This window comes from Pinus tabuliformis, chromosome Q, assembly GCF_031772625.1.
Source record: "Pinus tabuliformis cultivar Carrire ecotype Pingquan chromosome Q, CPIR1, whole genome shotgun sequence".
NCBI classification, from domain to species: Eukaryota; Viridiplantae; Streptophyta; class Pinopsida; order Pinales; family Pinaceae; genus Pinus; species Pinus tabuliformis.
This window is the reverse complement of record NC_142296.1, coordinates 917,624,920-917,697,008: the sequence shown is the minus strand read 5'-3', so window position 1 is coordinate 917,697,008 and position 72,089 is coordinate 917,624,920.

The window sequence follows — 72,089 nt, the reverse complement described above, 5'->3', positions numbered from 1 at the left end:
GAAGGTCATATAAATTCCCGGGCAGAAATGGTTTATGCATAGTTCTATATGAATACTTTGGGTAAAGCAGGGGTAACCTTGCGTCATTTCGTATCAGAGCAGAACAAAGAAATTATGTGTGAAAGTTTCTTTGGAAGAATTTAGAACAGTAATATTTGGAAAGATGTGTATGCAGGAAAGGGAGATGAGATTCTAATCTAACAGTTAAGTGATAAGAGTAAAGCTGGGAGATTGGTAAGAGGAATACTAATCTTGATATTTCTGCAGTTTGATAGAATGTTCAGATTTTGAGAAAGAAGAGCAAGTGATTTATGGCCAATGAATCTATATAATTGGAATTGTGAAATGTTTGAAATTGAAATTGGAGAATAACAATTAAGTTCTTAGAGGCAGGTGAGTAAGAATTAAGAAGAGATTGCATAAACATAAAAAATCCAAAGCGATGTTTTGAAGAATGGAAATTCATTTGAATCTGAAGAGTGGATGGAGACTGCTTGTGAAATCATGCAGGTATTGTTTTATTTAACTCTGATTTGAGTTTTGTTGGATAAAGAAATAGATTGAAGATTGATAGTTGCAGCTAATGAAGTATCTCAACAAAAGAAGATCAAGCCTTAAGAAGCAGTAATGAAGGAAACTGTTAAGGATTTCTGAGTGGGAAAAAAACTCAGCAAAGGAGAAATTGTTGCCGATAGTTAAGCTTTGCCAAGATAAAGCCGGAAGATTGGAAGAAAGAATTAGATTCTAAATTTGATTGACAGTGGCTGAATATTGAGAATTTGTGCATTGGAAGCATGAAGATCTACTGAAACAGATTTGTAGAAATGGTGAGATCCTGAAGGTAGGTGAAGGTATGCAAATTTGTCTAATGATTAGCAGATATTGAATGAATGATATTTAGAGTAGGATTATAGTAGTTAAACTGTAAGAAGGACTTTGTAAGCTCTTGAAGTAACAGAGTTTGAAGATACAACTGAAGGCTAGTGGAAAGGACAGTCCATTCAAAAGTGCAGGTGAATGGGAGGACAAGATCAGACAAAGATCTTAAAGGTGAGGTGATATGTTCTTATTTTAATTTGAATTGAAGATTGGAGAGTTGTGGTCTTTATATTGATGCACAGGTAGCAACAGAGGAAGGTGAGAAGATTGCAGCAACCTAGAGCGAGGAGTGCTCAATTGGTTCCAAAGGAAAGAACCAGAGAAATGCCAATAGACTGAGCTCAGAGGAGAGAAGCTTAGTGAGGCATATGTAGTAAGAAGGAGACTTGTTACTGTAGGGGTATTGTTGCAGCTCACAAAGGTAATTCCACAGAGGATGTGGTAGAATTGCTAAGAGATAAAGGAAGCTGGTAAGAGTTTCTAAGTGAAAGCAGAAATGTGGCAGAACCTTGAGGAATTCCAACAGAGATTGGATAAAGAGGATAGTTGTGTTCTTGGAAAGTACAGATGAGTTGAAGCCTAGAAGGAGCAAAGAGAATTTCTCAAAGGAGGTTCCAGAGATAGAGAACCAATTGCTTGCCAAAATACCAAGTACAGAGGAGAGCTTGGTGAGGTAAGTGGCAACAGGGCAGACTTGCTGTTGTGGAGGCTTTAGTGCAGCTCATAGTGAGTGAGTGAGGAACTCATAGAGATGGAGAGGATGATGACTAGTGACAGTCATAATAGAGGTTCTGAAAGAAACCACAGCCAAGGACAGAAGAAAAGAGATGCCAAGGCAAATGGCATACAAAGACAATTAAGTAATGACGAATATGAGAGGGAGAAGGCTGAGATAGCAGTTCAACTTGAAGCATTAATGGAAATGTTGCAGAGAAATGAGATGGACCAGAAATATGGTTATGTCATGAGAAAGAAAATGAAGTGGCAGAGGCTACAAGAGAAAAGGAATCAACAGGTGAATATGTAGTTAATAAAGGAGCTAAGGGAAATTGAACAGATTATAGATGTCAAATTGAAGACAAAGAAGCTCAAAAGAGTTGAGCTACAACAAAAGGGAGATGTTGAAGAATTTGTTGAAGTTTCGATATGTGAACCAGAATGTGGACCATTACTTTTTGAAAGTGATGAAGAGACAGAGGAGTTGAATCATATGAATGATTCAAAGCAACCAGAAGACTTGATGACTGAAGCATCAAATGAGACCGAAAGGTCTTGTATTTTTAAAATTAATGATTTGTGTATGATTGCAGGTTTGGAAGAAGATAGGCAGTCTTTTAAAGCTGTCAAAAACATGAAAGAATACCTTCTAGAAGATGAAATTTTTGAAGCAGAATATGACAAGGAGACTGGAAAAGAATCAGTTCGCTACAATGGACAAGTGCTGAAAGACATCATTGAAATAGATGATGAGAAGGAGAGACTAGCTGACAGTCTCAAGAGTTCTTTGAGTTTGAATCAGCATACTGATATGATGACATAAGAAGAGAGATCAGAGCAACATACTGAAGTGTTGCCAAAGGAAGAAGAGGTACAGAAGTCTTATATTTTTGATTATGATGATTGTCTTATAATTGAAGGTTTTGTTGCAGAAACTGGAACATATTTGGCACAGGAGGACAACCAAATGAAAGAAGAAGAGGAAGAACATCTACTGAAGGATGTTAAGAAAGATTTAGCGGAGGAAGAAGGACCATGTGATGATGGGTCAATCACAAATGAAGAAATAGGAGATTGTGTAAAATTTCCAAAGTTCAATCCAAGTAAAATCATTGAGTTAATAGGGAATTAGAATTTTAAAGAAGGAAGTGAGAAGAGCAGAGGATAAATGTTCAGGATAAATTGCTGAAGAAGGATGACAAAAAAGCTGTCATAAATAATAGTCAAGAAGAAGTTGGTAGGTGCAGAAAACAGAAGCAGGAAATTGTTTTAGAAGCCAATATAGCAATAGCAGAAAAGGTACAAAATATCAGTAAAGAAGAGGGTAAGGATGAAAAGGAGGCGATCAAGATAAGTGAAGAACAAGAAAAAAGGAGAGTTCATCAATCAAGAGATGAAAACAGTCAGCAAACTGAGGATATACTGGACAGAGAAATTGAACTGATAAGAAGGTTAATGATGAAAGTGTCTCAGAAGAAGACAACAACAAGAAAAGAGAGGAGTAACAACAAGAGGAAGACAACAGTAGACTATGAAAGCAGGGCAAGTGGAGCATTGCAGCATAAGGTATGGAGACCTGGAGAACAACAACAGACAACAACAACAATAGAACAATGGACAAGCAAAGACAGATTACAAAATAAAGTCTAGGATCCAGGAGGAAACAATTATCCAGACTTATGACCAAGAGGTCATAAATTTTCTTTCTTGGGGAGTCTGATGCAGGAGCATTCAACTCAACATCATTATTGTATTCTAGTAGACATAGGGGGTCTTGTGTTTCAAGGAAGTTGGTTTCCTAAGTATTGAATTAATGTAATTATTTAATGTTTTGAGTGATTTTAATGAGAATAGGAGTTAATTGAATATTGTGAGGCATAATTGTAAATGTTCTCGAATGTAGGAGAACATGAGAGATTTAGGATAGTTGAGTGATGAGAGGATTGAGAATTGATTGTAAATCTTAGATTAGGAATTAGTTCATGATTTTGTGGATTTGAGAGAATCCTTAGGGATGAGAAAGAGGTTTTAGGATTTTGTTGAGAAGCTTATGGATGTAAACCAAGAATTTGTTTTAGAATCCCTTTTGTATAAATGTAAGCCTAAAAGGCATGATCAGAGGTTAGAGAGGTTAGATAGAGAGAGAGAGTTAGATATTTAGTTTTGTTGGTAAGCCTACGGGCAGATAATGAACAAAGGCCATTAAATTAGAAGATCAGGCCAAAGAGAGACAGAGAGTCTCATCATGTAATTGTTTGTTAAGATATATATATATGCACAGAGATTCAATTCCAAGTTGTATAAGTGTGTCGTTGAGTATCGAATGGTGAATAATTAGTGAATTAACATATCATGTGTAACAGAGAGTTGCAGGCGGAGTTCAACGATTACATAGAGAGGACCATGACGAGGAGGATCATAATGAATTGTTGAATTCATTTGAAAGATTAAGGCCAACGCTTTGGAGGAAGTGTGCAGTGAAAGAGCCAAGGGATCAGAACCTTGAAGAAAACCCAAAACCCAGAAACGCTGAAGAAATAGCATAAAAACATAAGTAAATAGAGTAGCGGAGGATTAAAGTGTCAATGCATAGCAACCTTTAGATCTTATAGATCAACGGCTAGGATTAAGTCGCAAGAGTGGAAAAATCAAGATCGCATTGCAATCTTTCAAAGGGAGGAAGCGATTACGACATGCGATGCATAGCCGGACCAGAAATCTTATCGAATGTGACCTAGAACCCATCGGGTTTGAAATACACATCAGATCAGAGTTTTAAAGTGATAGAGTCAAGTGCAAGGATGGTGTGATAGCCAATAGCTGATAACGATAAGCGCTGATCGGAGATCGGGCAGATCGGCGATCGGAGGTCGGGCGTTTCAGAGATCGGAGATCGAAGGAGGAGTAGCGCAGCGGAAAAGCTTTGGGGTCGATAGACCCAACGATATATATGAATGCGAGTATATAGTTTTTGAGATCTGATTATGTGTTTCAGAGCATAATTTCAATATATTACCTTTGTATTTCGTGAAAGTGTTGTGCCGAGTCTTTTAATGCAAAAGTAGTGTTAAACGATTCCGATAGTCACATATTGGAGTCGAGGGGTGATAAAAGCATATATGTGGTATGACCTTGGTAACTACGATGAGCGATTGCGATAAAGGCAAATCTTGGGAACTGTGCAAAGGTTGAGGAAAGGTGGAAAAGGTATGCTACGCATGTTTATTAGTGTATTTCTATTATAAAGCATTATAATAGAAATAAGGGTGCGATAAGAAGTTTTTAGGAGCTAATCATATATAACTAATGTTAAAGAGTGGGAAGTGATATGTGTGCGGCCATAGGATTTACAAAGGTTTATGAGGATGTATTAAAGCACTGATAGAAAGGATTGAAAGGGTTTAGACTTTGGGTTAGTCTATTAATATGTTTCCGCATGAGTTCTAATTAAGGGGCCTTAACCATTGTTCATTTATAATGAATATTTGACTGGAAGGTCATATAAATTCCTGGGCAGAAATGGTTTATGCATAGGTCTATATGCATACTGTGGGTAAAGCAGGGGTAACCCTGCATCATTTGGTATCAGAGCAGAACAAAGAAATTATGTGTGAAAGTTTCTTTGGAAGAATTTAGAACATAAATATTTGGAAAGATGTGTATGCAGGCAAGGGATATCAGATTATAATATGACGGTTAAGCGACCAGAGTAAAGCTGGGAGATTGGTAAGAGGAATGCTAATCTTGATATTTTTGCATCTTGATAGAATGTTTAGATTTTGAGAAAGAAGAGCAAGTGATTTATGGCCAATGAATATGTATAATTGGAATTGTGAAACGTTTGAAATTGAAATTGGAGAAGAACATTGAAGTTCTTAGAGGCAGGTGAGTAAGAATTAAGAAGAGACTGCAGAAACATAAAGAATCCAAAGCGATGTTTTGAAGAATGGAGATTCATTCGAATCTGAAGAGTGGATGGAGACTGCTTGTGAAATCATGCAGGTATTGTTTTATTTAACTCTGATTTGAGTTTTGCTGGATAAAGAAATAGATTGAAGATTGATAGTTGCAGCTAATGAAGTATCTTAGCAAAAGAAGATCAAGCCTTAAGAAGCAGTAATGAAGGAAACTGTTAAGGATTTCTGAGTGGGAAAAAAACTCAGCAAAGGAGAAATTGTTGCCGATAGTTAAGCTTTGCCAAGATAAAGCTGGAAGATTGGAAGAAAGAATCAGATTCTAAATCTGATTGACAGTGGCTGAATATTGAGAATTTGTGCATTGGAAGCATGAAGATCTGCTGAAATAGATTTGCAGAAATGGTGAGATCCTGAAGGTAGGTGAAGGTATGCAAATTTGTCTAATGATTAGCAGATATTGAATGAATGATATTTAGAGCAGGATTACAGTAGTTAAACTGTAAGAAGGACTTTGTAAGCTCTTGAAGTAACAGAGTTTGAAGATACAATTGAAGGCTAGTGGAAAGGACAGTTCATTCAAAAAGTGCAGGTGAATGGGAAGACAAGATTAGACAAAAAATTTAAAGGTGAGGTGATATGTTCTTATTTTAATTTGAATTGAAGATTGGATAGTTGTGGTCTTTATATTGATGTACAGGTGGCAATAAAGGAAGGTGAGAAGATTGCAGCAACCTAGAGCAAGGAGTGCTCAATTGGTTCCAAAGGAAAGAACCAGAGAAATGTCAACAAACTGAGCTCAGAGGAGAGAAGCTTAGTGAGGAATATGTAGCAAGAAGGAGACTTGTTACTGCAGGGGTATTGTTGCAGCTCACAAAGGTAATTCCATAGAGGATGTGGTAGAATTGCTAAGAGATAAAGGAAGCTGGTAAGAGTTTCTAAGTGAAAGCAGAAATGTGGCAGAACCTTGAGGGATTCCAACAGAGATTGGATAAAGAGTACAATTGTGTTCTTGGAAGGTACAGATGAGTTGAAGCTTATAAGGAGCAAAGATAATTTCTCAAAGGAGGTTCCAGAGATAGAGAACCAATTGCTTGCCAAAAGACCAAGTATAGGGCAGACTTGCTGTTGTAGAGGCTTTGGTGCAGCTCATAGTGAGTGAGTGAGGAACTCATAGAGGTGGAGAGGATGATGACTAGTGACAGTCATAATAGAGGTTTTGAAAGAAACCACAGCCAAAGACAGAAGAAAAGAGATGCCAAGGCAAATGGCATATAGATACAGTTAAGTAAAGAAGACTATGAGAGGGAGAAGGTTGAGATAGCAGTTCAGCTTGAAATATTAATGGAAATGTTGCAGAGAAATGAGATGGACCGAAAATATGGTTATGTCATGAGAAAGAAAATGAAGTGGCAGAGGCTACAAGAGAAAAGGAATTAGCATGTGAATATGTAGTTAATAAAGGAGTTAAGGGAACTTGAACAGATGATAGATGTAAAATTGAAGACAAAGAAGCTCGAAAGAGTTGAGCTACAACAAAAGGGAGATGTTGAAGTTTCGATATGTGAACCAGAACGTGGACCATTACTTTTTGAAAGTGATGAAGAGACAGAGGAGTTGAATCATATGAATGATTCAAAGCAGCCAAAAGAATTGATGACTTAAGCATCAAATGAGACCAAAAGGTCTTGTATTTTTAAAATTAATGATTTGTGTATGATTGCAAGTTTGGAAGAAGATAAGCAGTCTTTTAAAGCTGTCAAAAACATGAAAGAATACCTTCCAGAAGATGAAAGTTTTGAAGCAGAATATGACAAGGAGACTGGAAAAGAATCAGTTCGCTACAGTGGACAAGTGTTGAAAGACATCATTGAAACAAATGATGAGAAGGAGAGACTAGCTGACAGTCTCAAGAGTTCTTTGAGTTTGAATCAGCATACTGATATGCTGACAGAAGAAGAGAGATCAGAGCAACATACTGAAGTGTTGCCAAAGGAAGAAGAGGTACAGAAGCCTTATATTTTTGATTATGATGATTGTCTTATAATTGAAGGTTTTGTTGCAGAAACTGGAACATATTTGGCACAGGAGGACAACCAAATGAAAGAAGAAGAGGAAGAACATCTACTGAAGGATGTTAAGAAAGATTTAGCAAAGGAAGAAGGACCATGTGATGATGGGTCAATCACAAATGAAGAAATAGGAGATTGTGTAAAATTTCCAAAGTTCACTCCAAGTAAAATCATTGAGTTATATAGAGAATTAGACTTTCAAAGAAGGAAGTTAGAAGAGCAGAGGATAAATGTTCAGGATAAATTGCTGAAGAAGGATGACAAAGAAGTTTTCATAAATAATAATCAAGAAGAAGTTGACAGGTGCAAAAAACAGAAGCAGGAAATTGTTCTAGAAGCCAATATAGCAGCAGTAGAAAACATGCAAAATAATAGTAAATAAGAGGGTAAGGATGAAAAGGAGGTGATCATGATAAGTGAAGAATAAGAAAAAAGGAGAGTTCATCAATCAAGAGATGAAAACAGTCAGCAAGTTTAGGATATACTGGACAGAGAAATTGAACTGATAAGAAGGTTAATGATGAAAGTCTCTCAGAAGAAGACAACAACAAGAGGAAGACAACAGCAGACTATGAAAGCAGGGCAAGTGGAGCATTGCAGCATAAGGTATGGAGACCTGGAGAACAGCAGCAGACAACAACAACAATAGAACAATGGACAAGCAAAGACATATTACAAAATAAAGTCTGGGATCCAGGAGGAAACAATTATCTAGACTTATGACCAGGAGGTCATAAATTTTCTTTCTTGGGGAGTCTGATGCAGGAGCATTCAACTCAACATCATTATTGTATTCTAGTAGACATAGGGGGTCTTGTGTTTCAAGGAAGTTGGTTTCCTAAGTATTGAATTAATGTAATTATTTAATGTTTTGAGTGATTTTAATGAGAATAGGAATTAATTGAATATTGTGAGGAATAATTGTAAATGTTCTCGAATGTAGGAGAACATGAGAGATTTATGATAGTTGAGTGATGAGAGGATTGAGAATTGATTGTAAATCTTAGATTAGGAATTAGTTCATGATTTTGTGGATTTGAGAGAATCCTTAGGGATGAGAAAGAGATTTTAGGATTTTGTTGAGAAGCTTATGGATCTAAACCAGGAATTGGTTTTAGAATCCCTTTTGTATAAATGTAAGCCTAAAAGGCATGATCAGAGGTTAGAGAGGTTAGACAAAGAGAGAGAGTTAGATATTTAGTTTTGTTGGTAAGCCTACAGGCAGATAATGAACAGAGGCCACTAAATTAGAAGATCAGGCCGAAGAGAGACAGAGAGTCTTATCATGTAATTGTTTGTCAAGATATATATATACACAGAGATTCAATTCCAAGTTGTATAAGTGTGTCGTTGAGTATCGAATGGTGAATGATTAGTGAATTAGCATATCCTGTGTAACAGAGAGTTGCAGGTGGAGTTCGACGATTACACAGAGAGGAACATGACGAGGAGGATCATAATGGATTGTTGAATCCATTTGAAAGATTAAGGCCAACGCTCAGGAGGAAGTGCGTAGTGAAAGAGCCAAGGGATCAGAACCTTGAAGAAAACCCAAAACCCAGAAACGCTGAAGAAATAGCGTAAAAACATAAGTAAACAAAGTAGCGGAGGAGTAAAGTGTCAATGCACAACAACCGTTAGATCTTATAGATCAACGGCCAGGATTAAGTCGCAAGAGTGGAAAAATCGGGATCGCATTGCAATCTTTCAAAGGGAGGAAGCGATTGCGACATGCGATGCATAGCCAGACCAGAAATCTTATCGAATGTGACCTAGAACCCATCCGTTCTGAAATACATATCGGATCAGAGTTTTAAAGTGGAAGAGTCAAGTGCAATGACGATGCGATAGCCAATAGCCGATAGCGATAAGCGCTGATCGGAGATCGAGCAGATCGGCAATCGGAGGTCAGGTGTTTTGGAGATCGGAGATCAGAGGAGGAGTAGCGCAGCGGAAAAGCTTTGGATTCGACGGACCCAACAATATATATGAATGCGGGTATATAGTTTTTGAGATCTGCTTATGTGTTTCAGAGCGGAATTTCAATGTATTTCCTTTGTATTCCGTGAAAGTGTTGTGCCGAGTCTTTTAATGCAAAAGTGGTGTTAAACGATTCCGATAGTCACATATCAGAGTCGGAGGGGTGATAAAAGCATATATGTGGTATGACCATGGTAGCTGCAATGAGCGATTGCGATAAAGGAAAATCTTGGGAACCGTGCAAAGGCCAAGGAAAGGCGGAAAAGGTATGCTACGTATGTTTATTAGTGTATTTCTATTATAAAGCATTATAAAAGAAATAAGGCGCGATAAGAAGGTTTTAGGAGTTAATCATATATAACTAATGTTAAAGAGTGGGAAGTGATATATGTGTGGCCATAGGATTTACAAAGGTTTATGAGGATGTATTAAAGCACCGATAGAAAGGATTGAAAGGGTTTAGACTTTGGGTTAGTCTTTTAATATGTTTCTGCATGAATTCTAATTAAGGGGCCTTAACCATTATTCATTTATAATGAATATTTGATCGGAAGTTCATATAAATTCCTAGGCAGAAATGGTTTATGCATAGGTCTATATGCATACTGTGAGTAAAGTAGGGGTAACCCTGCGTCATTTGGTATTAGAGCAGAACAAAGAAATTATGTGTGAAAGTTTCTTTGGAAGAATTTAGAACAGAAATGTTTGGAAAGATGTGTATGCAGGCAAGGGAGATCAGATTCTAATTTGACAGTTAAGCGACCAAAGTAAAGCTGGGAGATTGGTAAGAGGAATACTAATCTTGATATTTCTGCATTTTGATAGAATGTTCAGATTTTGAGAAAGAAGAGCAAGTGATTTATGGCCAATGAATCTGTATAATTGGAATTGTGAAATGTTTGAAATTGAAATTGGAGAAGAACAGTTAATTTCTTAGAGGCAGGTGAGTAAGGATTGAGAAGAGACTGCAGAAACATAAAGAATACAAAGCGATGTTTTGAAGAATGGAGATTCATTCGAATCTGAAGAGTGGATGGAGATTGCTTGTGAAATCATGCAGGTATTGTTTTATTTTACTTTGATTTGAGTTTTGCTGGATAAAGAAATAGATTGAAGATTGATAGTTGCAGCTAATGAAGTATCTCAACAAAAGAAGATCAAGCCTTAAGAAGCAGTAATGAAGGAAACTGTTAAGGATTTCTGAGTGGGAAAAAAACTCAACAAAGGAGAATATGTTGCCGATAGTTAAGCTTTGCCAAGATAAATCTGGAAGATTGGAAGAAAGAATCAGATTCTAAATTTGATTGACAGTGGCTGAATATTAAGAATTTGTGCATTGGAAGCATGAAGATCTGCTGAAACAGATTTGCAGAAATGGTGAGATCCTAAAGGTAGGTGAAGGTATGCAAATTTGTCTAATGATTAGCATATATTGAATGAATGATATTTAGAGCAGGATTACAGTATTTAAACTGTAAGAAGGACTTTGTAAGCTCTTGAAGTAACAGAGTTTGAAGATACAGCTGAAGGCTAGTGGAAAGGACAGTCCATTCAAAAGTGCAGGTGAATGGGAGGACAAGATCAGACATAGATCTTAAAGGTGAGGTGATATGTTCTTATTTTAATTTGAGTTGAAGATTTGAGAGTTGTGTTCTTTATATTGATGCACAGGTAGCAATAGAGGAAGGTGAGAAGATTGCAGCAACCTAGAGCGAGGAGTGCTCAATTGGTTCCAAAGGAAAGAACCAGAGAAATGCCAACAGACTGAGCTCAGAGGAGAGAAGCTTAGTGAGGCATATGTAGCAAGAAGGAGACTTGTTACTGTAGGGGTATTGTTGTAGCTCACAAAGGTAATTATACAGAGGATGTGGTAGAATTGCTAAGAGATAAAGGAAGCTAGTAAGAGTTTCTAAGTGAAAGCAGAAATGTGGCAGAACCTTGAGGAATTCCAACAGAGATTGGATAAAGAGGACAGTTGTGTTCTTGGAAAGTACAAATGAGTTGAAGCCTAGAAGGAGCAAAGAGAATTGCTCAAAGGAGGTTCCAGAGATAGAGAACCAATTGCTTGCCAAAAGACCAAGTACAAAGGAGAGCTTGGTGAGGTAAGTGGCAGCAAGGCAGACTTGTTGTTGTAGAGGCTTTAGTGTAGCTCATAGTGAGTGAGTGAGGAACTCATAGAGATGGAGAGGATGATGACTAGTGACAGTCATAACAGAGGTTCTGAAAGAAACCATAGCCAAGGACAGAAGAAAAGAGATGCCAAGGCAAATGGCATACAGAGACAATTAAGTAAAGAAGAATATGAGAGGGAGAAGGCTGAGATAGCAGTTCAGCTTGAAGTATTAATGGAAATGTTGCAGAGAAATGAGATGGACCAGAAATATGGTTATGTCATGAGAAAGAAAATGAAGTGGCAGAGGCTACAAGAGAAAAGGAATCAACAGGTGAATATGTAGTTAATAAAGGAGCTAAGGGAACTTGAACAAATGATAGATGTCAAATTGAAGACAGAGAAGCTCGAAAGAGTTGAGGTATAGCAAAAGGGAGATGTTGAAGTTTCGATATGTGAACCATAACGTGGACCATTACAATGGTACATTATTTGAACAATTTTAGGCATTATATCACTGGTTATCCAACTTCTTTCACACTTATCATGAAACCATTAAGTATTTAATGAATAAAACTGATGTCAATGCTAGGATAATTAAATGGTTGTTATTATTTCAACATTTTAATTTGACGATTATTGATAAATTAGGGAAAGAGAATGTGGTTGCAGATTTCTTGTCAAGACCAACCCTGCCTACAGGATAGGAATAAATGGTGGCTGATCAACTTCCAAATGGACATGTTTTTTCCATCTTTATTCTTTCTCCTTGGTTTGTTGATATAGCCAACTACTTGGTTGCTAGGAGGTTCCCTCCTAATCTATCCTCAAAGGAGAAGAGAAAGATTGTCAGGAAAAGTGCCCCATTCACTTGGATTAGGGGAAATATTTTTAGATTGGGACCATATTAGGTCTTGAGGAGATGTGTGAGGGAATAGGAGGTCTTTGACATCCTCTCAGTATTCCATGACGGAACTTGTGGGTGCCACTTTTCTGCTAGCCTTCAAAGTTCTACAATCAGGTTATTATTGGCCCACTTTACATCAGGATGCAAGAAGGTACACCGCCATGTGTGATCAGTGCCAAAGGATGGGTAAACTCACACCCAAGGATGAAATGCCCTTACAACCTCAAGTGACTTTAGATACATTTGAGAAGTGGGGCATGGATTTCATTGGACCTATTGATCCCCCATCAAGACAAAATAGACATAACATTGTGTGAAATGATTACTTGACTGAATTGGCTGAAACAAAGGCAGTATAGGAAACGACTGAGCAAAAGGTGGCTGAATTTTCGAGGGAGAACATCTTCTACATGTTTTGTTTTCCAAGGGATTTATTCACTAATCAAGGAGCACAATTTACATCAAATCTGATTGAATATCTCATGAAGTAGAACCAAATCAAGCACAGGACATCCAATGCCTATCACCCTCAAGAAAATGGGAAGGTGGAAGTCACAAATAGAGCACTGGAGAAAATTATTAACAAGGTTATTAGAAGCAACAGAAAGGATTGGGAAGACAGACTTTTGGAAGCCACTTGGGCCTACAACACCACTAGATTGACCCCATTTGGACTAGTCTATGGGAAGAAGGCCCTGCTGTCTATTGAATTTGAATATAACACCTTAAGGATGGAAACCCAGTTAGACTTGGATCTCACTATAGCACACCATGAGAGACTGCCCCAACTCAATGGTCTAGATGAATTTAGGTTGCAAGCTCTCCTACACACTGAGGTAATCCAGCTACAAAGGAAGATTTGACATGATAAACACATCAAAGAGAGGAATTTTCAGGAAGGAGATTGGGCCCTACTGTATGATTCCAAGTTCAAGTATTTCAAGGGAAATATAATGACAAGATGGATGGGTCCCTATCTAGTAGAGAAGTGTCACGAGAATGGGTTTGTCCAGATCAAAACAATTGATGAGGAAGGGATCCCCTTACTTGTCAATGGTTATAGGTTAAATTTGATACAATACCTCTGTCAAAGGAAGAATTTTTCAGTTCAATCAATAAAGAATTGAATGTGATTGGGAGGTTCACAACCCTCAGTCCAAAAAAACTTCTAAAAAAAAATAAAAATAAGAGGGTCTAGATGAAAACCTCCATGAGGCTTCTGAGGCCAACTCCAGGGTTGAAAACCTCTCTAAGGCAGCCCAGGAGAAAAAAAGAAGAAGAAAAAAACAAAAAGAAAATAAAATATAAAAATATCCCCAGGTAAAAACCTCCTCTGAGGCACCTAGGGCAGGCATGCAAGTTGAAAAAATCTGCAGAGGAAGCCTGCATGTCTAAAAAAAAAGGAGGAAGAGAAAAGAAAAACATAAGGAAGGAGTTCTTACACTACTTATGCTAACATCTCTCTTTTGTAGGACTCTAGACAGTCAACAAAACCATGACTATAGGATAGATTCTACAAGTGAATTCATCCATTTTTCCCACCCATTTTATTTTCACCCCCTTCAATAATCTCCCTACTTCTCTTCATCATCCAACCAACAATAGAACTAAATTTTTCCTCCTCACTGTAATGCTACAGGAACAACCTGTAATAGTACAGGAGGAGCCTGTAATTCTATAAGAGAAGCTTGGAATGCTACAAAAGGAAGATTTGATTGGAGAAAGAGGCCAAGAGGTAATGTCTTCTTCAGGAATTGTTGAGAGAGGTCCACCAACATCAATTTCATCACCCATCCACTCCATCTAGCCAAAATTCAGTTTCAACTTCCACTCTTCCATGCATATAAAAAACACAGAAAAGCCTTGCTTTCATTTTTCCATCACCTGCACTGCTTCTTCATGATGCTAATCCCGTCTTCATGTGTTTTCTGACTTGCCCTCAAATTCCACATGCAATATAGTGTTGAAAATGGCAACAAGAAATGCTAAAAATAGAAGTGCTAAAAATAGCACTGCTATAAATAGCAGTTTGAGTACCAGTGCTGGATTGGGCAACAAGGAATGAAAAATGGAAGTGCTAAAAATAGCATTCTATTTTTAGCAGTTCAGTATGGATTCCTATTTTAGTCAGTCCCTGGACTAGAAATAGGAAGTAAAATTCGAATTTGAACTTAACAACTGTTTGAAAATAAATTAATTAATTCTCCATGAGTTAATTAGTTGTGAAAAATCAAACATGAAGTCTATGTGAGGACATGCAACAGTTTCTCTATTAATTGAGGAATTTATCCATCAGTTAAAGAGATAAGGATGAGTTCTATATTGAGTAGTAATTAGCTAGCTCAGTTAATTGAGTCAAGTCTAGTTAGATTGATTTAAACAATTTGTTTAAATTAAGTAAGTTTAGTTAGTTAATGCATGCATGCATATAACTGCTGCACCTCAGATAACTGAAGATTCTCTCATGAATAACAAATGCATGTCAGTTCATACAGAGACCTAGTTGAGATCAAAGAAGGGACAATGTACTATCAGTTGGATGAAATTTTTCCTATAAAGGAAGCTCATCCATGGATGAGAATTTATCTCCTTCAGGATTGCGTAGTTGGATCAGAGGTTAGTGAGTGTGTGAAGAGGCCAATTCACATAAGTGGCTGCACTGGACCCCAATCAAAATTGCGCAAAGAAATAGGATGTTTGGAGGGCAGACTAGAGGTTAGATAGAGGCCTTTGACTATCTATGAGCAGAAGAGGTATTGCAGAGAGAGTAGGATAGCTTTTGAGCTGATTCTTTTTGTAATACTGGTTAGATTTCCACTTGTATGATAATATAGAGATGGGGTTTTAGGATGGTGCTTTCCCCTGGATATTTCTTGTTAAAATTGGCAACTGGGGCCAAACTCCATGAGGATCACCTTATTAATGGCTGATAATATTTTATCTAGATTCCTCTCGTCGAGAGGTGTAGGATTGATCTAAAGATCATCCGATTCCGATAAGTATTTATGGAGATCTGAATTTATTTTGATTATGGACAAATTGTCAAAGACGACCAGTAACTTATGTAGGCTCAGAAGCCCAACAGACACATCTATTCATTATCAACATTTACATATAAATACAAGATGTCTCCTCCTCATTTGGACACACACTTCTCATCCATCTCTCTCTCTCTTCTGCCCAGAAAAGAGTCTCTCTCTCTCTCTCTCCTGTGCAGATAGGTCTCTCTCTCACACGTGGGAAGGAAGGACGCAGTTTTCTAAGGGTTTACAAACTACAGATTGGAACTTTGACCAGCGTTGATCAACATTCTCTCTCTCTTGACTGCGCAATAGGTGAAGCTGACTCTCCTTAGAAATCAGCAATTTTTGGCACAGGAATCGAGGTGATCTGACCTCCGGTTTGGAAGATATTCACTGCCCTAGTTTAGCGCTGATGCTGATAATGCTGATGCCGCTGATGCCGATGATGCTGATGTCGCTGATGCTGATAATGCTGATGCCGCTGATGCTGATGCCGATGATGTTGATGCTACTGATGCCGATGATGCTGATGCTGCTGATGTTGATGCCACTGATGCCGATGATACTGATGTCGCTAATGCCAATGATGCTGATGCTGATGCCACTGATCTAGGGTTTGTTGCTGCTGATATAAATCAGATTTTTGTACTATTTCTCTCTGTTGAATTATTGAAGATAAAAGAAGATTTGATCAAAGGGTTTCCCCACATTGGGGTTTGTCCCTGGCTAGCCACCACATCTTGTGTCTCTTGTCTTGGCTTGTTTTCTGTTGATTGTTTAATGTTCTGTCTGCACTTTAATTATGTACATGTGATTGCTAATCTGTGGATAATAATAAGAAAGATAAGTAAATTGCTCTAAGCATAGAACATACCATAATTTAACATGGAATCGGAGCTAAGGTGAAGACAAAGCCCAATCAAGAGCAAGAGCAATCACTAAAGAGAAGGTTGGAAAGGCTATCTAAAAAGAACTATGGGGTCCTCAACACTCTTCCCCGCCGAAGACAAGCTCCGTGAGAAGTCTGACTATCACGGATGGAAGATGTCTCTCAATCTAACTTTAGAAGATCAGGGAGTGTTGGACCATGTGAGAGGCAATATTGTTGAGCCTCCATCAAATGCATCCGCTGCTGCCAAGAACAAATGGAAATCCGGAGAAGTCAAAGCAAAGAAGATCATCTGGGACTCTATCGACAAGCGCTTGGTGGCCTATGTTTCTGAGCTGAACACCTCCAAGGAAATCTACGATAGAATGGCGAGTTTATTTAAAGTTAATGATGCAAATCAAGTTTTGTTTCTTAGAAATAAGATGAAGGAAATTAAGAAGGGCAAAGATGAGAGTATGCAAGCATATTTCTTAAGGATCACCGATATCAAGAATGATCTCCTATCTATTGGGGAAATAATTCCTGATAGGGAAATGGCACTCACAACTCTTGGAGGATTACCATGTGAATGGTATGTGTTCAGGACTACTCTTCTCAACAATAACAAAATTCCTGGATTCGAGGAATTAATGGCAAGATGCATTCAAGAAGAAACAAGGATGGAAGGGAGTGCCCTGATAGAAGGGACTCACACCAGGACGATGATCAAAATCCCTCTCATGGAAATCAAAGGAATGGTAGGTCTAATAGCAAAGGCAAGAGAAGTGTCGGAAATCAAAGAAGAGGACAACTATTCAAAAGTGCAAGAAATTCTAGGTATGAATCTAACACCGTTAACAATAAGCAAGATGAATATTATCTACCAGTTGCTCTATCTACCTCTGCTCCTCCGGACTCGCTAGGAAATTGGCTTATTGATAGTGGTGCGTTAAGGCACTTCACTGGTTACAAAGAAGTTCTCCATAATCTGATAGAGAAAGAAACCATCCTGGAAATTGTCCTTGGAGATAATATGAAATATCCTGTGAAAGGTGTAGGTAATGTCTCTCTTAATTGAATCAAGGTAATACAATCCACCTACAGGATGTATTATATGTACCTGATCTCAAAAAGAACCTGGTGTCCATTTTGGCAATGGAAGACAAAGGCTACAAGGTGGCTTTCAGCAATGGCAAGAGGCTGGCATTAAGAGGGAGACTACTACACCATATACTCCTGAGCAGAATGGTGTGGCAGAAAGGAAGAACCGTATGATTGTGGAAGTTGTCTGTGCCATGCTTCATGATCAAAGACTTCTGAAGTTTCTATGGGCCGAAGCTGCAAAACACCACCATATATGTACAAAACCGATGCCCTCATCAAGCATTGGGTTCCAAAACTCCTGAAGAAATGTTCACTGGTAAGAAACCTGATGTCTCTCATTTTAGAATTTTTGGAAGCCCTGTATATTTTCATGTGTCGAAAGAGAAAAGGAATAAATTGGGTGCATCTGGAAAGAAAGGAATCTTCGTGGGTTATAGTGAAAATACTAAGGGATATAGAATCTATGTATCTGGTCAAAGGGAAGTCATGATTAGTCATGATGTCACCTTTGACGAAGATATGGCCCTTAGCAAGGTGGACAATCTTCCTACTTTAAGGAGCTCTCAAGAAGCTGACACCAGGGAACCGAAAGAAAAAGAAGATGAGACAATGCCCGATGTGGAAGAACCCATGGATCCTATTGATCCTCCTCCGCCTGAGCCTTCCTCTTCTAGGAAGAGGCCTTCATGGCTTAAGGGGACACTTGATGATGCTGAAGGACACACCGCACCCAGTGGAACCTTCCGTGAAAGTAAGAAGCCGAACAGGTATCAGGGATACCTGACTATCATGAGCACGATCATCCAAAATGAGCCTTCATCATTCATAGATGCCATCAAGCATCAAGTATGGAAGGATGCTATGACTGAAGAATATGAGTCTATTATGAAGAACGATGTCTGGGACGTGGTCCCCAGACCCTAGGGCAAGACAATTGTCACTTCTAAATGGCTTTACAAGATAAAGCATGCAGCTGATGGAAGTACGGAAAAGTATAAGGCTCGTTTTGTCGCTCGAGGCTTCTCCCAGAAGGAAGGTATAGACTATGACGAGATATTTGCACCTATTGCCCGATATACCACTATCCACTCAATCATAGCCCTTGCTGCTTCGCAAGGATGGAACCTACATCAGATGGATGTCAAGACTGAATTCTTACATGGTTCGATCAAAGAGGAGGTCTATGTGGAGAAACCCAAAGGATTTGAGATTTATGATCGAAAATCTCATGTGTGCAGGTTGAAGAAAGCCCTCTATGGGCTAAAGCAAGCACCCCGAGCATGGTATGAGAGGATCGATAACTACTTGATGAAGCTAGGATTCACTAGGAGTGAAGCCGATCCTAACCTTTACTTTAAGGTTGAAGATGACAGACCTCTCATACTGGTGCTGTATGTTGACGACCTCTTTCTAATAGGTGCAGACCCTCTCATTCACAAATGTAAGAGGGAGTTGGCTTCTGAATTCGAGATGAAAGATCTAGGACTCATGCACTATTTCCTAGGACTCGAAGTCTGGCAGAAACCAGGGGAGATTTTCCTATCTCAAGGAAAGTATGTGGTGAAGATACTGGAAAGATTTGGCATGGTGGACTGCAAGCCCGTAACTACCTCGATGGAGCTTAACTTTAAGAAGTTAAGCGGTAGTGCTGCCGGACCCGTTTTACGAAATGCTACCGAGTATCGACAACTCGTCGGAGCATTGATGTTCTTGATGAACTCCTGTCCTCAACATATGGTTGAACCTCACCACATACATTGGATTGGTGCCAAGAATCTATTGAGATATCTTCGTGGCACAATTACTTATGGGTTAAGATACACTGCCAGAATACTGATGCTGATTGGGTAGGTTGTGTGGTGGACCATAAGAGCACTTCCGGATGCTGTTACTCCTTGGGTTCTGCTTCGATATCCTGGATGAGCTAGAAGCAGAAGTCGGTGGCTTTGAGCACTGCCGAGGCAGAATATATTGCTGCTAGCATGGCCTCTTGTGAGATAGTCTGGTTGCGAAAGCTATTCAGTGAGCTGTTTGGATTTACATTGGATACCACTATGATCCTGTGTGACAACCAGAGTGGGATCCATTTATCAGAAAATACGGTATTTCATGATCGCTCCAAGCATATCGATATCAGGTACCACTATATTCGAGATATGGTGCAGCGAGGAGCAATAAGGCTCCAACATATCGGTACAGATGAACAGGCCACCGACATTCTTACAAAGCCCCTAGGAAAGGTCAAATTTCTAACTTTCCGAGAATGACTTGGTTTTGTTTAGAGACCCTCTGATTAGGGTCATGTATGATGTACTGAGCTTTGGGAGCTCCAGGGGGGCACGGGGTGTTCTTGGAGTGACATATGACCATAGGGTGACTCACCATCCCCTGTTGGTGCACTTTGTACAGGGTAAAAGGTTCAACCTTCTCCTGTGACACCCTGTGGTGACTATGGAACATGATGATTAGTTCTCCTGTGGGCTATGATGATTTTTTCTCCATGGCGACTATGGAACAGGATGATTTGTTCTCCTGTGGGCCTGGATGATGTGTTCTCCATGGCAATTGTGGAACAGGATGATTCATTCTATTATAGGCCAAGATGATTAGTTCTTCGTGGCATCCACTGGACAGGATGATTCGCTCTCCTGTGGATAGGATGATTCGCTCTCCTTTGGACATGATGATTAGTTCTCATGTCGAGGCATCCTACCCATGTAGTTTGGGACTCATGGGAAGCACCTCTCATCTGATCAATGAGCAGGGAAATGAGGATAGGGACCATAGTAGTACCGATGGACGCATCGTTGTATCTACTGTACTCCCTATGCTAGGATGACCTTCATTGATCTAGGATCAATGATACTAGTCTGGGACCAGTGAGAGTGGTACCCACTATGACACTGACTTCAGGTCAGTAGAGGACTGGTCTAGGACTAGTGGTACACACTTTGAGACTGACTTCGGGTCAGTGGAGGATGGTATGATACATCCTCGATAATTTCTTCTTCTTCTTCTTCATAGTTCGAGCAGAGCAGAGCAGAACATAGCAAGGCAGAGCAAAGCATAGCAAGGCAGAGCAGAGCATAGAAAGGTAGAGCAAAGTAGAGTAGATCAGGGGTCAAGCTGTTTAGGGCAATGCATTTGGTGGATGAATAGTAGCAACGGTCAGACGAATTGCAGATGGAGTTCTCCCTAGTTGAGAGGGAGTGTTAAAATTGGCAACTAGGGCAAAAATCCATGAGGATCACCTTATTCATGGCTGATAATATTTTATCTAGATTCCTCTTGTTGAGAGGTGTAGGATTGATCTAAAGATCATTCGATTCTAATAAGTATTTATGGAGATATGAATTTATTTTGATTATGGACAAATTGTCAAAGTTGGCCAGAAACTTATGTAGGCTCAGAAGCCCAACATACACATCTATTCATCATCAACATTTGCATATAAATACAGGATGTCTCCTCCTCATTTGGACACACCCTTCTCATCCATCTCTCTCTCTCTTCTGCGCAGAAAAGAGTCTCTCTTTCTCTCTTGCACATATAGGTCTCTCTCTCACATGTGGGAAGGAAGGATGCAATTTTCTAAGGGTTTACAAGATGCAGATTGGAACTTTGACCAGCGTTGACCAACATTCTCTCTCTCTTGACTGCACAGTAGGTGAAGCTGACTCTCCTTATAAATCCGCAATTTTTGGCACAGGAATCGAGGTGATCTGACCTCCGGTTTGGAAGATATTGACTGCCCTAGTTTAGGGCTAATGCCGCTGACGCCGATAATGCTGATGCTGCTGATGCCGATGATGCTGATGCCGATAATGCTGATGCCGCTGATGCCGATGATGTTGATGCCGCTGATGCCGATGATGCTGATGTCGATGATGTTAATGCCGATGATGCTGATGTCACTGATGCCGATGATGCTAATGTCGATGATGCTAATGCCGATGATACTGATGCCGCTGATGCCAATGATGCTGATGGCGTTGATGCTGATGCCGCTGATCTAGGGTTTTCTGCTGCTGATATAAATAATATTTTTGTACTATTTCTCTTCGTTGAATTATTGAAGATAAAAGAATATTTGATCAAAGGGTTTCCCCACATTGGGGTTTGTCCCTGGCTAGCCGCCACATCTTGTGTCTCTTGTCTTGGCTTGTTTTTTGTTGATCGTTTAATGTTCTATCTACACTTTACTTACGTACATGTGATTGCTAATCTGTGGATAATAATAAGAAAGATAAGTAAACTGCTCTAAGCATAGAACATACCATAATTTAACATTTCTTCTGTGTTATGTGTGATTGATTCCTTCTTATCAATTATATGTGTTCAATTAAGCTTCCGCTAAATTGGTTGTAGAAGTAGATCAAGTATTTTGCTTTAGTATATTGCATTATCAGGTGATCTACAGGTGGAATTTCTACATGGTATTGGAGCACAGGTGATCAAGGAAGAACAATATACAAGAAGGAAGAAGTTGAAGTTTGTGATTCCTGAATATAGAAATCGAGTTCTTATCACATCTCTATTTCACCTATGGCATTCAATGGTTTGAGACTCGAATATGCCCTTGATGGCAGTTTGAATTATATAGCCTGGAAGGATCGCATGGAAGCAGTACTAGAGGATAACGGTCTAAAGGACTTCATTGATCAAGAAGTCCCCAAGCCGACTGGTGCTACTGAATTGGCTGAATGGAAGAAATGTGTGGCTAGAGCAAGGAGAATCCTTCTAGAGGGAGTTCGAGATCACATAGTCTCGAGTCTCCATGGGAAGGAGACACCATTTTCAATGTGGAAAAAATTGAAAGATCTATATCAGAATAGCAGTGATCAGAGGAAGTTGGCACTGAAAGACAAGCTTTGAAAGATCAAGTGTGAAAAGGGTGACATGATCTCTACGTATCTGAACAAGCTCACCACATGTAGGGATGAAATTGGAAGTGTAGGGATCACGACAGCTGATGATGACATGGTGAGTCTTGCACTCCTCAGTCTTCCTAAGAGCTGGCATAGCTACCAGGACTCAGTTAATGGAAGAGAGAAACTGCCAAATTGGGAAAGACTTTGGTCGGATCTGATGTAGGAGGAGATAAGAAGAAGCACCAGAGATGGTTCTTCATCCATGGAGGATGAGGAAAACTGTGCCTTAGCAAGTAAGGCGAAGAAGGGGAAGGAGAAGGATTCTCTTTCCAATTCGAGTTCTTCCCATGGTGGGAAGAAGTTTGACAAATCAAAAGTGCGATGCTTTCATTGTCATGAGGTGGGCCATTTTGCTACAAATTGTCCACTGAGGAAATCCAAGAAGGGATCCGGGGAAGGATCTGAAGGTGAAGCTTTGGCCTCATAGTTTGAGTTGGATTTCACACTGTTCGCATGCATGGTTTCATCCATGGTGGGAAGTGGTTGGTTTCTTGACAGTGGAGCTTCTTTCCACATGACCGACGACAATAGTTTGTTTAGTACTTTGGAGGAGAAAGATCTCCAGATACTCATAGCAATGGGTAATGATGAAAAGTATAGTATCTCAGGTGTAGGCACGATTATTTTTCAGAGGGAGCATGGAGCTCAAATTACCTTGACCGATGTCAAGTATGTACCAGGACTGAAGAGAAACTTGGTGTCGATCGCAATGCTGGAAGACAGAGGCTATGATGTAGTCTTCAATAAGCGAAAGGTTTTCCTTAGACACATCATCACTAGACAGGTGAAGCAGATTGGTTCATGGGTCAAGAACTTGTATGCTCTTGAGGTTCAAGGTGCATGTAAAGCCTTGAGTAGCAAGGCAACTGATGGAGACTTGGTGGTTGAGAGGGAGAGTACATTACCTCTCAACATGCAGCGCCAGAAGAAGTTTCAGACAATTGTGGAGGAGCCATGATTGGTATAACAACTTCAGGAGGTTGTGGAGTAGCCACAACAAGGGAAGCTGAGAGGAGATCGAGTAGAGACATATACTCATGTAGAGACCTCCAGTAGGGGGAAACTTCGAGCCAGGTGGGCAGAGGGATCACATGCAGCCATACCTCCAGGTAGGAGGTGGGGTGATGTGGAGTGATCGTCACACGGAGGCTGATATGGGGGCGGGATCCTTGAGGTACCCAACCTCTTTGATTCGACTTTGCTACAGGAGACCCGATGAGGAGTAGCAGGACTGATTGATATGGTAGAGACAGATGCAGATGGAGCGACAGATAGAGCTACAGTGCAGGAGTCCCAGGACTGTGTAGAGCTAACAGGCTGCAAAAATGCGAGAGGCACAGGAGTGTTGCACCAATTCAGGATGGCACAGAGAGGTGTGCAATGGTATGAGATGCATGGAGTGTTGCAGCAACTCAAAGGTTAGAGAGGGAGCACTTGTCAGCAACAAGTAGAGCTTCAGCATCAGAGTATGTTTCTAGCCCAACAGAGAGGTCAATTGGGATTTTTTTTGTTCCGAGAGTTGTTAGAGCAACCACACTTGGTAGGAGTGTTGCATGTATAACATTCCAAAGGTACAGGATCAGGTTTGAGTTGAAGCCTTTCTTGTTGAGAAGGAGTGTTGAAAATGGCAACAAGAAATGCTAAAAATAGAAGTGCTAAAAATAGCACTGCTATAAATAGTAGTTTTAGTACCAGTGCTGGATTGGGCAACAGGGAATGAAAAATGGAAGTGCTAAAAATAGCATTCTATTTTTAGCAGTTCAGTATGGATTCCTATTTTAGTCAGTCCCTGGACTAGAAATAGGAAGTAAAATTCGAAATTGAACTTAACAACTATTTAAAAATAAATAAATTAATTCTCCATGAGTTAATTAGTTGTGAAAAATCAAACATGAAGTCTATGTGAGGACATGCAACAGTTTCTCTATTAATTGAGGAATTTATCCATCAGTTAAAGAGATAAAGATGAATTCTATATTGAGTAGTAATTAGTTGGCTCAGTTAACTGAGTCAAGTCCAGTTAGATTGATTTAAACAGTTTGTTTAAATTAAGTAAGTTCAGTTAGTTAATGCATGCTTGCATATAACTGCTGCACTTCAGATAACTCAAGATTCTCTCATGAATAACTCATGCATGTCAGTTCAGACGGAGACCCAGTTGAGATCAAAGAAGGGACAGTGTACTATCAGTTGGATGAAATTTTTCCTATAAAGGAAGTGTTGGATAGGTAAATCCCCTCTGCGTACAGAGGCGATCCCACTAGCCTAGAATAGAACTAGCCACAATCGATTCACGCTGCTACGCAAGTTCCTAGATGTACACTAAAAGTGAATTAAGAAGACCAACCTGGAATCCAACGCTATAGTCGAAGCAGAGTTGGTATTCCCGCTCCCTCGCTCCAGCAAATCACAATCCTTGCGATCCTTGCAAACGGACACCTGCACATGCAAAGGAAGAAATAGATACAAGCATAAAATCCACCAAGGCACAACTATATTTCAGTCAGAAAGGAAATAAATCAAACATCATTATAATAGACAATGAGATTGGAACCATAACAGCAGTCGTTCATTAATAAATAATAGACGGGAAAAGATACAACCAAGGTTCTGACGTTGAACCTCTCCTCTGGCTGGGCAAGCAGCTATGTGTGTCTTGCAGTATACCTCCTCTCCGGCAACACAACCCCTCTATGCTTCACTATCACTCACGACAAGCATAACCACAACTAGCATTACTCAAAAACTAGCTTGTCTAATGCATGAGGACAGACATTTATAGATGGAGAAGGGAGGAAGATTCAATGAACCAAGACACCCATTGTGGATTGGCATTATCTCTGAAAGGATAGATGATGACTCTCGACCTCTATCCGGTGGATTTTACCCTCAAAAGACTTCGTGATCTGAAGGGAAAAAACATATGGGCTTGCGTTTGTCAAAAATCATTACCAAACTGGGCTGGCGCGGGTGTTGTTCTGTGACAGAGCGCCAATGGTCGCGCCCTCTTTTGAGGATCTCAGTGATTGGCGCGGGTAAGATACTGTGGACCTGCGCCAATGGAAAAAGAGCACTTTTTAGGGATAATTTGCAGAAGGTGTCTTCAGGGAACATGAAGTACATACTTAGGGGAACATAATGCAAGTGTTTTTGGGTTATGTTACTACTCACAGGTCCCGGAATGCGTCCTCCAATGTAAGGAAACGGGGCGATAGGGACGGTGACCAATGGTGACAAATTACTGTGTAACAGGAAGCTCATCCATGGATGAGGATTTATCTTTTTCAGGACTACGTAGTTGGATCAGAGGTTAGTGAGTGTGTCAAGAGGCCAATTCACACAAGTGGCTACACTGGATCCCAATCAAAATTGCGCAAAGAAATAGGAGGCTTGGAGGGCAGACCAGAGGTTAGATAGAGGCCTTTGACTGTCTATCACCAGCAGAGGTATTGCAGAGAGAGCAGGATAGCTTTTGAGCAGATTCTTTTTGTAATACTGGTTATTTTTTCCACTTGTATGATAATACAGAGATGGGGTTTTAGGTTGGTTCTTTCCCTTGGATATTTCTTCTGTGTTATGTGTGATTGATTCCTTCTTATCAGTTATATGTGTTCGATTGATGTTGCTCATGTTCGATTAAGCTTCTGCTAAATTGGTTGTAGAAGTAAATCAAGTATTTTGCTTTAGTATATTGCATTATCAGGTGATCTACAGGTGGAATTTCTAGATATAGTTTCTCAAATAGGAATTAAATGAGTACTACAGGAAGAGGATTCCTCCTATAACAGCTTGTACAATCACACCAAAAATCCCAGAATCAACTTTTTCCACCCACACAACAATAGATCTAGCCACCTTGAGCATCATAGAGCCATTTCTAAAGTAATAAGGGGCACACTATCTGATAATCCATCAAATCCACCAACAACAAATTGGACACCGAAAAGAAACTTGCACACACAACAATGTTATCAGTTAAAGAACTATTAAGTTATGAGGACCTGTGCCGAAGAAACAAAGGAAATCAACACCTTCAGGATCATCATATTATGAAGACCAACTCCAACATGCAAGCTTCTCCAACACATCGACATCATAGGTAGGCTCAGGTGTGACAACACTCACCTCTTCCTTATGCATATGATGATAAAATGTGTAATGGTCAAGAAAGGAAATTTTTTATGGGATGGAGGTGGCTAGTAAACTTGGACACCTTCAATTAGTAAACTAAAATTAATTTCAGTTACACATGCATGTGGAAAATTAAACTCAAGTGGTGGTTATTACAAGGAATGAGGTGATAATCATGAGGAGTTGGGTGATGATTGCAAGGAGTGGGGACAATAGTTAGAAAAGGGAGGGAAGTTCTTGCAAGAGCCATGCCATCAAAATGATCTGAGCCTTTATCACAAAAGGAATATTAAGTACAAGGTGTTAGTGTCGGTCTGAGCCCTCCATCAGTGATCAATAACTCTTTGCATATGCATTTATAGGTGTCTCATCAGTGTCAGTTTTGCATCCCGCTAGGCATGCCATAACACTGAATGGAGGAGCTGGTCTTGGTCCCCTTCTTGGCTTTGCTGGATCAGGTCATACAACAATGTAATTGAGTCAGGCTTGTTCTTGTTTTTGTCTTGAGGTCCCATGGTCTTAGGTCTAGGGTTTTGAGTCAAAATCATTTCAAGGTCATGAGTCATGGTCAGTAGGTGCCCAGCAAGCCGGAAGGAGTCTTGTACATACGTTTCATTATCATTTTCTTCAGCTGCAGCTCATATCATGCCTTGGATTTAAAAACCCTGTTTTTAAGTCCAAGGCCATGTGGAATTTGAAAAAATAAAGAAATTCTCAAAAATTTGTAAAAGTGTCGGCAATAACCCTGGTTCCTTCACTACAGTCCCTCAGGCGGTCAACCTGCAAAAAGAATGGAGTCAAACGCATCAAGAGAGCTCATTTCAGGACAAAAAGACTCTAAACAGTGTTAAAGAGAAAAGAAAGTTCAAAACATTAGAAAGTGGGTTCTAAAGTTAATTTTTTTTTAAATGAACCTATAAAAGCTAATTTCCCTCTCTAGTCACTCTTATTGTGCACATGAAAGTCAAAATTTCGTGCTAGAGGCAAAGGAGGCAAATCGTGGCAATTTTCTGCAAGTTTCAGCACTTGGGAAGGTGCGCGACCATTCCACAGGTGTGCGCGACCATTTGCTGGTGCGCGACCAAACGGAGGGCAAAGCGCTGTGTTAAATAACACGGGCACGACCAAACAGAGGTGCGCGACCATTCTGAGAAGGTGCGCGACCAAAAAGTCTGCCCGCCTTAAAACTCACCCAAACGCCAAATCTCTCTCAAATTTGCTCGATTTTGTTGAGGTATGTCTCTTCCACGTGTTGTGTGATGGTTTTGTGGTTGCAAAGGAAGGTAATGGTCATGATTTTATGCAAGGAATCAAAAGAGAATAAGCTAAATGACTTGATGTTTTGCAAGCAATATGCATGGACAGTTTGTTTGTTTTTCAAGGCAATTTTTCCCTTATGTCCCTCCTTTCATTTTCCCATGTGAATTACATATGTTAACATGTCATATTTATTGATCTCATGTGCAAATTAATCATACCAACCCTACCCCTAAAATCCTATCAAACCCTACTCCCCTCTAATCATTTCAAACCCTACCTTTTCCCCATGTATAATGATCAAACCCTAAACACTAGTATACACAGCAAATTATATATGAAATGCACAGCAAAAGAATGAAAAGAAAACAATGTAAAAAAACCAAAAAGAAAAGTGATGACAAGGCATGCACACAAGAATTGTAAAAACAGTAAAAATTGTTACTTGCATAGCCTTAGAAAAAATAAAGAAAATGTCATCTTGCTGTATGATGTCAAGGACTTGAAAGCTGAATAAAGTCATGACAAAATTCATTTAAATGTACAGTTGCATAGTTATCAAAAGAAGCAGTCTTGCTGTGTTAGGGTTTTGTATTAGCATGGTTTTCATCCCCTTTCTCAAAACTCTGTTTTTCCCTACCTATTTCCCTATGTAAACCCCAATTCAATTGCTTGTCCCTTCAGTTAAACTCCCTAGGCAATTGAATGTCCCTCCCTATGATCAAAGCACACAGTCAAACCCTAATTCCCCATGGTAAAAGCATGATGAAGCTGCCACTGTCCTAAATGAATTGCTGTTACGAAAATTAGTTGGCAGTGATTATTAAAAGGGTTTCACTGTCCCCCCAAACCTAATCCCTAATATCCTCTATTTTCCCTCATTCCTATGATACAATCCCCTCTCCCTTCCACTGTAAAATGATCACAACAACCCCTTCCCTTCCTCTTACAATCAGAAACCCTAAATCCCTGTTTCCCAAAGCATCAAATGGTCATTTTGAAATTATGAAAAACAGAGTATGCTCCTCAATGACATTCAAAACAAATTGAAATGAGCTGCCTGTTACTTGTACATAGATGATGCTGCCTTATCCCCCTATGCTTATGACATCCTCCCCTCCATCATGATGATTTTCATTGTCCTTTCCCTTGGTGATTAAAAATCACAGTTTCCCTAAATAAAGTATTGATTTGCAAATGATGAAAGATGGAATGACATGTTTAGCATTATGTGATTTTTTCCTTCAGAATTCCCTGTTTATGTATATATTTTTCCCTTTCCTATATGTAAATTCCCTCCCCTAACATTTCCCTCATGATGTTTCCCCTTGAAAACAGCATACTTCACAGCATTTTGCAGGCAGGGCAGCGGTCAATTTGACTTGTTTATTCCACCTTGCTCAATAGCACCATGTCAACCACTGAGACTAATGAGCAAGGTGATGACCGATCATCATCTTCTGAGATTGAGACACAGCAGAGGCCTCGTAGGGGAGGCAAGGGTGGTCACCACAAGAGGGAAGAGCCTACATCACTGACAGAGTTGCAGGCTTGCCCATTGGCAGTATCTTGCTTTCAGCATATGGCTTGTTTTCAGTTTTGTGAGAGGCTGTCACACATCCAGCATCATAGGGACTTGGCACGGTTGTTTGTCCTCCATCTCCATGACAGGCAGGTCACCCTTGCAGGGGTGAATTTTGTATTTTCTCCAGAGGCTATCACAGATGCTACCGGGATACCTAATGTGGGTGAGGTGTGGCCGAAGCGCAAGTGGCTGGACCTAGTATACTATGAGCCATATGTCAGGCCTATCTATGTGCATAACTTGTCAAGGAACTTTCCTATCAAGTTCCTCCGAGCAGAGTATACAGATATCATGAGACTCATTATGCACTACCTCACATGCGAGGGGAGATTCTCACGGGTATTTTCTTGTCATATCCGCATGCTGATGCACTTCACCAGAGTGAGGATGATGAACATCTCGGCATACTTATTTCACGACATTCAGAGGATAGCCACTACCTTTCGGAGACAGACCCCAGTACAGCAGCTTCGGAGCCTATGCCATCATGGTCTTATTCAGCTAGTAGTTTCCCATCAGCTGAGCCAGCAGGGCATCCCTTGGGCGGATTTCATCTCCTGAGATGTTTTCACACAGCCACATTCAGGGCCGGAGGCAGTTCATGATGAGGGAGGGCCATCACATTAGCCTGAGATCAGCATTCCTAGACATATGGCTTCTTCTCCTCGGGTCACATATCAGAGAGGTCACAGGACCTTATTTGCAGCAGCCCGACGAGTACTTTCTCCACAGCCAGTGGAAGGGGTCTCGTCATCATCTTCAGAGCAGCGAGTGTTATCTCCACACCAGGTGGAAGGGGCCTCGCTTTCTTCATCGGCACAGGCAGTACGAGAGGGCAAGCAGCTCATGGTTGAGGATGAGGCAGTTGGCGAGACACATGATGATTTCACTGGTCGTGATGCTCATTCTCCTTCCTCTTCAGATTTCTATGAGCTCATTAGGCAGAGAGAGGAAGAGAACCTTGTGTTGCAGCGAAAGCTTGAGATGGCTCAGTGGACTATCACTTATTTAGAGCAGCGAAACAAACAGCTGGAGACCGAGAAGGAGTTGGATGAGTTATGGAGGATTCGATTCGACCGAGTCATCAACCGCAGGAGGCCTGGGGACCCACTGCCCAAGGATAGAGAGTTATTGCTCATCCGAGCAAATTGGCGCTTGGAGGGACTGTTATACAAGGCAAACCGTGACAAAGAGCTGCTCCGGAACATGAAGACACACTACTGGGCAAGATTACATGTTTGCAAGGCGAGAATGAAAATTCTCCAAAGAAAGCTATCGGAGGCCCGGAAGAGGAGGAAAAGGACAAATCTGCTCCGTATCTTGGCTGAAGCCTCCCTCACTCATCATGGTAGTGATCAGCCTTGATCTAGCATCAAAATGTGAAAATTTTGAGAATTTTGGAGCATTTTGGAAATTTTTGGTAAAATTACAGGTTTTGCCCACGGTTTGGTCTCACCCCGGGTGAGACCAGTCTGAAGGGCTGCTCGGAATTTTGAAAACTTGGCATTTTTGGAAAGGGCATTCAAAAATAAAAATTACCAATACTTGGGAGAAGCCTGATTTTGAGTTTTGAGCCTCCAAAAGCTCAAAATACACCTAAAAAATGACTTTCTGCCCACTTTTTGAGTTGCAGAAAGTGACCTTGAGAGAAATGGTTTTTGAGGGGTCAAATCAACACCAAATTCAGAAATTCCACTTGGGATGGAAAGTAGACAGGCCAAGCTTTCCAATGAGCCATCTTGCACCTGATTTGGACCAGTGGAACCCACTCAAAAACAGCTGTGAAGGGGCGCGACCAGAACTTCCAGGGGCGCGACCAGAACTTCCAGATTTGCCAGAATTGCCATTTTCGGTCAAAAAACACTGTTTTGACTATGGTTGACCATTTTTACTTGTAGATGATGGATGAATGTAATATTTTCATGGCACTTTGATAGGCTTTATCTTTCTTTACTCTTCTAGAAGCTTCTTTGATGTAAATAGTTAATATTTAATGCATGGATAGGCTTCCTAACTTTTAGAGGCAAGTTGTTGTGCTGGGCTATTATCTAGTGACTGATTTAGAATTAGTTGTAACAGCTCCTAGGAAGCTGAGCTCGACCCCTAGAGGTGGGGGAAGAGGTTTGACCTTCTATATTATGCCTTCTCTTTCTCATTTTGATGGTTGGACTCTTGTGGAAGGAAGTTTTATTGTATATTGTGCATCTATTTCTGCAATTTGAGGCAAGGAAAGCCAGGGTTTTACAGTCATCTTTGAGGATTCTTGTGGATTGATGTGTTGATGGTGTGTTCTCTACATGTTCTTGTAAGTTTGTTTATGTATTTCATATCTCTCTTATGCTTCTAAATTGGAGAGATGAAGTGGTAAAGTTGAATTCATGTTTTAGCATGCTCAGCTTTTTAGTTTGTTCAATTTTAATGTTTTCTACTGTCTAGAGAGGATTCAAATTGTGTGTTTGCACTCTTTAGCTCCTCCTCTATCATCTCTGATCATCCATCATCAGATTAAAGCATCAGCACTCACTCCTACCTTGCCCCTAAGATCACCCTGCGAAAACTGTGCTCAATCCCCGCACTTTGAATTGCACTTCCACCAATTGCCACCAAAACCCCCCAAAAATCACCAAATCAAACCCCCTATCCATTTACTAGCCTAAAATCTTTGTTCCTATTTGGTCAGCCTAATCATATCATAAGATCTATCAAATATGACCCGAGAGAGCCTTCTCATACCTCGTAGGGCTAGCTACGAGGTGAAATGGTTTGATGTAGCCTTGAGAGTTTGTCTATCTCAGCCTAGGTGAATTCCAAGCGCTAACATATTGGCGACCATACTGGGGAAGAACATCTAAATCTTTGCTCATTGAATGTATTGTTTCATAAGTCTTAGACGGAGCCTGAAGTTACGCCAGAAGCCTTCGAAAACGCTCTTGTTTTACATCAGCGTTAGTAGATAAACGCTGCTTCAGTCTATCTCCGTGGGATTTGTGAACATAGCGCTTCAGTGACATCTTTATCCCAGTATCATTATGGACTCTAAGCTTCAGATGATAAGCTAAGAGTTTCCATTTGGCTGAGTGTTTTTTTTTTTCCTTTCCTCGTTTATTTGTATTTACAAGCTGGCTTCTGATTCAAAATTGATTGTTAGATCTAACTCATCGCCTGCTGTAATTAAATATTTTGAAGATCTTGATTTCGACGAGGATTTTGAATTGTCATTGTTTAAATCTAAATCTGAAAGTGCACTCGATACTTTGGTTCTTGATCCTGACTTTGCAGCTGTGATTGACCTCGAAAGGCACAACAAAGTGGTTGAATCTTATATTTTGCGGCATCTTCAAAGTAGTATACACGCTTCAACTCTTGTTGATTTTATTGAAAACATATCTGATCATATTGGGTCTACTATTGATCAAGCTGAAAATCTTCAAACTTCCCTCACGGCTCATCAAGCTTCTTTCCCTCCTTTCATCTCTATTTCACCTATTTCACCTATAGTTACACTTCCCGATACCCCTGTTGGTTCACCTCCATCTACACCTCAAACTCCATCATCACCTTTATCTCCGCAAACATCCCTTCCCCTTATCACAACCCATGTTATTATACTTCCACCTCCTCCTCCTCATACTTCTTCTACTCCTCCACCTCCCCCGCCTAGAGCCATGGCTGCCCGATTTGCTCCCCTTGTATTGCCTGCTAATCTTCATGATATGCCTGCTGATTACCAAAGTAAAATTCCTATGTTTGATGGCACTCCACAAAGTGTTACAGCACAGCAGCATGTCGATAAAATGTCCACTTTCTTTGATCTATATGAGTTAGACGCAGAAGATGTTACCATGCGGTTGTTCGTGCAAACATTTGCCGGAGAGGTAAGGAAATGGTTCAGAGGGTTGGCAGCTAACAGTATCACCACCTTGGAAGCACTCGAGAATCAATTCTTGGACCGATGGGAAATAAGGAAAGACCCGCTGCAAATCAATGCCGAGTACAACAACCTCAAACGAAATCCGGGTGAGTCGGTTCAAGATTATATAATCAGATTTAATTCAGTATACAATGCTATACCCGATGATTTGAGACCATCAAGAAAGTCCGCATTGCTTAAGTTCCCAGATGGTTTCGATCCGGAGATGGCCTACTCACTGCGGGACCGAGATCCTCCTACCTTGGAGGAAATGCAGAAAATTGCAGTCAGTGTGGAGGCTAATTTGAATGACAAAAGGGCAAGAATGAAAGCGGAAAAGAAGGTCACAATCAAAGAGGAGGTAGCATCCACTTCTCAAGTTATTCGGAAAATGGAAGAGATGTCAAAGGCATTCCAAAATCTCAGTCTTGGCAAACCGGAACCACAAGTTCGAAACCCGAATTTCAGAGGTCAACAACAGCAGCCCCAATATAGGATAAAATAGCGGGAGCCACGAGGACAAGAGGCGGCAGTACAGCAACCGATCCAACCCCCATTTCAGCAAAACTATGTTACTCAAGAATCTGAAGATGAGGGTGAAGGTCCCGGTGAAGAAAATCATTTTTTCACTCCCGATGACATGCCCACTTACATCACGGAAGAAGACGAGCTGGTAAGTAATGCTTATGCACCTCAAGATGAGCATTACATTCTATCTAATGATGTGGCACTTCAAGATGAGTCTGAGGAATATCAAAGAGGTTATCTACATGCTTTATCAGCTCAACAAGGCAAAGAGAGACAGCTGAGAAACCGAACAGTACCTATACATCCACTTCAAAAGAAGGCAGAAAATGTGGCAAAGAATGGTGCTGCTGTTCCACAAAGAAAGGGTAAAGAAGTCATGGATTCTTCATCAGCCCCAACAGCTCCAGCAAACAAGATGGATCAGCCATCAAATGTACCCAAAGATAGAGCAGAAAAAAGAGATAATTCGGCCCAAGAAAGTGAGAGAAGTCAAGCATTCAGCATTGAGAATGAAGTCTCAAAATTGAAATTGTCCATTCCACTTACAGAAGTCATGAAGAACACTACTTACAGAGCACAAATTTCTAAGATGTTCAATACTGATCCAATGTTAGATGCGGTTAATGTGGAGGATGATCAGCCGGAATTGATCTTTGGGCCAGCTCTCAATGGTGAGTCACCGGAAAGCGATGTCCCGCCATTCTATATCAGCTTGAGAATTCATGATTATGTGCTTCATAATGCTATGTTCGATTCGGGAGCATCACACAATTTAATGCCCAAGGCAATAATGGAGAAGTTGGGACTTGATATAACTCGTAACTACCATGATCTATATTCATTTGATTCCAGCCGAGTTAGATGCATCGGTTTGATTAAAGATTTGGTTGTTAGCTTGGATCAAATTCCCGCAAAGAATCTCTTGATGGATGTGGTAGTAGCGGACATTCCTCCAAGGTTTGGTATGCTCCTTTCAAGGTCATGGGGATCAAAACTCAAAGGCACTTTACAGCTGGACTTTTCATATGCCACTATTCTGGTGTTTGGACAAATGAGGAAAGTCTATCGAGAGCAAAAGATGAAGTATATGATTACAAGCAAGGAAAAACCGGTAAATCATCCTGTAAACTATGTACAGACAGATCTAGAGTCATATGTTTTATTTGCTGATAGTTTTAATGAAGTAAATAGTCAATTAGTTCAGATAGAAGATATCCCAGGCATTGCTGAAGATGTTAGAGAAGTATTGAGAACGGAAAGCAAAGAAAAGGCTGCTGTCATAAAGGCAATTGCTGAGATAAATGGACAGCAAGTCATGACTGAAACAACATCACAAGTACAGCCCTTGGATGATGATGAAGATGGTCTTTGGACCATGGATTTCGACGGGGCAGTGGGCAGCGATGGAGCAGGCATTGGCGTATGGATCCGCAGCCCATTTTCAGTCTCTAAAATAGTTCCAAGTAAGGTACAAGTTTGCTCTTATAAATTGGCTTTTGATTGTTCAAATAATGAAGCTGAATATGAGGCCCTTATAGCTGGTTTGAAAATCCTCCGGAAATTAAAAGCAAAGAAGATAGCAATTTATGGCGACTCCGAGTTAGTGATCAAACAAGTAAAGGGGGAATTTCAAGCTAAACATCCTCGTATGCGGGCTTATCGTAATGCTGTTTTAGATATTTTGAAGCGGTTTTCAGAGCACACTTTGACATGCATACCACGGATACAAAATGGAGTTGCAGATGCTTTGGCTAAGGCAGCAAGCAATTTAAAGATACCAATGAATTCGAGCAACAAGTTTGAAATCTATGTAAAACACCGCCCCACAATCCCGGACAACCAAAGGAATTGGCAAGTCTTTCAGGATGATGAGGAAATCAAAGACTTCTTGCATGGAGAAGGTAAGTTTGAAGAAATCTCAATTGACATGGAGCCTGAAGGAATAAATCAAATGGATGTTTTGCAGCTGAAAGACAATCATATTCCAAAGGGGCTGATTCCTTTAGAAGAGCTTTTTGATCAAGACGATGTGGCTCGCAAGCCAACTTTGATGCCAACCGAAGAAGGTGTGGAAGATGTCAACCTTGGGACAGCGGAACATCCAAAGATGGTGAAATTATCGAAGGCCCTGCCACCCAAGGTAAAGAATCAATACATTAGATTGCTGTCATCATTTACTAATGTATTCGCTTGGGATTATTCAGATCTAAAGACTTATGATACAAGCATAATCCAACACACTATTCCAATCAAACAAAATCAGAAACCTTTTCGGCAGAAGTTGCGGAGGATCAATCCCAAGTTGCTGCCCTTGATTGAAAAAGAGGTAAATAGACTTTATCAATCTGGAATTATAGTTCCCATTCGCTTTTCAGATTGGATTTCTAATCTAGTGCCAGTAAGGAAGAAAACCGGTGAGATTCGGTTATGCATAGATTTTAGAAATTTGAACAAGGTATCTCTCAAAGATAACTATCCGCTGCCAAAGATGGATCACATATTGCAGCGAGTAGTGGGTGCCTCAAAGATGTCATTGTTAGATGGATACTCCGGTTACAATCAGATTCTAGTCCATGAGGATGATCGTGATAAGACAGCCTTCACTACACCTTGGGGAACATTTCATTATGCTAAAATGCCTTTTGGTTTAAAGAATGCAGGTGCAACATTTCAGCGAGCTATGGACATGGCTTTTGCCAATGAAAAGGACATATTTTTAGTTGTTTATCTTGATGACTTAACGGTATTTTCTAAATCCGATGAGGAGCATCTTTTTCATTTGACGAAAGTTTTTCAAAAATGCAGAAAATATGGCATCTCTTTAAACCCAAAAAAGAGTCTCTTCGCCATGAGTGAAGGAAAATTGTTGGGACATATCATTTCCAAAGATGGTATACGTATTGATCCCGCAAGAATGGAGGCAATTCAGCAGCTAGAACAGCCCCGAAACAAGAAGGAGATACAATCTTTTAATGGTAAATTGAATTTTCTGCGTCGCTTCATTCCTAATCTTGCAGAGCACTTAAGAGAAATGACCAACATGCTTCGGAAGGACAGCGAGATCAAATGGATTGAGGAGGCAGTCAAATCCTTCAACTTAATCAAGGTAATCTTGTCTTCAGCCCCGACCTTAATCAGCCCTGATTATACTCAGGATTTCATATTGTTTTCTTTCGCTTCCGAGCATACACTAGCAGCAGTTTTGATGCAAAAAAGAGAGGGTGTTGAAAGGCCAATTGCATTTTTCAGCCGGATCATTAGAGATGGGACATTAAACTATAACATCATTGAGAAACAAGCGCTGGCCCTGATTAAGGCATTGAAAGATTTCCGGGTTTATATTCTTCATTCTCATGTCTTAGCTTATGTTCCTAGTGCAGCGGTAAAGGATGTCTTGGTACAAACAGAGCCGGAAGGTAGGAGAGGCAAGTGGATTGCTGCTCTCTTGGAGTATGATGTTGAAATCAAGCCAACCAAGTTGGTTAAAGGACAAGGACTTGCTAAACTAATGGCTGAAACAAACCTACATGCGCTTGACATCAACTTGATTGCAGCCTTGTCCGATGGTGAAGGAGAAAATTCAGCGGTTCAGGTATCAGACATTTTCATTAATTCTCCTTGGTATGCTGATATAGTGTATGTACTTCAGAATGTGTCCGCGCCTCCTGGAATGTCAAAGAACAAAGCAAGGACTTTGAAATTGAAGGCCACTAAGTTTTGCATCATGAAATCAGCATTGTATTGGAAAGATCCCGGAGGCATCCTGCTGAATTGTTTGGTTGAAGAAGAAGCGAAAGCAACGGTAGAAGACTTCCATAAAGGTGATTCTGGAGGTCATTTATTTTGGAAAACTACAGCCAACAAGATTTTGAGAGCTGGTTTCTATTGGCCATCCCTTTTTTCTGATGTATACAAAGCGGTGAAGAGCTGCCATGAGTGCCAAATATTTCAAGGGAAACAAAGATTGCAGCCATTACCTCTCAAGCCGGTGGAAATTAGTGCACCTTTTCAGCAGTGGGGCCTTGATTTCATTGGTGAAATACACCCAGCTTCATCCGGGCAGCATAGATGGATTTTGACTGCTACCGACTACTTCACCAAGTGGATAGAAGCAATTCCTACTCGGCAGGCCACAGACTCGGTAATTATCTCCTTTCTTGAAACTAATATCTTGTCCCGTTTTGGCTGTCCATTCAAATTGATCACGGATAATGCAGCTGCTTTCAAGTCAAATAAGATGGTGGATTTTTGTTATAAGTACAATATCAGTTTGGGTCACTCCACCGCTTATCATCCGCAAGGTAATGGGCTGGCCGAATCATCAAATAAATCACTAGTAAACATTATCAAAAAGATGCTGGAGATCAACAAGAAAAGTTGGCACAAGAAGTTGGTCAATGCACTGTGGGCTGATCGGGTGAGCCAAAAGAGATCAATAGGAATGTCGCCATTTGAGATTGTTTACGGGGTTGATGCAGTTTTTCCTACATCACTTAGTGTACCGGTCGCAAAGTTAATCCAAGAAACGGGAGAAGACATGGATCCAATGCAACAGAGAATCAGTCAAATGGTCCACCTACAGCAGACAAGGGAAGAAGTCCTCGAAAACTCTTTGAAGCTGCAAGAACGTATCAAGAAGATCTATGATAAGAAGGCAAAATCAGAAAATTTTCAGCTAGAAGATGTTGTTTTGAGATGGGATGCTCGAAACGAGGACAAAGGTAAACACGGTAAGTTTGATAATCTGTGGAAAGGTCCTTTTAAGATTGCTGCATATCGTGGTCCTAATGCTTTCCTTCTTAAGGAGTTGAATGGCGATGAATGTCCCGGTGGGTCGGTGAATGGCCGGCTTCTCAAGAGATATCATGTTTGAACAATGCTGCTCTAAATCATCTTCATTGTACATATCATTTTACTTTACTACAGCAAGCGTGAACTGATCTTTCATTCTTGGTTTGGGGCCCGAAGTGAAGGCTATAATTCCAAGCATGAAGATTGGTTGGTGTGGGATTTCAGTTTGTTTATTTTCTGCAAAAAGTCAGTTTGTTTGAGTCATAGTCCTTTGAAAGTTTTCAGTTTATGGTCAAAGTCAGATAGAGTCTTTTGAGTATGGTTATTTTTGTACTAGTTGACTCCATTGCCCAATGAATAAAGCACTGGTCTGCTCTCCCTAGAGGTCTGAGGTTCTTGGCACCTCCAAGGAGCTGCCATCCCCATTGGAGCCAATGTTAGTGTCGGTCTGAGCCCTCCATCAGTGATCAATAACTCTTTGCATATGCATTTATAGGTGTCTCATCAGTGTCAGTTTTGCATCCCGCTAGGCATGCCATAACACTGAATGGAGGAGCTGGTCTTGGTCCCCTTCTTGGCTTTGCTGGATCAGGTCATACAACAATGTAATTGAGTCAGGCTTGTTCTTGTTTTTGTCTTGAGGTCCCATGGTCTTAGGTCTAGGGTTTTGAGTCAAAATCATTTCAAGGTCATGAGTCATGGTCAGTAGGTGCCCAGCAAGCCGGAAGGAGTCTTGTACATACGTTTCATTATCATTTTCTTCAGCTGCAGCTCATATCATGCCTTGGATTTAAAAACCCTGTTTTTAAGTCCAAGGCCATGTGGAATTTGAAAAAATAAAGAAATTCTCAAAAATTTGTAAAAGTGCCGGCAATAACCCTGGTTCCTTCACTACAGTCCCTCAGGCGGTCAACCTGCAAAAAGAATGGAGTCAAACGCATCAAGAGAGCTCATTTCAGGACAAAAAGACTCTAAACAGTGTTAAAGAGAAAAGCAAGTTCAAAACATTAGAAAGTGGGTTCTAAAGTTAATTTTTTTTTAAATGAACCTATAAAAGCTAATTTCCCTCTCTAGTCACTCTTATTGTGCACATGAAAGTCAAAATTTCGTGCTAGAGGCAAAGGAGGCAAATCGTGGCAATTTTCTGCAAGTTTCAGCACTTGGGAAGGTGCGCGACCATTCCACGGGTGTGCGCGACCATTTGCTGGTGCGCGACCAAACGGAGGGCAAAGCGCTGTGTTAAATAACACGGGCGCGACCAAACAGAGGTGCGCGACCATTCTGAGAAGGTGCGCGACCAAAAAGTCTGCCCGCCTTAAAACTCACCCAAACGCCAAATCTCTCTCAAATTTGCTCGATTTTGTTGAGGTATGTCTCTTCCACGTGTTGTGTGATGGTTTTGTGGTTGCAAAGGAAGGTAATGGTCATGATTTTATGCAAGGAATCAAAAGAGAATAAGCTAAATGACTTGATGTTTTGCAAGCAATATGCATGGACAGTTTGTTTGTTTTTCAAGGCAATTTTTCCCTTATGTCCCTCCTTTCATTTTCCCATGTGAATTACATATGTTAACATGTCATATTTATTGATCTCATTTGCAAATTAATCATACCAACCCTACCCCTAAAATCCTATCAAACCCTACTCCCCTCTAATCATTTCAAACCCTACCTTTTCCCCATGTATAATGATCAAACCCTAAACACTAGTATACACAGCAAATTATATATGAAATGCACAGCAAAAGAATGAAAAGAAAACAATGTAAAAAAACAAAAAGAAAAGTGATGACAAGGCATGCACACAAGAATTGTAAAAACAGTAAAAATTGTTACTTGCATAGCCTTAGAAAAAATAAAGAAAATGTCATCTTGCTGTATGATGTCAAGGACTTGAAAGCTGAATAAAGTCATGACAAAATTCATTTAAATGTACAGTTGCATAGTTATCAAAAGAAGCAGTCTTGCTGTGTTAGGGTTTTGTATTAGCATGGTTTTCATCCCCTTTCTCAAAACTCTGTTTTTCCCTACCTATTTCCCTATGTAAACCCTAATTCAATTGCTTGTCCCTTCAGTTAAACTTCCTAGGCAATTGAATATCCCTCCCTATGATCAAAGCACACAGTCAAACCCTAATTCCCCATGGTAAAAGCATGATGAAGCTGCCACTGTCCTAAATGAATTGCTGTTACGAAAATTAGTTGGCAGTGATTATTAAAAGGGTTTCAACCTAGTCCCTAATATCCTCTATTTTCCCTCATTCCCAAGATACAATCCCCTCTCCCTTCCACTGTAAAATGATCACAACAACCCCTTCCCTTCCTCTTACAATCAGAAACCCTAAATCCCTGTTTCCCAAAGCATCAAATGGTCATTTTGAAATTATGAAAAACAGAGTATGCTCCTCAATGACATTCAAAACAAATTGAAATGAGCTGCCTGTTACTTGTACATAGATGATTCTACCTTATCCCCCTATGCTTATGACATCCTCCCCTCCATCATGATGATTTTCATTGTCCTTTCCCTTGGTGATTAAAAATCACAGTTTCCCTGAATAAAGTATTGATTTGCAAATGATGAAAGATGGAATGACATGTTTAGCATTATGTGATTTTTTCCTTCAGAATTCCCTGTTTATGTATATATTTTTCCCTTTCCTATATGTAAATTCCCTCCCCTAACATTTCCCTCATGATGTTTCCCCTTGAAAACAACATACTTCACAGCATTTTGCAGGCAGGGCAGCGGTCAATTTGACTTGTTTATTCCACCTTGCTCAATAGCACCATGTCAACCACTGAGACTAATGAGCAAGGTGATGACCGATCATCATCTTCTGAGATTGAGACACAGCAGAGGCCTCGTAGGGGAGGCAAGGGTGGTCACCACAAGAGGGAAGAGCCTACATCACTGACAGAGTTGCAGGCTTGCCCATTGGCAGTATCTTGCTTTCAGCATATGGCTTGTTTTCAGTTTTGTGAGAGGCTGTCACACATCCAGCATCATAGGGACTTGGCACGGTTGTTTGTCCTCCATCTCCATGACAGGCAGGTCACCCTTGCAGGGGTGAATTTTGTATTTTCTCCAGAGGCTATCACAGATGCTACCGGGATACCTAATGTGGGTGAGGTGTGGCTGAAGCGCAAGTGGCTGGACCTAGTATACTATGAGCCATATGTCAGGCCTATCTATGTGCATAACTTGTCAAGGAACTTTCCTATCAAGTTCCTCCGAGCAGAGTATACAGATATCATGAGACTCATTATGCACTACCTCACATGCGAGGGGAGATTCTCACGGGTATTTTCTTGTCATATCCGCATGCTGATGCACTTCACCAGAGTGAGGATGATGAACATCTCGGCATACTTATTTCACGACATTCAGAGGATAGCCACTACCTTTCGGAGACAGACCCCAGTACAGCAGCTTCGGAGCCTATGCCATCATGGTCTTATTCAGCTAGTAGTTTCCCATCAGCTGAGCCAGCAGGGCATCCCTTGGGCGGATTTCATCTCCCGAGATGTTTTCACACAGCCACATTTAGGGCCGGAGGCAGTTCATGATGAGGGAGGGCCATCACATCAGCCTGAGATCAGCATTCCTAGACATATGGCTTCTTCTCCTTGGGTCACATATCAGAGAGGTCACAGGACCTTATTTGCAGCAGCCCGACGAGTACTTTCTCCACATCCAGTGGAAGGGGTCTCGTCATCATCTTCAGAGCAGCGAGTGTTATCTCCACACCAGGTGGAAGGGGCCTCGCTTTCTTCATCGGCACAGGCAGTACGAGAGGGCAAGCAACCCATGGTTGAGGATGAGGCAGTTGGCGAGACACATGATGATTTCACTGGTCGTGATGCTCATTCTCCTTCCTCTTCAGATTTCTATGAGCTCATTAGGCAGAGAGAGGAAGAGAACCTTGTGTTGCAGCGGAAGATTGAGATGGCTCAGTGGACTATCACTTATTTAGAGCAGCGAAACAAACAGCTGGAGACCGAGAAGGAGTTGGATGAGTTATGGAGGATTCGATTCGACCGAGTCATCAACCGCAGGAGGCCTGGGGACCCACTGCCCAAGGATAGAGAGTTATTGCTCATCCGAGCAAATTGGCGCTTGGAGGGACTGTTAGACAAGGCAAACCGTGACAAAGAGCTGCTCCGGAACATGAAGACACACTACTGGGCAAGATTACATGTTTGCAAGGCGAGAATGAAAATTCTCCAAAGAAAGCTATCAGAGGCCCGGAAGAGGAGGAAAAGGAAAAATCCGCTCCGTATCTTGGCTGAAGCCTCCCTCACTCATCATGGTACTGATCAGCCTTGATCTAGCATCAAAATGTGAAAATTTTGAGAATTTTGGAGCATTTTGGAAATTTTTGGTAAAATTACAGGTTTTGCCCACGGTTTGGTCTCACCCCGGGTGAGACCAGTTTGAAGGGCTGCTCAGAATTTTGAAAACTTGGCATTTTTGGAAAGGGCATTCAAAAAGAAAAATTACCAATACTTGGGAGAAGCCTAATTTTGAGTTTTGAGCCTCCAAAAGCTCAAAATACACCTAAAAAATGACTTTCTGCCCACTTTTTGAGTTGCAGATAGTGACCTTGAGAGAAATGATTTTTGAGGGGTCAAATCAACACCAAATTCAGAAATTCCACTTGGGATGGAAAGTAGACAGGCCAAGCTTTCCAATGAGCCATCTTGCACCTGATTTGGACCAGTGGAACCCACTCAAAAACAGCTGTGAAGGGGCGCGACCAGAACTTCCAGGGGCGCGACCAGAACTTCCAGATTTGCCAGAATTGCCATTTTCGGTCAAAAAACACTGTTTTGACTATGGTTGACCATTTTTACTTGTAGATGATGGATGAATGTAATATTTTCATGGCACTTTGATAATCTTTATCTTTCTTTACTCTTCTAGAAGCTTCTTTGATGTAAATAGTTAATATTTAATGCATGGATAGGCTTCCTAACTTTTAGAGGCAAGTTGTTGTGCTGGCCTATTATCTAGTGACTGATTTAGAATTAGTTGTAACAGCTCCTAGGAAGCTGAGCTCGACCCCTAGAGGTGGGGGAAGAGGTTTGACCTTCTATATTATGCCTTCTCTTTCTCATTTTGATGGTTGGACTCTTGTGGAAGGAAGTTTTATTGTATATTGTGCATCTATTTCTGCAATTTGAGGCAAGGAAAGCCAGGGTTTTACAGTCATCTTTGAGGATTCTTGTGGATTGATGTGTTGATGGTGTGTTCTCTACATGTTCTTGTAAGTTTGTTTATGTATTTCATATCTCTCTTATGCTTCTAAATTGGACAGATGAAGTGGTAAAGTTGAATTCATGTTTTAGCATGCTCAGCTTTTTAGTTTGTTCAATTTTAATGTTTTCTACTGTCTAGAGAGGATTCAAATTGTGTGTTTGCCCTCTTTAGCTCCTCCTCTATCATCTCTGATCATCCATCATCAGATTAAAGCATCAGCACTCACTCCTACCTTGCCCCTTAGATTCCCCTGTGAAAACTGTGCTCAATCCCCGCACTTTGAATTGCACTTCCACCAATTGCCACCAAAACCCCCCAAAAATCACCAAATCAAACCCCCTATCCATTTACTAGCCTAAAATCTTTGTTCCTATTTGGTCAGCCTAATCATATCATAAGATCTATCAAATCTGACCCGAGAGAGCCTTCTCATACCTCGTAGGGCTAGCTACGAGGTGAAATGGTTTGATGTAGCCTTGAGAGTTTGTCTATCTCAGCCTAGGTGAATTCCAAGTGCTAACACAAGGCTCGACTCCATTTGTATAATCACTCATTTCAAGAAGCAATTAGATAAGGATGAGCTAGTGTTATCAGAGACTTCCTAGTGTGCCACCAAGACGCTTCGAATAATGTTGGCAGGTGCTATAGGAGGAGCTTCGAGAGGCTATGAATGGCTACAAGAGGCTCTGGGATGCTATAGGGGGCTCGAAAGGAAGCTACAAGAGAGAATTTAAGGAAGGAAGTAGAAATTACCCAAAGTTTCCCCCAAACCCTCATGCACATGACAATGTTACATTAAAAGGAGTAAGTGATCCTTTCCTGCTCTAATTTCCATACCTTTGCCTAGAAAATTCTGCTTGAAATAAGTGCTCTCTAGCAAAGAATTATATAGTAGTTCCCTTTTGGAAATTGCCATATGTAAGAACAAGATAGGGTCAAAGAAAAGTCTATTTTGTTAAGAAATTATTGGCATCCTTCTTCCCCTCTAATAAAAAGGGAATTTTGACACTGTCTGTACAACCAAGACTACTCTAAGGCCAAAATTTGAAATATACCTAAGTATCCTCGAGGAGTAGTAGGAGAAATGGGGAGAGGGTTTAAAAGAAGAGAGCCCATAGACACAAAGAGAATTCATCAACATCCTCTTGTGGTAAATATTTTTCCGAGACATCAATGGTTAGGTTTCTTTGAACTGTTGAAGGGGTATGATGATGATATAACCTAGGAATTTTCCATGGCACTAAATCCTCGGGGAGGAGATAGTGCCAAGACTGTTGTTAGAGGATTTTCCATCACTCTAAATGATGAACTCATAAGCAGAGTGACTACATTACCCTTAGGAATTCGATGGAGCAAGGAGGGAAAAGCAGTGAGTGTCACTGTCAGGAAGAACTTCTTTATTCTGAAAGAAAAACCCGTAGAAGACAAAAATGGAGTGCAAAGGGAGAGCCTACCTTACCCCTGGGATGAAGTGGCCTACCACATTCTCAAATAAATATCATGTGAGGGGAGTTTGAGCATTGCATATGCCTACCATTTTGGGTTACTCCATGAGTTAAGATTCTGTTGGAAATACCGAGAGGGGGGGTGAATCAGTATTTCTTTTTTTCGACTATTGTTTTACCAGTTAAAACATATATATATATATATATATATATATATATATATATATATATATATATATATATATATATATATATATATATATATATATATATATATATATATATATATATTCAAAACACAAGATGAACAACAATAATAAATGATTTTATTAATATAATCTTTGCAGTAAAATAGATACATTACATAAGTGGTTGCAATCAGTTACCAGGCTCCAACTCGGACTTTGGTGAGGCTCCAACCTCCAATGCACCAACTCTATTTCGCCAAGACACCAATCTTGGACTTAGGAGCACCAACTCCCAAGGACTTCAATCCTTCCATTTCCTGAGACACCAGTCCCAAAGACTTCTATCCTTCCTACTTCTGAGGCATCAACCCCAAGGACTCCAATCCTACTTACTTCTGAGGCACCAGCCCCAAGGATTCCTATCCTTCTTGCTTCTGAGGCACCAGCCCCAAGGACTCCAATCCTACTTACTTCTGAGGCACCAGCCTCAAGGGTTCTGACCCAATCTTGTCAAGGTTCATTTGATAGTAATGTTCTGCTCTCAGAACTCTTCTTTGCTGAGTTTTGTCTATTTATAGCTTCACTGTAGTCTCCAAGCTACAACATCAATGACAACTAGTCTTCTTATGAAGTAGTCTTCACAACTCTGCACACTGCCCACACATAGTCTCCAATAGCCTTCATGCTCTCTGATAATGTCTTCACACAACTTTAGTCAGTCTACTGTTAGCTGCACTAAGCTCTGCATAAAGAACAACTTCCTGTTCAAGCTTATGTTCTCTGTTGGCTACTTCTCCCCTTCGACTGTCTGCTGTCCTGTTGGCCCTTCGGCCCTCTTTCTGTTTTGCTAGATCCTCTCACTGCCTCTGTCTCCTCCAGCTTATTTTCACAGCGTTCAACAGCCTTCAACAGCACTCAGCAGCATTAACTGCATTCAACAATGTTCAACCACCCTACTATTCTATGTTTATCCTGTTTTTATTCATACCTGATCCTCTGATTATCGGTTTCCTCTTTCTCGCTGGCTCTTTGGCTTCCTCCTCGCCTGCTTCAGCTTCCTCACCACTGGCTTGTCTATCGCTGTAGCTTCCTCTATCTCATCGTGCTCACAGGACATGTTAATTCATAAGAGAGTGCCAAATAATCCACAGAGAACACATCTTCCCGGTTAAAACTGTAACAGCGCTCCTTTCAACAATGATAGCAGGCATACACAGAGCTTTACGGTGTAACGGACATGCCACGTCCTATCGCAATCGCAACCGGCATAGTTCAACCTCCTGAACTATCGAGACCGTTCCTTAATGTATTTTTGCCTCAAAAGCCCAGCGCAATACATTTTTGAGTTACACAAGAAATATATGAAAAACAGGCGAAAAACGCTAAAGGCGGACTTCAAATTTATTTTACCCGCATCTATTCCTGTATCGGGTCTGCTGCTTAAATCACAATCGGTGATTCGCGACTTCCAGAGGTCCTTTATATGTCAGGCCCATGACACCGCCGATGGTCGACGGCCGATCCACTTGTGGATGCGATATTGCATTGAACCATGTTGCAATCGGACCATCAGGTCCGTGACTTACATCACAATCGACGCTCAGGAGAGTGAAATTCCTTTGTGTATTGTTGTGATGGGCGGATGCGATATAGCATTCAACCATAACACAATGCCGCAGCGGGTCCGCACATATCATAGTTATATGATATCCATATAAATATCGCAGTCGGGAGTTTGGGGTTGACAGCCCTTTATACATCGCGATTACCGCGGATGCGATATAACAATAGGGTGCGATATAATAGGACCATCGGGTCCGCATACATTATCACAATCGGAGGTTTCGGGGGTGACACTTAGATAGAACCTACCGATATAATATACTGCTCCACCTCCGATAGTGTATTTGGAATATATATATATGCTTTGGCCTCCGTTTGCGCCTCCGATAGTGTTAAAAACATATAAGCATGGTTTTTGCTGCCGATGGTGTATTTGCATATATAACCAAGTATTCCACCTCCGTTTGCATTAAATGCATATTTATATGGTTTTTGGCCGCCGATAATGTTAAAGAACACATATATGGGTTTTTGGGTGTGCTTTTGGTTGTCGATAGCTCTCGATAGTGCATTTTTTGACATTCTTGCTCCGATAGCTCCCAATAGCTGTTAAATGCATCCATTGTTCCTCTAATGGCTCCTGATAGTGCAGTCTATTTCCTCTGTAGCTCTAATAGCTCTGTTTACTTGTTTGTTGCCTCTTGGCTCCTCCGATGGCTCTATGTGCTCCTCTTCTTTGGCGCATATATATATGACATATACATATATGGCTCCTCTTGCTCTGATATGCCTCCTTTCTCTGATATGTCTGTTTCCACATATATATATGGCTCCTCATGCAGCTCCTCTTAGTCAGATGTGGCTCCTCTAGCTTGGTAGTGTCTTTCAAAGACCTCCTTGCATATATGATGCTTCTCTTGCTTTGATATCCTGTAATATGCTTTGATATGCCTCCTTTGGTAACTCCTCTTGCTTATGGCTTGGCTATCCTGATGGCCTTGCTCCTGTCTCTTCATGGATCTCTCGGCTTCCCCTTAGCTTCATGTCATCCTCTAGTATCTAGAATATTGCCATATTGACATCAATGACAACCTAGGTCAACAGTCTCCCCCTTTGTTATTGATGGCAATATTCTTCTTCTCTCCCCCTTTGACATCAATGGAAAAGGAGTGCTCTGGGACTCCCCCTATCAAGTTGCTTCTGTTCTTCATGAATGGTAGATCTTCATGGGTTCGTGACTCCCCCTGTCATAGTACTCTTCTTCTTTTTACTCAAGATAGAAGAATTGATGCTTTATCATCAATTAGCACATTATTCCCTCTTCATGTATCAAAACCACTCTAATATGGCTTCAACAATGCTTAAAGATGCTCTACTTTAATGCTTTCATTCAAATTGCAAATGGCCATACACCAAGTGTCCAAGTCCAGGCTTTTATGCTTCAATCCATATTGTTGTCTCCATAGGTAGAATTGAGAGACCTTCATAGTCTGAATCTAGAGAGATTGCCACTGAGATTGTCTTTCTTTCTGTCTTTCTTCAGATCTGAGTTTCTTTGTGTCACTGTGCTTCTCCTTGAGTGACTGCCATCTAGTATTCAATCATCATTGCATTTGGACGAAATTGAGAGGAGTTGTGCCTTACTGTTGCTATATTTCTTAAGTGATCTGTATCAGCTTAAGTTATGCTTGGCTGCACAACATTCTCCTTCCTATGAGCCATCTTTTCCTTGTGTTCTTGTACATGTCTCTGCATGTTATTTCTGCTAGCAGATTTAGATATACAATCTGTGATTGTCTTTTAAAAATAATTCTGTTGATTTTCATTTATTTTCAATGCTTCAGTTTGTTATATGCTGCCAGCTACTCTTACTTCAAAACTCCATTCCAAATGTATCTGTTTGGTTGAAGATTACCTCCCTTAGTGTCCAGAATTTATCTGTTTTCTCATTAAATCCCCGAGTTAAGACATAAACTTCTATGCACCATAGTTGTTTGCCCTATTTTCTCTAGCATTAGATGACTTTCTCTGTTGCTTCAAATACTACTTAGTGATTAAGTGGAAAGCATCTTTAACAACAGTCCAAAGAATGGTTACAGGATCATATTCTTCAATGGAGTACCCCTGAGAAATGATCTTTATCAAAGAATGACTGTTAATATAGTTCAACAAGGATTTCATAAGGACCCTTTCACTAATAGCTTCAGCAATAATGATCAAGAATTACAGGCTCCCCCTAACTGTATGCATCATCTCCTTTTGGCAGAGTCTTCTCATAAAATGCTTAGATTGTCAAAATTCAGGCCAATGACATATGCTGTTGGCTGGAGAGCTCAAGGGACTTTCGGATTGTATTTCCTTCCTTCTCCATACTTGTGTAACTTTCTTCTTTTGCATGGTTCTAGCTTGTGTAAGAGCCCAAGTTAAGTTACAATCACATGCCATATGACCAATGTTGTGACACTTGAAGCATTCTACATTGTTCATGAATAAGAATTCATGATTTCTTCCTGCAAAATTGTTTCTTGGAGATTGTTGGGGACTATAATATCTATCTCTATGAGATGGTTGGGGACCATAACATCTATCTTTATGATATGCTTTATAGTCTTTTGCCATGTGACCAAAGTTTGTACAAGAATAACAATAACCAAAAATTGAACTTTGGTACCTAGGAGATGGAGGTTTCCTTGATGTACTTCTGAAGCCTTTCTGCCTTGAGATCCTTTGATGATAACCATTGCCTCTCGCCTCTTTGACATCATCTATATTTCTTCTTGGAGCTGGATTTCTTCTTGGAGTAGGATTTCTTCTATTGTAGCCTTGATTTTTCTCCTTGCCTTTGCTAGAGCTGGGAGCATCACCATTTCTTTCTGGCTTCTTCACATCTCTTTTGTTTAAAGCATTTTCATTCTTGTTTGAGGATTCACCTACATATCCGAGACCTGATTTATCAGATGGACATCTGTGATAGCTGAGCATGTCATCCAAGGCTTGAGAGCTCTTCAAGATTTTGTTCATCCCTTCAACCTTTGTTCTAAGGAAGACAATCTCTTCTTCCAATCTTTCACACTCACTATTCTTCTTAGCAAGTTGTTCCTTAGTTTCTTCCTTGATACAAATAGCTTCATCTGCTTCTATTTTAAGGGAGATGATATCTGACTTCATTTTGAAGATTTCTTCATCCTTTGCTTTCAGTTGACAAATCATGGTGTTTCTTTCCTTTCCTGCTTCATCAACCTGTCCTTCTATGACTTCCAATGCTTCCATAGTCTTTTTAGCTCCTTGTGCTTGTTTCCTTGCTTCTTGTAGTTGAGACTTGAGAGAGGAGACCTCTACCTTGTACTGACCAATCTCTTCTTCAAGTTTGTTCAAGCTCTTGTGCCTTTGTTCAAGTTGACTTGACAAGGTATCTTCCTGCTTCTTTGCTTTATTCAGTTGATTTGTCATGGATATGACTTCTTCATGATGCTTTCTTTTACTTTGATGAAATTCCTTCTTAAGCTTGGCAAGCTCTTCATCCCTTTCTTGTACTTGAAGCTTGATGAGGTCAACTTTCTTCCTTGTTTGATCTTGGTCACCATCTAGAGCTATCTTCTTAAGTTTCTCATTTTCCTTTTTCAAATTGTTAATCTCTTCCATGGCAGTCATAAGTTGAGCGAGGAGTTCTTCCACAAAATCTTTTTCATTCTCTTCATCTTCTAGGTCTGTTTTAGCCTTGATGTCATCATTCTCATGTTCAACTTCTATGATGGGTTCTGGATTTCCTTCTAGATTTCCATCATCTTCTTGACTGATGGTCATGGTCAATGCTCCTTTTGAGTGAAGATCATGAAGTTTGTCCCATATGCCCTTTTCTGATGAATCTTTTCCTAGATTGTTCTTTACAGAATTAGGTAGCCCATTCAAGATTGCCTTTACTGCTTTTGCATTGTACTCCTTGGATTCTCTATCCATCCTGCTATCATCAATCACTGATTTCCAGATTTCAATGCCTTGAGTTTGTAAGAAATTTTTCATTCTTGCTTCCCATATATTAAAGTTCCCATTGATCCCTGGAGCCTCCTCAAATTGATTGTCTTCTATTTTAGTAGTAGAGGGAGACACATCCTTAGGAGGATTGGAGACTTTCTTCCTTGACTTTGCCATTTGTGTTCTAAAGGTCAACCTTCAAGCTATTAAGCTTTGAATGAAGGTACTGGCTCTGATACCAATTGTTGGAAATACTGAGAGGGGGGGGGGGGGGGGTGAATCAGGTGAATCAATATTTTTTTTTTTTTTACTATTGTTTTACCAGTTAAAACATATATATATTCAGAACACAAGATGAACAACAATAATAAATGTTTTTATTAATATAATATTTGCAGTAAAATAGATACAATATATAAGTGGTTGCAATCAGTTTCCAGGCTCCAACTTAGACTTTGGTGAGGCTCCAACCTCCAGAGCACCAACTCTATTTCACTAAGACACCAATCTTGGATTTAGAAGCACCAAATCCCAAGGACTTCAATCCTTCCATTTCCTGAGACACCAGTCCCAAATACTTCTATCCTTCCTAGTTCTGAGGCATCAACCCCAAGGACTCCAATCCTACTTACTTCTGAGGCACCAGCCCCAAGGATTCCTATCTTTTTTGCTTCTGAGGCACCAGCCCCAAGGACTCCAATCCTACTTACTTCTGAGGCACCAGCCTCAAGGGTTCTGACGCAATCTTGTCAAGGTTCATTTGATAGTAATGTTCTGCTCTTAGAACTCTTCTCTGCTGAGTTCTGTCTTTTTATAGCTTCACTGTAGTCTCCAAGATACAACATCAATGACAACCAATCTTCTTATGAAGTAGTCTTCACAACTCTGCACACTACCCACACATAGTCTACAATACCCTTCATGCTCTCTGATAATGTCTTCACATAGCTTTAGTCAGTCTACTATTAGCTGCACTAAGCTCTACATAAAGAACAATTTCCTGTTCAAGCTTATGTTCTCTGCTGGCTACTTCTCTCCTTTGACTATCTACTGTCCTATTGGCCCTTCGGCCATCTTTCTGTTCTGCTGGATCCTCTCACTGCCTCTGTCTCCTCCAGCTTATTTCCACAGTGTTCAACAACCTTCAACAACACTCAATAGCATTAACCGCATTCAACAACATTCAGCCACCCTATCGTTCTCTGTTTTTCCTATTTTTATTCATACCTAATCCTCTGATTATCGGTTTCCTCTTTCTCACTGGCTCTTTGGCTTCCTCCTTGCCTACTTCAGCTTCCTCACCGCTGGCTTGTTTGTCGTTGTAGCTTCCTCTGTCTCATCGTGCTCATAGGACACATTAATTCATAAGAGAGTGCCAAATAATCCACAGAGAACACATCTTCCTGGTTAAAACTGTAACAATTGTCCTTTCGACAATGATAATAGGAATACACAGAGCTTTACGGTGTAACGGACATGCCACGTCCTATCGCAATCGCAATCGGCGTAGTTCAGCCTCCTGAACTATCGGGACCGTTCCTTAATGTATTTTTGCCTCAAAAGCCCAGCGCAATACATTTTTGAGTTACATAGGAAATATATGAAAAACAGGCAAAAAACGCTAAAGGCAGACTTCAAATTTATTTTACCCGCATCTATTCCTGTATCGGGTCCGCTGCTTAAATTGCAATCGGCGATTCGCGACTTCCAGAGGTCCTTTATATGTCGGGCCCATGACACCACCGATGGCCGACGACCGATCCACTTGCGGATGCAATATTGCATTGAACCATGTTGCAATCGGACCATCAGGTCTGTGACTTACATCGCAATCAGTGCTTGGGAGAGTGAAATTCCTTTGTGTATTGTTGCGATGGGCGGATGCGATATAGCATTCAACCATAACACAATGCTGCAACGGGTCCGCACATATCATAGTTATATGATATCCATATAAATATCGCAGTCGGGAGTTTGGGTTTGACAGCCCTTTATACATTGCGATTACCATGGATGCAATATAAAAATATGGTGCGATATAATAGGACCATCGGGTCCACATACATTATCGCAATCGGAGGTTTCGAGGGTGACACTTAGATAGAACCCGCCGATATAATATACTGCTCTGCCTCCGATAGTGTATTTGGAATATATATATATATATATATATATATGCTTTGGCCTCCGTTTGCGCCTCCGATAGTGTTAAACGCATATAAGCATGGTTTTTGCTGCCGATGGTGTATTTGCATATATAACCAAGTCTTCTGCCTCCATTTGCGTTAAATGCATATTTATATGGTTTTTGGCCGCCGATAATGTTAAAGCACACATATATGGGTTTTTGGCCGCTGATAGCTCCCGATAGTGCATTTTTTGACATTCTTGCTCCGATAGCTCCCGATAGTTGTTAAATGCATCCATTGCTCCTCCGATGGCTCCCGATAGTGCAGTCTGTTTCCTCTGTAGCTCTGATAGCTCTGTTTGCTGCCTCTTGGCTCCTCCGATGGCTCTGTGTGCTCCTCTTCTTTGGCGCATATATATATGACATATACATATATGGCTCCTCTTGCTTTGATATGCCTCCTTGCTCTGATATGTCTGTTTCCGTATATATATATGGATCCTCCTGCAGCTCCTCTTAGTCCAATGCGGCTCGTTTGGCTTGGCAGTGTCTTTCAAAGACCTCCTTGCATATATGAATGCTTCTCTTGCTCTGATATCCCGTAATATGCTTTGATATGCCTCCTTTGGTAACTCCTCTTGCTTATGGCTTGGCTATCCTGATGGCCTTGCTCCTATCTCTTCATGGATCGCTCGGCTTCCCCTTGGCTTCATGTCATCCTCTAGTATCTAGAATATTGCCATATTGACATTAATGACAACCTAGGTCAACAGATTCAAAGAAAAACTGCCTATCCCACAAAGAATCAGGAGATGAGCCAAAAAGTGAGGGAAGGGAAGAAGCAACACATTGCTCACCGTGGCCTCATAACGATGATTGTTATGGATGCCCTCAGCCACTTAAGGTACCTTGTACTTTGGATTGATTTTGTAGATAATGACAGGGAAAATTTCATTGAAGCACAAAACATAACCTCCACACAACAAGAGGGAACACCAACCTCTAGTATTGGGGGTAGAGAAGGAAAAGACGAAATGGAAACCAAGGAAGAAGAGGAGGTAATAGAAATAGAGGAAAAAGAGGTAGAAACTAAGGAAGGAGAAGGAGAGAAACAAGGAACATAGAAATAGATCCCCAAGAGAACCGAAAAGCCTCAAGGGACAAAGAAACAAGGACATCAAATCAGTCTCTCTCCAGGAAATATTGAGCAAGAAGTGGATGCAACATTGGCCACATTAGGTGGACTTGTCAAGCCCAAAAGGAGGCAACCAAGGCAAGGTACCCTATACTTCAAAACAAGGAAGATCACTAGGATAAGGCAAGGGAAGCCTCAACCTCCTACAAAGGTCCCTACCACCATAGAGGAGTCAACAAGAAAGAATGAAGAAGTGGGACCTAGTGAGGGGAAGATTGAAGAAATTACTTCTCATAAGATCAAAACCAAGCAACCCGTGCTCCCTGTGGGAATTCCCACCACAAGGGAAGTCACCTTTAAGCAGCTCAAGACACAAGCTTCCATGTTACAAGAAGAAAAAGAAGATCTACAGGAGGAAAAAGATAAACTATAAGAGAAACAAGGGCTTCGATAGGAGAAACAAGGGTTGCTATAGGATGAACAAGGGATTCTACAGGAGCAACAGGAAGTTATACAGGAGGGAGTATCCACCTTAAAAGAAGAAGAAAAAGGCCTTAAAGAGATTCAAGAGCCTGATCGATAGCCTAATCTAGAATCCTACTACAAATTTGTTGAGGGAGGTAATATTATACCTAAGAAATTTGCCATCCCGCTCTTTTTTGAGTTAGAGAAGGAAAGAGGTTGAACACATAGATGGATGCAGATTGAAAAATCCAAAAGTGTAGAGGATGTGGGTCTCATGGAGGAGAAAGTCAATGAGATGGGAAAAGAATTGAATGATATGAAGTTAAGAGAGTCAATCATGAGGGAATATCTATAGGCAGAAAACACCAAGTTAAGAGATCAACAGCAAGAAAAAGAGACACAACTTTCCACTATGGCAAGTTTATCCATGGAAAATATACAATGTAGGCATCCATCCAAATCATATGCTATTTTCCTCAAGGAGCAGTGGTGGCAGTTTCAAATTAAGACATTGGAACAATATGGCTCATTTCCTTTCCAATTCTATAGGTAATTCATCAACTTTTGCAAAAGGGGAATTATTGGGGATAGAGCTAAGCTAGATGAGTTTTACATGCATAACTTAATCCTCACAGACATGAATTTTTGGGACCCCAAATCAAGGTTGGGAGACATGAAATTGATGGCATTAGCCTCTTGGTTGACCCATGAGGAGACAAGGGTTGAAGAAGTAAAAAGGGTGATGAAAAAAGAAGAAAATGAGCCCTTATATATCATAGCAGAATTAGTGATCCCCAAGGCTATCATCAACAACCACAATATCATCTCCTATGATACTAAATTGGCACCTAGGTACATAGAAGCCCAAGAGAAACCCATCCTTCATTTTGAGGACACTTTTAGGATGTTGGGGACAAAGAGTCTGTAATATTGTCAAAGAAGATGGCAAGCCTTGCCTCACAGTTTACAAATCAAAGAATATCACTCCCTAAAAATACTAAGGAATGCCTTGGAGAAAACCACCCTATACAAAAGGATCATGCAAAGGCTGAAGATCAGGTGGATAGGCCTCAAAGTCAGTCCTCCCTTACTATTGGGCCTAGAAGAAGGAAAAAAACAAGTAGAGGAACAAAAATAATGGACAAACATAGAGGTAAATGTGTGTTTCTATCCACACGAAGGCACATCATCTAAAGTGCCTTGGGATGTTAGAGAGGCCACCAGGGCCATGAGTGAACTTCATTTCAATGACTGAGTTTCTCATAGGGTGAGAAGCAATTTCAGTAGGGGGTGATGATGGGTCCCATCAATAGGTATCTTTTGAAGTTCATTGTGCTATCCTCCAACCCTTAAAACTCTCATTTTCTCACATTAATTCACATTTTTAGCCATAATATGCTTAGTCAGAAGACTAAAATGTGTTTGTCATATTGTATGGCCTAATGTAATTAATATGCAGGTCAAAGAAACATTTTTGGAGATATTTACCATGCAGGGGATTGATGGAGACACCTAGAGAGAATATAGGGAGCCTGTCCACCTTATTAACTCCCTAACTCGGCTTGAGATCATAAAATCCTCTCCAACAACTCGAATTCACTAGAAGCCAAGAAACTCCAAGTGAATGACAAGGAAAAAGGGAACCAAATCCACAAATCTCAAGATTTTGGAGGGGAGCATTCCTCCTTTCAAGGAAGCTTCCCCTTAATCATTTTTGTATAAGTAAGCCTACTGAAAGACTCATTAGGATTCAAATTTTTGTTGCAACTAGGAGTAGCTACTGAGAGCCTAGTGATTGACATTGTTATTCTTAACTTTCATATGATGTATGAGACTATTATTTTTAGGTAATGAGAAGTTTACCATTGATTTGCATATGAGTTAGCTTTGGAGGGGTGAAACCCTTGGGTTTGGGCCCAACACAAAGGCTTTAGTTCTTCTCTTGTATTTCATTATTGTTCTTGTTTCAAAGCATTTCAATCCTTCTCTTGTTTCAGTAGATATAATATCTTAAAAACTTGTAATTGTAGGATTTCCTATCACCTCCCTTGTGGGAAGAGTGATTGGAAAGATATACAATAAAAACTCAACAATATTTGTTTATGATTTCTTGGAAATAGATAGATGTTAGTTTTATTTCTTATTCTTTGCAATTTAGGAATTAGATTCATTATCTTGAGTGATTAGAGTAGTGTTGTGGGATAGAATAGATCTTAATCAAATTCAACTAATCTTTTTCATAATAATTTGTCTTACTACATTATTGATCAGTTGATGCATGTATTTGGATAGCTGCATGGATTGTGCTGATCTGTAGGGATGGTCACACCTTTCCACATCCACTTAGACCTTTACTTCTTCCTCTTAGGTACCTCACCTTGCTTCCAAATTCTGTCTCTGAATTCACTCTGTTAAGGAAAATGAAGGACACATGGGCATCAACTTTGGTGCAAGATAGACCTCTGAGGGGTACTAAGCTTGGCTAAGGGGCTCCCACACCCTTCATTCACCTCATTCTACCTTCACCCACCTTCCTCTTCCTGGAAGACCCCATTTCTATCCTCAAAAGCTCTCGAATCCTCCTTCTATAGCAAAATAGGAGCTCCTGTAGTAGCCCTGTAGCTTTGATTTCTTCCACCAATTTTGCTCCAAACTTGGACTCTGGCCTAGTTAAGTTGAATAATAGCTCCCAGAATGTGATTTGATGTTTAGGGAATACCTTAGGACCAGTCCAAACTCATCCTTGTATCACTACAACCATTAGATAACAAAACAAAGTTAGATTTAGCATTTTTTTCTTCATAAGCATGTAAAAGATGTGATTTCTCAATTTCAAGCAAGTGTGAGTAGATAAATGATGCATGCAAGGTAAGTTATTAATTTGAATCAACTGTCCAAGTAGAGTAGTATGATTTATTCCTGCAAATAGATTATTTTTTTCCTTATGCAATTTCAATTAGCATTTACATTTGTTGAATGGTAAGTAGAGTAGTATGATTTATTTCTGCCACTAAATTAACCTATTTTCCCTTATGCAATTTCAACTAGCATTTACATTTGATGATTGGAATTTTCACCTTGGTAGTATAATAATGTTCATTTATGTTTTCATAAGAGGGTTTCACTACAATTAGTTGGAGGAATGGTCTCTGAATACCCTGATCCGATTTCATGAATAGGAGTGACATGAGTAGGTCCACCTGACCTATTATGCATATAGCACTACCACTTCTAAGTTTGTATAAACCTCAGGTTGATGATTAAAGTTGAGAAACCCTTGGGAGTTGTAACATCCTTGGCACAATACCAAGGCTCATCAGCTTGCTTGAGATCATACAATGCTCTCTTGAGTCTGCACACATGAGACTCCTGATCAAAATTCTTGAAGCCTTCTGGTTGCTCGATATACACCTCCTCCTCACTAAATCCATTTAAAAATGTTTTTTTTACATCCATTTTTTGGATCTTCCACCCCATATGTACAACCAGAGACAAAGTTCATCTAATGGATGAGTATCTTGCTACAGGAGCAAAGGTCTCCTCATAGTCAATACCCTCAACTTGAGAGTACCCCTTAGCCACAAATCTTGCCTTGTAATTTTCTATGCTTCCGTCTGTTGCATGATTTACCTTGAAGATCCATCTCGAACCCACAACTTATTTTTCTATTAGTCTTGGGACCACTTCCCAAACCTTTTTCTTTATAATGGATTCATATTCCACCATTGCATCAACCCATACAGGTTTCTCTACAACTTCCTTGAAAGAGGATGGCTCAGTATCTACAAGCTCAGTCATTAGAGCCATGTAGCCAGTGTTCTGATCTGGTGACCTTCTCTACCTACACTGATTTGAAGGAGCACCCACATTCTCCCTCACATCCTGCATAAGTCTCTCAGCTTCCTTGGTCCTTTTCCTGCCTTCTTTGGATGGTTCTACTTGAGTTGTTATCTCCACTCTCTACTTAATATCAATTTGTGGCTACTCCACAAATTATTGAGGCTCCTCCTTTGGAGCCAAAATATCCTATTATGATGGGATATGAAGATCCCTCTCAAGAGAGCACCACATCGATTTATCTTCATCAAATTTCACATCCCTTTGCACAATTTTCATTCTAAGGGATGGTAAGTACACAAGGTAGTTGTGGGAAGTTTCTGTGTAACCCACAAATGCTCCTAATTCTGCTGTTGGATCTAGCTTCTTCCTTGATTCTTTGGAGACATGGTAGTAAACAGAGGCTCCAAAAATCCTAAAGTACAACACATCCGATTTTCTCCTTGAGAAATTATCCTCCGATTTAATAATGCCCAGAATATGATGAGGACTCCGTTCTAGAAATAGACTATTGTGTTGAATGCCTCATCCCACAAATACATAGGTAGGCCTTGATCATGAAACATCACCTTCACTTCTCCCACAATGCTATGATCCTTTCTCTCAGCCACCCCATTCTGCTTTGGGATGCTGTCAACTCTCGTCGAATGCCTTCTTTTGCAGTTTTTTTTTTTAAATTCATTCGACACGCACTTACCTCCATTATTTCTCCTGAGAGACTTCACCTTCTTGCCCATTTATTTCTCAACTAGTGCCTTGAATTCTACGAACTTGGATAATGTATTATCCTTCTTCTGCATGAAGAAGATTCAACGCTTCCGTGAGAAGTCATCAATAAAAATGACAAAATATTTGTGCCTAGAAGTAAAGGCCATCGAGAAAGTTCACAAACATCAGAGTGAATCGTTTCAAGGACTGCATGTGCTTTGCTGTCCCGATCATGGAATGTGGATTTTGTGTACTTCCCCAAAGTACATCCTTTGCATACATCCTGTTGCTCAAGTGCTCCTTTAAGGAGGCTTGTGGTTATCTGCTGCATGATCTTCAAAGTGCCATGGTGCAAATGTATAAGTCTTTTATGCCAAAGTTCACCGACATTGCGGCTCTGCACCTTCTCCAACTTTGTGCTTAATGGAGCACGATCCTCCACATCTAGATTATTTAGGTTCTTCACACGAACCCCAATCTACTTCACTTTTCCTATGGCTATGTTTCTCAGGAATGCATTTCCTTTGCTGAAGATCACATCATAACCACGGTCTTCCAAAAATGCAATAGAGACGAGATTTTTCTTTAGGCCCGAAATGAAGATGACATCATTGACCATGAGGGGGGAGCCCGATTCCCTCTAAAAGGTGACTGTACCAATCTGGATAACACTATACCTTCCGTCATCCCCCATCTTGACGTGAATTTGCAAATATTTCTCCTCCATGTCACTGAAAAAGTATCTATTCCCCGTCATGTGGAACAATGCACCTGATTCCAAGTATCACATGCTCCCTATCACTTTGCTGGCCATGCATGCAATGAGGGTAAAGTTAAGCTCGAACTATGAAGCCAAATCATCACTTGCTGCTCCTCTTGAAGTCTTCTTGCTTGTATTCTTGTGTGGACACTTCATGGCACAGTGCTCGAATTCATGACAATGAAAGCATTTAATTTTTGAAAAATATTTCTTCTTGCCCCCTTGACTAGATTTTGGTTTGGATTGGGATTTCTTCCCTATTCCATTCTTTTCCTTTCAAGCCAATGCAAATATTTCTTCGTCCTCCCCTTGGATGAAGTCCCATTTATGGTATTTTTCCTTATTTCCTCTATACCAAATCAGAGAATAAGAACTCCTAATTAAGTAGTTTCTCCCTCTCGTTCACCGTATCTTGATAGCTATGCCATCTCTTAGGAAGGCCTAGAAGGGATAGGCTTACCAAGTCATATTAAGGGACAGTAACACTAACCCCATCTAGTTCATCATGACATTGTGTGAACCTACTCAGATACTGCAGTATAATGTCATTCTTCTGCATCTTGATACTTCAAAATTTATTCTTGAGCGGAAGCTTCATGTGGTCACTACTATTCTCAAACAATTCTGCCATTTCTTTCCACATCACGAACAAAGTTTATTTTCCATGGCGATTTGAGACAATATGGTCCCATACTCCCTCCAAGATTATTCTCCTTGCCTTGGCTACATATTTCTTCCACTATGCAAAGTCTTGGACATCAACTGCTGGTGGTCTTAGAATATCTGTCTTGACATATTCAAGCCATCCATTGTCATCCAATACTTACTCCATGCAGTCCTCGCATGAAACAAAATTTTAGGTGCCTTCTGATGAGGCTCATCAATAGGTACATCATAAAGGTCATAATGCCATCCTCCAGCTTTAGAACTATCTCTTTCTCACATTCTTACTGAGAGGGGTACAAGATGTTTTTCTATGTCATGTGGCCTAATATGGTTTAAATGAACGAAATGGAGTATTTTTGAGATGGTTTCAATGCAGGAGTTCGAAGTAGACAACATGGAGAGATTATAGGAGGTTGTCCACCTCCTTAACTCCCTCAATCAACCAAAATCACCACACTCTCTCTCATCAGCTCGAGGTCATTGGAAGCCAAGCAGGACGAGGTCATTGGCAACCAAGCAAGTGCAGTTAAAGAAGATCTAGATCCACCTTCTCGAGTTTTGGGAGACAAACATTCCTATTTTCTAGGGAGATGTTAATAGCTACCCTCTTGTATAAATAAACATGCCAAAGAGCTCATTAGGATTCAAACTTTGTTTTCAGTTAGGAAGCTATTGAGATCAAGAACTTGATATTGTTATTTTTGATAGCTATGTGATGTATTTGACATTGATGTAATGGTAATGAAAAGTTTCTTATTGATCAATCATTGATTTAGTTCTAGAGGGCTGAGGATCTTGGGTTTGGGCCCAACCCCAGTGGCTTAGGTCCCTATTATGTATTGGTATTTCTTTTTAGCTTAGAATACTTATTAATTTTTTGCATATCATTAGAACATAACCCCTCAAAAGTCTTGTGATTGCCATCTCTATCTCATCTCTCTCATGGGAGCATGAATGGAAGAATCCACAACCACAACCAAAAAATTCTATGTTTATGATTTCTTGGAAGAAGGTATATACTAGTCATATTGGTTTGCATATGTTTAATGTAGCTTAGGAGTTGATTTATTGACTAGATCAGAGTTTTTGGCATATATTAGATGGTATTTAAATTCAACTCATCTTTTCCACCATTAGTTATTTTATTTTTTCAATGATAAAAGAGTATGTGCATGTTATGTTGCATGGCTGTTTGGATCTGTAGGAAATGGGCCTTTCATCATCTCCATCCATGACTTCTTCACCCTCTTTGATGAATCCCAAAATTATGTTCTTGAGCTCATTCCCTTAGGTCACTGTGAGAATCTCTCCTAGTTAAAAACATGCCTTTCTAAGGTGTTGAGCTTGGATAGGGGTGTTGACAACCCTTCATCCATCTACCACAACCTCCATCCACCTTATCATCCCTTGATCTTATCATTCCTACTTCCTAAACCTTCTTGGCAACCTTCTTCTAGCGTTACAGGCCTTCCTGTAGCATGCCTGTAGCAGCCTATTTCACCCTCTGTTTTGACCTATGATGCAAGTTTGACTTAGTTTAGGATTAGGTTGAACCCCAACTGTGACTCCATGATTAGGGGCAACACCTAGGCCAGTCCCACCATCCTTTTCCTTTACTGCAAGATAGAATAACATTAGTTTCTTTATCACATATTTAGCACAAACATAACATTGATTTATATGCAAGTATGAGCTAGACAGATGATGCATGAAATCTTGAGTTATGATTTGGTAGGGTAGTTTCTTGTCTACAAGTGGATTTGGTAGGTAGATGGTTGATTGCAAGATAATGTAGTTCCCTTTATGTAAGTAGTGTAGTTCTTGTTTTTTTATGAATTGATTCGATAACATTTACAAGTTAATAACATCTACAAGTTGAGGTCTAAAAATAATTTTCCTTTTTATCATTAGAGCTAGCTTCTGAATTGCACCTTCAATAGTTAATTTCCTTCTAATTCAGTAGAAAGAATAGTCTTGGAGCATTATTGATCAAATGTCCTAGTTGATGGTGGCATAAGTAGAATCTCATCTACTGTGTATATAGCACTGTCACCTCAAAGTTTGTACGAACCTCAGGTTGATAAATAAATTTGAGGAGCCCTTGGGAGTTGCAACACTCTTGGTGAAATACCAAGGCCCACCACTTTTTGGTGTTGTTTTCGGGGAGGTGTCTAGGTAGATTTTATTTTTGCTTAAGCATTATTTTCTGCTTTTCATTCAGTTTTGAAAAAAATCACATAAAAAATAAAAATTTTCTTTCATGCCTCGTAGGAATAGAGATACTCAAGGAAAATTCTTACCAAACACCCCCACACCCTCAAACAATCAACCTTCACTCTTCTTCGGTGACTGTCAGCTTCCCTCTCTGACTACAGGGGAGTTAGAAGACCCTTTAGGTGAACAACCTGATATCTTTGAAGAACCTATTGGGGAAGAAGAAGAACCCATTTCACCTACCCAAACCATGGCTGAAAATAGGAACAATGAGGTTTTTCCTATCAGAGAGACTAATGGAGAGGCTAGAATGAAGAATATAAGCCCTACTTCCCTTCCACACTTCCATGGATTAACCTATGAGGATCTTGATACTTTTATGTTTGAATTTTATGTTGTTTGTAGGACCTATGACTATGCCTCTGATGACCAGAAGCTGAATTTATTCCCATCTACCCTTAAGGATGTAGTGTTGTGCTAGTTTATGGGTATGCCTAGGGATATCATCACTACTTGGGCTCAAATGAAACAAGCCTTTAATAACAAGTACAAGGACTACTATAGGTCCAAAGAAACCAAGGAAGAAATATTTAGAATGACTCTTGGACTTGATGAATCCCTAGAGGACTATGAGGAGAGATTTCAACTCAGTTATAGGAGGGCTAGATGCACTCTTGATCCTGAATCACTCAAGCTAATTCTTCTTTGAGGGATCAGGGAGGACATGATGGAAACCCTCAATATGTTGTCTGGGGGAGACATCTATCAATTATCCTATGATGAAATCAAAACAACGTTCAAAAATCACTCTAGGGCTGCTAGGAAGAAGGGTAGGGCTAGTCAAGCCTTGGTCAGTTCCTCTCCTTCCACAACATCCATCAAGAATGAGATTGGAAACATGTTGGAGTACTTTAAAAGTGAAATGTTGCATACCTTTTCTATTCAAATGGATACCATGCATATCAAGAGGAGACAAGAAGAAGCAAAGAGGGCCCTATCTATTTTCTACCCTAAATGCACTAGAAGGCACCCCATAAATGAATTCCCATTAAATGTCATAGAGGTATGCTCAGTATGTGAGGAAAACCATGCCATAGATAAATTTCCTTCTTTTCCTGGTTTAAAAGTTGTATACCAAGGGGTAGAAGGTGGGGCTAAGAAACTCTGCTTTATAAATCAAAGGAAGCCTCAAGGACCTTGGCCATACCAACAGGGCATGCAAGGTGCATCTTAATATTATTACCATCCCAACCAGAATTCACCCTTTCCACCTTGGTACTCTTCCACTCATCGATCATGGTCCACACCTCCTTCTTGGCCTTATGCTCCTCAATATCCTCCTCAACCTGTCAATCAACCATTTCAGCCATATGCTTCTCAACATCCTCAATGGAATAACCCATCATAAGGGTGGAGGCCTCAACTCACCCAACCTCTTGCTTTACTGCCTCCACCTTCATCTCAACCACAACTCACTCATCCTAGTCTACCCAAGCAACCTTAGATGCCTGCTCAACCCAATCCTAACATGAATAATATGCAAGCACAATAGGTTTACAATGGAGATACATCTTACCTTGCCTATGTTGTGGAGATTCAAGAAATCAACCTCAGGTCTGGAAGAGTGCTTCTAGATAACCAACCTCCATCTCGACCTGAGGAACTTGAAGAGGAAAAGGAAGAGAGTACCCCTCAAGTAAATCCACCTCATTTTCCTGAGAGATTGATCCATGCTAACCATCACACCCGAGAAGAGACTGAACTTCTGGGAGAATTGAAGAATCTATGTGTTAAAATACACCTCCTCTAAGCTATTAAGGATGTTCCCATCTATAATAAGCTTATCAAAAAGAAATATTTCAAACACCCTGGGAGGAGAAAAAGAGACACCCCCACCATCAATTTTATTGGTGAATTATCTGGTTTGATGTTGGGGAGAGTGAATTGTCCAAAATATTTAGACCCTGGAAGTCTAGTAGTAGATGTGCACATTGGTGACATCATTGTCCCTCATAACCTGATTGATCTTGGGGATGTCATCAATGTGATGACTAAAGAAACCATGCTAAAACTAAACCTCCAAGGATCCTTAAGAAAGACGCTACAGTGCTGCAACTTGCAGATAGATCCTTAATGGCTCCTGAGGGAGCCATTGACGATGTAATGGTCTCTATTGACTCCTGGGAGTATCCTATAGACTTCTTGGTTCTCCAACCTAAAACCAAATTCAATGGTTATCCTATCATATTGGGAAGGCCATGGTTAGCCACTACTGATGCTTACATTAGTTGCAGGTCCGAGAACATGGCCATTAAGAATGTGCATTTGTCCAAAGAATTGGTATTGTACTCTCCTGCTCAGCCATCCATTGAGCATGGCTTACCCCTATGGCTAGAAGAGGAGGAGGAAGATGAAGTGTATCATATAATATCCCATCCAATATGTACCCTAGATGTTGTTATAAGAGGGGGGAAACCTGATGAAGGTGACCTCATTGACCATATCCTCCAAAACCAACCCCCCAATACTATGCCTCTTAATGAGCTTGCAAAAGCATCTGAGAGTAGTCCTTGGACTAAATTATGCTTAGTTGATCCAAGTACTTCCCATGTCAAATTTTTAGAATTTGGTCCATCTAGAACCTTAAAAATTAACCCCTCTCTCTTAGCCAACCAATAAGAGAAGCTGTGCAAGATGCTGAGAGAACACTTAGATGCTTTTGCTTGGAACTATAAGGAAATGAAAGGGGTGCATCCCTCAGTTTGTACTCATCACATCTACATCAAGGAGGGATGCAAACCTATGTGCCAACCTCAGAGAAGAATGAACCCAACCCTCAAGGACATAATAAAGGAAGAGTTGCAAAAGTTGCTGGATGCAGGGTTCATATACCCCATCTCAGATAGTGAGTGGGTGTCCCCTCTAGTTTTGGTCCCAAAGAAGAATGGGAAGTGGAGGATCTGTGTGGATTACAGAGAGATGAATAAATCTATGAAGAAAGACCATTTCCCTTTTCCTTTCATTGATCAAGTTTTAGATGGTCTTGCAGGGAAGAAGTTCTTCTCTTTCTTGGATGGATTCAGTGGTTACAATCAGATCCAGATTAGCTGTGAGGATCAGGAGAAAACTACATTCACATGTACTTGGGGTACCTTTTCTTATAGGGTCCTTCCTTTCGGTCTATGCAATGCCCCTGCCACTTTTCAAAGTGCAGTTCTGAGCATATTTGTTGAGCTGGTCCATGACCCTGTAGAGATATAAATGGATGATTTCACTCCATATGGGCTTGAATTCCTAGAGGCTCTCTCTAAATTAGGAAAAGTCCTGAGGAAATGCATTGAAATGAACCTCTCGCTTAGTTATGAGAAATGTGAATTCTTAATGAATGCAGGGACTGTCCTTGGCCATTCGATATCTCAGGAGGGAATACAAGTGGACCCAAACAAGATTTCCATCATCAAAAGGGTCCCTACTCCTCAAAAGCAGAGGGATGTTAGGAGTTTCTTGGGCTTAGCTGGATATTATAGGAGATTTATCAAGGAATTTAGTAAACTGACTTCACCATTGTTTTAATTGTTGGCCAAGGAATCAGAATTATGCTGGACAAATAGGTACCAAGAGACCCTTGATATTTTGAAAGAGAAGTGAACCACTACACCCATACTTAGGGCCCCAATTTGGGCTCTGCCTTTCCATATCCATCCTGAAGCATCTGAAAAATCTGTGGGGGAAGCCTTAGGAAAAATAAATGGTAAGTTACCTTATTCCATTTACTTCATTAATAAAAATATGTCTAAGGCTGAACTGAACTACACTGTAATTGAGAAAGAACTCCTAGTTGTTGTACACTCCTTGATACCAAACTTTTGTTCACACTGACCATGAAAATATTAAATATTTGATGAATAAGCCTGATGTGAATGCTAGAATCATTAGATGGTTTCTATTGTTACAACAATTTGATTTAACTATCATTGATAAGCCATGAAAATAAAATGTAGTTGCATATTTTTTTTTCTAGACTTGCTTTGCCTATAGGTGATGAAGGGATGGTCGATGATTAGCTTCTATATGAGCACCTATTTTCTATCTCAGTTCTCTCTCCATGGTTTGCTAACATAGCCAAATACCTAGTTTCTGCAAATTTCCCCCAAAATTTATCATCTAGGGAGAAGAGCATAATTGTAAGGAAAAGCGCCCCTTTCACTTGGATTGGGGGCAATCTCTTCAAGTTGGGACCATATCATATCTTAAGAATATGTTTCAGGGAAGAGGAAGTCTTTGAAATTCTCTCGACCTATCATGATGGGACATGTGGAGGTCATTTTGCTGCCAAGAGAACAACTTTCAAAGCTCTACAAGCTAGCTATTATTGGCCCACTCTCCACCAAGATTCAAGAAGGTATACTAGCAAATGTGATCAGTGATAGAGGATGGGAAAAACCACACCTAGGGATGAAATGCCCCTACAACCTCAGGTGGACTTGGAGTCATTTGACAAGTGGGGCATGGATTTCATTGGGCCAATTGATCCACCATCAGGGCAGAAAAAATACATCATCGTGTGCACTAATTACTTGACAAAGTGGGTTGAGACAAAGGATGTCAAGGAAACAACAAAGGAGAAAGTGGATGAGTTCTTAAGGGAAAATATCTTCTAAAAATTTGGGTACCCCAAAGAGATAGTGACTGATCAGGGAGCTCAATTCACATCACATTTGATCGAGAATATTTTAAGGAAACATAATATCAAATACAGAACATATACTACCTATCACCCTCAGGAAAATGCGAAAGTGGAGGTTACAAATAGGGCATTGGAGAGCATCCTCACCAAGGTTGTGAACAACATTAGGAGAGATTGGGCAGACAGATTAGTGGAGGCCACTTGGGCCTATAACACCACTTGGAAGACAACTACTAGTTTCACTCCATATGATCTGGTTTATGGAAAGAAAGCTCTGCTTTCTATTGAGTTTGAGTATAATAATTTGAGAATGACAACCCAATTGGACATAGATGTCACCAAATCACAACAAGAGAGGCTACTCCAATTGAATGGCTTGGATGAGTTTAGAATGAAGTCCCTTCTTCACACTGAAGTTATAAAATTGCAAAGGAAGGTTTGGCATGATAGGCATATCAAGGAAAAGGTTTTTCAAGAAGGGGATTAGGCATTATTATATGATTCTAGGTTTAAGGATTTCAAGGGAAAACTGATCACAAGATGGTTAGGCCCATACCTGATAGAGAAATGTCATGACAATGGAGCTGTTCAAATTAGGACCATTGATGAGGAAGGGATTCCCTTGCTTGTCAATGGCTATAGGTTGAAGGCATACAAAAAACCTATGTCTAAGGAATAATTCATTAGTACAATCAACAAAGAATTCAATGTGATTGGAAGTGTCATGGATTCCATTCCACAACATTTCTAGATAATTTTTTTGAAAAAAGAAAAAAGAAAATAAAAGGCATGGATGAAAACATTTATGAGGCATCTGAGGCCAACTTATGGGTTGAAAACCTCTCTGAGGCATCCCAAGAGAAAAAAGGAGAAGAGAAATAATAAAGATCCCTGGGTGAAAACCACTCTTGAGGCACCTATGTCAGGCATACAGGTTGAAAAACTCCTATGAGGTAGCCTCTGTGCCTCCCAAAAAAAAAAAGAGAAAAAAAAGAAAGAAACACAGGAAATGGATCTACAACATGTCTGCTATTTTTTTTTGTCATTTTGCAGGGTTAAAGGCAATGGAAGATTCCATAGATATAGGGTCAACATTCTCAAGATTCTCTTCACTCCTTCCTCCATCCACTTCATATCCATCATCCACACTCATGCGATCACCCCTCTCTACCATTCCATTAGCCCAAATGTCGAGTTTCACCTCCTCTCTGGATTGCTACAGGAAGGACCTGTAATTGCTACGGGAAGGTCCTATAGTGCTATAAGAGGGCTCCGAAAAGCTACAGGAGGGAGATCCAAAGGAAAGGATAGCCAAGCATGACCTTGCAAAATATTAATAAGGTTCCCCCACCATGGTCCACCATCCATCCATCACTCATCCATCTTAGTTCATAAAAAAATGTGTTTTTCACTAAAATCCCTCCACTCTATCTTACCCCTATTAGATATTTTTTGGAGAAACACACAGAGCACATCCTCTCCATTTCTATAAATCTAAACCACTCCATAAAAGTCTTAGAATTATCCTCAAGACCTTATACATCCTCTTTCATCAACCCCATGTAGCTTGAAGACCCCAGAGGAAAAGAAAAGGTCCGCTATAGGAAGAGAACCTCCTTCTGTAGCAGCCTGTGCACACATCACAAAAAACAATAATCTTGTTTATTTCTCATCAGTAGGGGAGTGATGAAAAATTATGAGGCCACTTTGCAGTAGTCACATCACTCCCAGCAGGACTCTCCACCGGTAGTATCAACAAGGTACCTGCACACACAACAACCCCAACAGTCAGATACCACGAGGAGCAATAAAGAAATACACATGAAAGAAACACAAAAAGTTAACTCCCTTGATGAAAATAATGAAGTCTAGATCCAACATGCACATCCATACATTAATTAAATCATGAGGTAGGCACAGGTATGGAAAACTCTCATATCCTCCCTATGTGTAAATAACGAAAATGTGTAAATGTCGAGAGGAGGTGTTTTAATAAGATGGAGGTGGCCAGTTAACTTGGCCACCCTCGGCTAGTAAACTAAAAGTGATGGTAAGCACTCATGCAATGTGGAAGTGTCACATCAGTCAAGTTGGGATCACAAAGAGTGGGTGGTGATTACGAGGAACGGGGAAATAATTACCCTGAGTGGGGACAACGGTCTAAAAGAGGAAACCTCATGTGACTGCTAGGTCATCACAATGCTCCAAGCCTAAGCCAAAAATGGCATATTTTGTACTGGGGCTCGAATTCTTTTGCATAAATGCTCATTTAAAAAATAGTTAAGGAGAGGATGAGCTTGGGGTTCCATTGAAGATTTTTGAACCCAGTTATGTCATTTCTACAAGAGGGATCTACAGGCAAGCCTGCATCTACTACAGGAAGGCCGAGAGACTACTATAAGAAGATTGAAAGGGTGAAGGAATGCCACAAAGGGCCGAATTGGTCTCCAATTTATTACCTTCATCCTAGACCACGTGATAAAAGGTAAGTGCCACCATATCCTTCATCCATCTATAAATTGTATGCAAGGTGCACTTCAAATTCTACAAGGAGTAGCAATAAAATTGTGAAATTGATTTTATATATATATATATATATATATATATATATATATATATATATATATATATATATATATATATATATATATATATATATATATATATATATATAGTTTTATTTATTTATTTTTAATTTTTAATTTTATTTATTTATTTATTTATTTTAATTTATTTATATTTATTTTTTATTTTTTTTATTTTTATTTTTTATTTTTTATTTTTTATTTTATTATTTATTTATTTATTTTTATTTATTTATTTATTCATTTTATTTATTCATTTTATTTTTATTTTTATTTATTTTTATTTTTATTTTATTTTTTATTTATTTTTTATTTTTTATTTTTTATTTATTTTTTATTTTTTATTTTTATTTTTATTTTATTTTATTTTTTTATTTTATTTTTTATTTTTTTATTTTTATTTTTTATTTATTTTTTATTTTTATATTTTATTTTATTTTTTTATTTATTATTATTATTATTATTTTTTTTGGGCTGTAGAGTAGAGGGAATGTAGGCAATTATCATCAACAAAGAATTTTAACTCACTGCTACCATTGAATTATACACCAAAGATATTAAAGGAAGTATCTCTCCACTTAGCTAAAAACATAGAGAAAAAATGGGGGGAGGATTTAACAAAAGGGAGCCCTTAGATACCAAAAGGATCCATCTACACCCTCCTATGGTAGAAATTTTTAGAAGACAGTAGTGGCTAGGATTATTTGAGTTGTTGAAAGGATATGATGATGACATTGTTTCTGAAGTTTCCATGGCCCTGAACTCACAAACAAAAGATAGTGACACCACTGTGGTGAGGGGATTAGCTATTTCACTCAACCCTGAGCTAATTAGAAGAGTGAAAACCCTACCCCTAGGGATCAAATGGGGCAGAGAAGAAAAAATCACCAGTGACACTACTAAAAATAACTTCTTCACTTCTAGTGAAAATCCTGTCAAGGAAAAAAAAGGAGTTAGGAGGGAAAACCTACCTTATCCTTAGGATGAGGTGGCCTACCATATCTTGAAATACATCTCCTGTGAGGGAAGGATGAGTGTGGTCTATGCCTACCATTTTAGATTACTTCATGAACTCATATTTCAAGCAGAATTTCCTCTGTCTCAAAGACTTAGTGTGCCATACTTCCTCCTATAGTCCATCAGGGACATGAGTCAAAAAGTGAGAGAGGGAAAACACTAACACCTAGGCCACCATGGCCTCATTAAACTGATAGTGGTGGATGCCTTGAACAAATTGAGAATCCATGTCCTTTGGTCCAACTTCATAGACATGGATAGAGAGGCCTTCATTGACACACAAACCCTCACACCAGGTGAGACCCCAACCTCTAGTGTTGGAGGAAGAGAGGGAAAATCAGAGGAAGAGGAAGAAGGGGCAAAGGAAGGAGAGGAAGAAGTAGTAGGGTTAGAAGAAGAGGAAAGAGAAACAGATGCAGAGAGGACAAAGGAAGAACCCGATGTAGAGGTAGGAAAATGGGAAGATGAAGATGAAGAAGGGGAGCAACAGGAAAAATTAAGTCCTGAGAAAAATATTGATCCCATAGAAACAAAGATATCCCCAGAGCAAGCAAGTTTGTCTCTAGGACACACTGAAAAAGAGGTAGCTGTAACTGTAGCTACCTTGAGCACCCCAGTCAAACCTAAAAAGAAGAGACAAAGGAAAGCCCCGCTATACTTTAAGACCAGGAAAAGCACTACGATCAAGCAAGGAAGGCCTCAAACTCCCATAAAGGCCCCTATCACAATTGAAGAGTCCCCAAGTAAGAAA